The 72,089-nt window shown below is 36.5% G+C and overlaps 3 protein-coding genes and 1 long non-coding RNA gene across 7 annotated transcripts; 1 reads left to right on the top strand and 3 right to left on the bottom strand.

Moving 5' to 3' along the window:
- Window positions 1-3,813: 3,813 nt before the first annotated feature.
- Window positions 3,814-8,059, bottom strand: LOC110694451 (chaperone protein DnaJ-like). Its single transcript, XM_021871623.1, has 5 exons — window positions 7,521-8,059; window positions 5,752-5,839; window positions 5,575-5,645; window positions 5,266-5,322; window positions 3,814-4,475 (listed from the first exon to the last, which is right to left on the bottom strand). Exons 1-5 carry the CDS (start codon window positions 7,620-7,622, stop codon window positions 4,266-4,268), a joined length of 528 nt encoding a protein of 175 aa, XP_021727315.1. The 5' UTR covers window positions 7,623-8,059; the 3' UTR covers window positions 3,814-4,265.
- A 24,303-nt stretch (window positions 8,060-32,362) lies between these two features.
- Window positions 32,363-34,931, top strand: LOC110694450 (uclacyanin-2-like). Its single transcript, XM_021871621.1, has 2 exons — window positions 32,363-32,652; window positions 34,362-34,931. The coding sequence occupies exons 1-2, from the start codon at window positions 32,514-32,516 to the stop codon at window positions 34,715-34,717; spliced, it is 495 nt and encodes a 164-aa protein (XP_021727313.1). The 5' UTR covers window positions 32,363-32,513; the 3' UTR covers window positions 34,718-34,931.
- Window positions 34,932-36,298: 1,367 nt separating this feature from the next.
- LOC110694449 lies at window positions 36,299-45,385 on the bottom strand. 2 transcript variants are annotated; one of them, XM_021871620.1, is made up of 3 exons: window positions 45,150-45,385; window positions 38,535-38,665; window positions 36,299-37,137 (listed from the first exon to the last, which is right to left on the bottom strand). In XM_021871620.1, the coding sequence occupies exons 1-3, from the start codon at window positions 45,258-45,260 to the stop codon at window positions 37,134-37,136; spliced, it is 246 nt and encodes an 81-aa protein (XP_021727312.1). In that variant the 5' UTR covers window positions 45,261-45,385; the 3' UTR covers window positions 36,299-37,133. The 2 variants fall into 2 exon arrangements, with proteins under 2 accessions (XP_021727312.1, XP_021727311.1); XM_021871619.1 differs by having other exon boundaries at window positions 36,299-37,132.
- A 24,461-nt stretch (window positions 45,386-69,846) lies between these two features.
- Window positions 69,847-71,894, bottom strand: LOC110694448. Of its 3 annotated transcripts, none has more exons than XR_002505862.1 (4): window positions 71,273-71,894; window positions 70,806-70,856; window positions 70,646-70,691; window positions 69,847-70,091 (listed from the first exon to the last, which is right to left on the bottom strand). It is a non-coding gene; the product is annotated as an uncharacterized LOC110694448 (long non-coding RNA). The 3 variants fall into 3 exon arrangements; XR_002505861.1 differs by having other exon boundaries at window positions 70,806-71,344; window positions 71,479-71,894; XR_002505860.1 differs by having other exon boundaries at window positions 70,806-71,889.
- Between the last annotated feature and the right edge of the window lie 195 nt (window positions 71,895-72,089).

Genomic DNA, 72,089 nt, shown 5'->3' with positions numbered 1-72,089 from the left:
AGGAAATTAATTAGGAAAATACAAGAATTTATCATTAGGTAAAATAATAACTAAAAATATGATTAAATACATCAAATATTTGGCAACCATAACCTAATAATTATCATAATTTTTTATATATATATATATAATGATAAAATCGAAAATCATAATCAGTTCGAAAATTCAATAATTAATTAATGGAAAAATTGTCATTAATAATACAACCTTTGGCCCGTTTTTTTCTTTTTAAATAATACAACCTTTGGATTATACTTGAATATTACAACCTTTGGAAGGTCTTAACTTTAAACAAGACAAAACCGGATGCAACCTGATAAACAAGTTAACAATGCCACGTGTCGCTATATGATTGGCTTAAATAAAAAAATATATTTATTTTTTCTTTTCTCTCTACTTTCCCCTAACACCACCACTGCTTCACCCAATCCCACCACCACAACACAACTCCGGTCCCCATCCCCACCACCAGAACCGGCCCCTTCCCTTCCCGATCACCGCTGCCAACCCCAAGCCCCCCACAACCAGTCCGAAACTCCCCACCGCACCATAGCAGGCCCGACTTTCGACCACCGTTGCCAACGCCCACCACCAAAAAACTCCCACACTTCTCGATTTCTCCCCATCCTGACCACAGTAGCCCCAATTCTTCTTCTTCCCGACCTCAGCAGCCCTAGTTCCTCCCTTCCCGACCACCGATTCCACCCCCTCCGTCCATTATCGAAACCCCTTCAAATTCCGCAAATTTCACAGCTAGTTGGGCGAGGAAGGTAAATTCAACAGTCGGTCGATTGGGTGGGGATTGGGGAAGGGTAAAGTTGGGGTGGTCGGAGGTCAGGCTGTCGGGGTTGTGGGTGAAGGTAGGCTTGGGGTTGGGGGAGGTCGGATGCCCACCATGGCTGGCGGGGGAAGGGAGTTGGGAAGGATTTTTTTAATTTTATTTGTTTTATATAAATTGTCTATTTAAGAAAATCAAATTTTAATATTCAGACCAATTACACGACGACATGTGTCATAGGTAGCCGGTTTAGTAGGTTTATAAGTTTTTTGTCTTATTTAAAGTTAAGACCCCCCCAAAGGTTGTAATATTCAAGTAGTATTATTTTAAGAAAACGGGACAAGGATGTATTATTAATGGCAATTTTTCCTTAATTAATTAAAAATCCGAAAATAACATTATAAAATCTAAAAATTTAGGATAAATATGATATCATTTAAATTTTATCATGACCAAGAATTTGAAGCTAGGTAAGTTCTATAAAATGGAAATGATTAATTTTGACTTGCACGGTCAAAATATTGTAAAAAACTCAAGATATTTCAAAATAATTAATTAAATATTTATTTCAAAAGATAAAATCACTTTGAAAATCAAAAAATTAATTTCCATAATTAATAATTAATTTTCAGAATTTTTAAGATGATAATTAATAATTAGATTTAATTAATCCATAAATCCAAAATTAAATAAATAAAATCTGAAAATTAATTTATAAATTGATAAATCACTAAAATAAATGGCGTAGTTTAGTTCAATAAATTTTGGAATATTATTATGTGATAAATTATAAAATTAGACATTAATAAATCAAAATATAATTAAATAAGGCTATAAAATCTGAAAGTCATAAAATTAATTATATCTACTCCAATATTTTGGCGCCTAAATTTGAACTCTTATTTTGGCTCTTATATTCAAATAATATAAAATTACTAAAATACCCTTTTTGAATTAAAATAATTAAGAAAAATAATTCTCAAAATTACGGGGTATTACCCTCTACTAACTAATTGGCCCCACAAAACCCCTTACTCTCTTCTCTCTCCACAACTTATACCCTATTACCTATTATTTAATAAATTCAACTAACTTTCCTGAAACTCCGTGAAATTCAAAACATTTTATTTATTTAAACACGGAGAGAGTACATATTATTTGTGTTTGAAATGAAGGTACATATCCATTATGTGTACGTTTTGTATGCGGCTAGCTACACCATATGACCGCTTGTAAAACAACAAAATAACTCTTATAACACTGACCAAGTAACCCATGTAATACTGACCAAGTAAAAACCACTATAACGCTATCCGAGTAACCCCTATAACACTGACGAAATAACACCTATAATACTAATCAAGTAACCCTATAACAGTAACGAAATAACCCACATGATGACTGGCCACACGATGTGGCCAACCACATATAAAAATTTGTGATCCACTATAAGGATTTTATAAATTAGGAAAAAAAAAAAAAAAAAAACCATACGTAAATGGATTTTCATTACTAGGAACATTACCCCTCATTAGGCCAATTGACCAGATTGGTAAATAAAAAAGACCCCTAGCGAAAATTTGGTAAAAAAAATTACTCCGACGACAATTTGGTAAAAGAAAAATCATCTCATACAACAATAACCCAAAATAAACAAAAGTTTCCAACAAACTACCTGCCTATGCTTAATTTAGTTCGTTTTTCGTGGTTTCTTACCTAACTTTCTAACCCCTTTTTTTCAAAATTAACAATTTGAAGAAAATTATTATGTAATTTTTTTTTATTGAAGGAAGTGTAAATATTATTTTTCACTTAATTTTCCTACCCCTTATTAACGAATTTTTTTTTAAATAAATTAGATATTGAGATTTATAAGCAAAATAAAAGGAGATACATTAATTTTAATTTTTAAATGAGAAAAAACACAATAATATATTAAATTAGAAAATTTGAAGATTTTGTCGAAAAAATTTGATATTTTGGCCTAAATGTTGCCTGAGATTAATTTTTTTACCAAATTGTTGCATGGAATTAACTTTTTTTTTTTTTTTATTTACCATATTGACGCCGGAGTTATTTTTACCAAATTGTCGCTAGGGTTTTTTTATTTATTTACCAATCTGGTCAATTGACCCCCTCGTACTTCCTCTTTTGCGAAATCGCGCCTATAATTCATTCTTATTACCACCCTTATTACATTCTTAATAAATGAGCCGCAAAACCTTTCAATGTATTAAGGGAGTAATCTAGTAAAAAAGTGATTTGCCTAGTTCTTTTCCACAACACCACAACATAGACGAGACCTAGCAATCCTGATCCGACCTGTGACCCGAATGACCTGACCTGTGACCCGAAAATGACCCAAACCCGAACTAACCCGACCCGACCCGAAATGGAGTTGACTCGAACATGACCAGATGCCCGAAATGAATTGACTCGAAACCCGAACTTGACACGACCCGAAGTGACCCGAAACTCGAAGTGACTCGATCCGATTTAAATCCGAATTGATTAACCCGAATCGACCCGACCCGAAGTGACTCGATCCAAATTTTCTCGATCCGAAGTGACCCGATTGAAGTGAATACGGTGAAATGATGAATTACTTATTTTAGGGCTTCTTTCTTTTCTTTGTAATAGATACTCACGATTTTACTTTATTTTTCCAACTATTTTTTTAAGTGAATTTATTTTGATGACCCGACCCGAATTAACCAGACCTGAATTGACTCGATCCGAAATTAACCTGACGCGAAATTAACCCGAAAATTGGCCCTAAAAATTGACTCGACCCGAGCTTAACCCGACCTGAAGTTAATCCGAAGTGTTGACCCGAAATCCAAATTAACCCGACCCGAATATTTGCTGACCTGAAATTGACTCGACCCGAACCATTTGCCAGGTCTACCATAGACAACAAGTTTACATCATTCCTGAAAAATAAAAAAAAATAAAAATAAAAAAAAAGTTTACATTTTTGCTGACGAGGACACAAGAATGCAAGAGTCTATACAACATATAATGAAGATGTTGCGAAAGATGAATCAGTATCTCTTCCTTGTGAAGCAGACACTACTTTATGGAAATTAAGCAATCTGAAACAATCCTTGCTAATGAGAAATCCAAAAACTGTCAAGCTCTTTCGGAGGTTACAAATACTGCAGAGTAAGATAATCGTTTAGGAGATTCACGTTTGTAAGACTGCACAAAGTCTAGCTCATCACATACTGAGCACTTAAGAGAAGGCAAAACAAAACAAGATTACTCCTATGTATCGTATAAGGGTGTACAAGAAACCAAACACTGATTGACCATCTGAAAAACAAATGTTTTGGACTTTGCAGATATAGCGCTGTCAACTTTACAGCGATCTTTTTCAGTCTTCGGGTTTATATTAGACATCAATGCTCAATTTCGTACTTGTATATGAGCAATCACAGTCAAATTTCCCCTTTAGCTAGGCTCTCAACAAGATGTTAGGTTTCATCTACCTACAATAACTGCTCATTCCAAACACCCCAAAACTTGAGCTAGCTGTCGTGGAATCCTGTCTAATTGACTGAGCATCTTGCTGTAATATGCCAGAGCATCCTTGGTTGCTGGCTACTGAAGGACTAGAGAACCATTGAGGCGATTGAAATCCTTGAACCATCTCGGCAAACATACTTTGAAGGTCCTCCATGCTATTGCATTTTTCCTGTGAACATTAAAATGTATACATCAGAATTATGAAGTAATCAAACAATTTGCAATGCAAGTATCTACAAGTTTCTACAAACATATAATTGAACACAGGGAATAAGTCACGCAACAAAAATCTAGACCAAAAGATCAACAAGTACTCAATTATTTGTCTCTACTAGCATATTCAAGCTTTTTCTTATTTCATACATGATGTGTAATGAAGTTATGTTTTCGATTCACACTTACTGATTATCAAGCCAGATCTGACTAGAAACACTGACTGTCATTGTCATTGCAAGATATATGATATGGTTGGTGAGCCTAAAGATAAGCAATAGACCAGAAGTTAAGCATGTGAACTGATTTCTGAAGCTACTAGTTCGTCCCCCCCCCCCCCCCCCCAACCAATCTTAACTGCAGCTCCTAGTGAGTTCATGATACTGATAAGATTTGGGTATTTAATTAATCGGATCATATATGAAAATTATTATTGGCCTTGCACTTATCTGGCGGTGATCCAGCTAATCACGTCAATGGATAATGTTGAGGTTAAGGGCATTAATCATGCAGAACAAGTAATTTTAGAATTGCATATTCAGAATGAAAAAGCTTGAGAGATTGCCAAAACACAAACTTAACATTTTCAATTAGTTGTCAAAGCATTTACTTTCTACAAAAATCTTAATGTTTTACTTTCTGCAAATTGGAAAGGAGAACTTGTACACAAGTTTAGCATCAATATGTTGAACTCGTGCACATATTCAAGGGTAATTACAGACAAAAAAAAATGTTTTAGTGCTTACCTCTTCTCTGACTTGAGACATAAGTGACAACAATTCTTGCATAAAATCACAGAACCCCTGTTTCCACATTAAAATTCACTTTGTTCAGAACATAATCATATTTCGAAACCAGCCAATTCATATGAACACACATTTGAAGTAACAAGGAGAATGAATCAATACTATGCTTAAAACAAGAGGAACGCAAGGACTAAGGAGTATCCTGGAACCAATTAGTATTCACACAATTTCCCACGAAATAATACATTCCTCTCTAAGCATACTTGTATACTACAACATTAATTTGAATAAGAAATCATTGTACCATACCTCATCCACTTCTCCAATGGGATCATACATGCCTACATCATACAATGTCCTCTTTGTGGGATCTGACAACACTAAACCAATACACGATTTTCAGTTAAAATCACCTTCATAGCATTTCTAATGTTTGCAAACACTAAATTGAGCAGGAACAACAAAATATATACTACACCATAGTACCTGAATAAGCCTCCTGGATTTTCTGAAATTTCTTCTTAGCCTCTACAAGCATGGCCGGATTATTTGCCCACTTGTCAGGATGCCATTGCTGCAATATAAACAAAATCAAATAATCATTATTTAACTCTCCTAACACATATTTCTTTCAATGAACCAAAAATTAACAAGTACAATCTTTAACAGCTCGTTTCGTAAGCGATAATAGATGGTTGTAAATGGTAATGGGATAAATTAGTACTTCGTACAAGTATATAGGTTTGTATGCAAAATCAATGTCAGTTTCCATGGTAATGATAGTTCATCCCAAGTTATACTTCGTATCTTTTTATTTACCAATATTCACTACCATCCATTAGTCCATTACCATTTGGGATTGGTACTAGATAGTAATGGACAATTACGAAATTAAATTGTGTTTAAGGATGAGGTTACATTATTAAAGACATAAGAATTTACTTAATACACGTACTACCTCAAGTTTATTTTTTTAATTTTACTATCTTGACTTTTTCACACTTGTCAATGAAAATTTTTGACCAAGAGGTGTCAATTTGGGTAATTAGATTAGGTTTGGTGAAGTCAGTCAGATTACGTTTATTTCAAATTTGAATCATGCTAGATTATTATGTTTAAATTAAAATTTTCACTAATATTATTCGGTTCAGTTTCAAATTGAGTCAATCGGATCAGATCCAAAAACACGAAGTTTGACCATTAATATTTTTTAGTTATTGATAGTAAATGAAAATAATTAAAACTCAATGTTCACGGACCATACTTCGTAACAATTCAAACAAAATCTCACATGACTACGTTTCTTATGTATAAATCAATAACATTAGTCGAAGTAAAACTTGTGAATAAAAGTAAAGTCAAAACGTCTAAATCAAACAAAAAACCCAAACAAACAAACAAACAAACCATCTAAGGGAATAACACTCAAATCATTCTCATCACAAATTCACAGTTATTTATATCGGATACAAAACGAGTTATCATACTTAATACCAAAGTAACATTGAAGGCCATTTTTTACATTATAGCTAGAAAACTTATCCTCAAATTAAAGATTAGCTAAAAATTGTTTGCCTTTGCCCAAAATTACTGTCTCTAATTTACCGTTATTTATAACACTGACGTGACTATTAGATGTACACAAAAATATTACACCTTTCAACAACTACTCGAACATAGTTCTTAAACTCAATTATAAATTAGAGAAACTACTTAATCAGAGTTTTACAAAATCGAACATCACAAAAAACACTACTCCCTCCGTCCCTTATATTTTACCCCATAATGTAATGTTACTTTATTAAGTTTTGGTTGGAAAAAAGTGATGAAAGAGAAAAGTGATACGGTTAATGGGGTGGTTGTAAGAGTAGAAATGTGGACACATATGTCCAAAAATAGAAGGGAGCAAAATTAAAGGGACAGACAAAAAAGGAAATTGGGGCAAAAATTAAGGGACAGAGGGAGTATAATATATAAGCAATATAGCATAACATTGTCGATAATCACTATATACTTCTATATAATAAAAGTTTAAATCATTTTTTTTACATATAAATCATTAGATTAATTTATTCCAAACAGTTTCACATTAATCTTTTAAACTTATACTCTAATCATTACCTCAAACTTTAAAATCAGACACAAATAAACAAATCAATATTGATAAATCATAAAAATAGATACAAAAAACGTCGCAAAATCTTTAATATCTACTCGTAACACTTAATACAAGTAATTAAGTATGAATAACATACCATAGCTAATTTGCGATAAGCGCGACGAATCTCCTCATTAGAAGAAGCGTTACTTAAACCAAGAACACGGTAATACGACTCCGACGTAACCCCAATCTCCATTACAATTCTCAATAAACTAACAAAATTCCAATTAATTTAGGGTTAAAACAGAAGTTGTACTTTAGTTTATCAAATTATTAAAAGAATTGGGATTAATAGTAGTAGATATTAGAAGATTGGAGATTGGTTGAGATATATATAAAGATGAAGAATGATCAAAGAGAATCTAGAAAATGAAAGGAGTAGAGAAAATATCTTGGGGGACAAAAAGTGGTATGATTGTGTAGAAAGTTCGGGAAGTATGGTTGAAGACATTGTTATTAGCTAAAACGTGTCGATTTGTGTAAGCTTGTTTGTGGTAGATATTTTGAGGGGTGCTTAGATTTTTTTGGGGGTGCTTCTCGTTTCTCTATACTAGATTCTCTTGCATGCTATGGCTCGAGTTTATGTTTTTTTATTTTATTTTTTAAATAATAATATCATTAATGAATAGTCATATGATATGTGAAATAATATTGTTTAGAGTTATGTACTCTTTTTAATCTTAATTTTTTTCCACTTGACTTTTTTCAGGCTCTAAAACGTATCTTAAAACGTATGTATATCTAATTCTATATGAATAAAAATTATATAATAACTTAAAATTTATTAGTATTGACTATAACTAGAACCAAATTAGCGAAATATACAATAAGACAAATACAACAAGATCACGTAAGATTACTCCCTTTGTATTTTTTCTTTTAAGTGAAACGTTTTGACTTTTTGAACTATTCACCTAATCCACTTTGATAAATGTTAGTAAATACACGAAAAAAATATAATCTTGTGGGTATTTGTTGAAATAATCTCAATGAATATAATATATACAATTGTTATAATTTTACTCCATCTGTTCCTAAAAAATTGACACAATTAAACTTGACACACACATTAATGCACTAATTTGACCTTAAATATATAAAATTAAATAATAATAAAAATTTGATATTATAAAACTTTATATCATTATCTTTTGTATATTTCATGATAATAGTTGTTTGTTTATATGTTACTAAAAAAATGGTCAAATTTAGTATATAAATAGTGAAAAAAAGTCAAGCTTGTCAATTATCTATTACAGTACATACTACTAAAAGCAAAACTAAAAAAGGACACTTGGCGACATATTATTACAAAATTTCCCTTCAAAATTACTTGCTTTAAAAAATAAAATCATTGTTATAAGAAAATAATACTAGTCCAACTTATGACTTTCACTTTATATATCCAACTTATGACTTTCACTTTATATAAAATAAAAATCAAACTTCCTGAAATGTCAAATTACCTATTAAAACAATTTAATTATTTTCTCTTGCATGTTTTTTTTTTAATTATTTTAATATTATTTTTTTTCATAATTTTTTAATACTTGGTGAATCGATCATTAATAGTATATTATACCTTTTTTTTATTCATTTATTTTCATTGTAATTATTTGATAATCATCCATTGCACATGATTTAATTAGTTTAAGAAACGAGGTAGTATATATTAGTCAAAGTTTGCATTGACATATGTGCCTAGGAGAAACGTGTTACTTTATAAACAAAACAGGAGGATTAAATCTTATAGATTAACGACAATTGATGGTCAAAGTAATTAAAGTTTCACCCTAAGTATTGACAATGAGGCAAAAAATAAGGATGGACAGAGTACAAGTGTATACAATGGCCAATAATCTTTACTCCTCTATTTCAAAGCAAATGTCCTAATTTATCTTTTGCACTATTCACTTACATTACATTGACCTCTATTGATGCTTAAAATATAAGATTGAATATTTGTCGCATATTATTATTTAGTGTGTTAGAATCATCTCGATCAATGTATAGTTTTTGAATATTAACTTATTGTAATTTAAATTTACCAACAATTAAAGATATTTTTTTAAAGTTTCACATTGGAAAATGCTAAAATGGCCTGGAGCATTTATTTTAAAACAAACGGAATAATTCTTTAAACTTTCGATCGATTTTAGTTTATCCCTCCAGTTTTTCTTAATGGTTTTGGCTCGATTTTCATAAAAATAAAAAATAAAAAATGAAAGTGAGGGATTGCTTAGTTGTTGGTTATAGTTTCCTCCCAGTTTTAGGGGATCATAAGATCGATTCTCATCATCTGCATTTGTAAATCTCTTTTGAAAAAATTCCCTCAAAAAATTATATTCACTCTTAGATGCTTTTTTTTTTTAATTTTATATATATCTCTCTCATCACATGATTTCCACTCCTACCTTTTTTTTATTTATTTTCACTTCCTACAAGTGTAATTTTTAATTCCTTAACGAACCTTAGTTATACAATATTTTACTCCATTAACTCAAGAACCTAAAATTATGTGTCAATCAAATCAATACACTAAAAAACCTGATGGTGTAAAACAATGTTAAAATTTCTTTCATCGGTAGTGTATGTTATTCTTTAAAAAATATTGAAATTGAACTAAGATGCTAACTTAAAAAAAAGTCTTGAACAAACATAAGTTTAACTTTAAATGGTGTTCTATTTTCTTTATAAAGTCTCTTACATTTCTTTTTCATTTTTTTTTCAAAAATAAGAGAATTTAAAGCAAAAAACATTTTTTTTTGTAAAGAAATCTATATCCATACTTAGTGCATAAAAACACAAATCACAAATCATTCATATGCCACATGTCACCTCATTTAATCTAAATTTTCTTTTTAAATTCTCTTATAAAAATTAAAATAAAAAATTATATAATGTTAAAGTCTTCATGCATTCCCTAACACACAGTTTTAATTAAGAAATTAAAGTGTTTTATTTCCACCATAATAAAATAAAGTTGAACTAATTAGTACACATTACATAAACATATGGAGTACAATTAAATAGTCTTTTCATCTCCTAAACCTTAAAATATACCTTAAACCAATATGTCATTTCGTACCCCATAATATCTATGTATATATTATATACCTAACTAAGTTCCTTCATCTTCTTCCACAGTTCCACCCTCACTCTCTTTTTCTTTAAATAAAAGGTCCAGTTTGTTCACATTTGATGAATATAGCCATATTCTTTCAAATTCTTGTGAGACATTGAAGTAATGGAATTCTCTTTAGATTACGAAGTCAATTGTCTATACCAAGCACAATAGCTCCTTTCTTTGTCGATTTCAACAAGTAAGACTTGCTTGTCTTAGAAAGATTCCGAATTGATCAACTATCAAGAGTCTATCTAATAGAGCCTTGAGTGCGTTCTTGTCGATGTGACATTGCTAAAGATGTTTGGAACACAAATCATGTCGATGACTTGAACTTTGTGAGTTTTTATGTTAGGGAAATGTTCGTTTATAATCTAGCATTCTTGACTCATGACTTAGACAACCATGTTATTCAAATAAAACCTGCAACTATTGCTCTTTTACTTTTAATTTTCCGTGTGTAAACAGATTGCTTGCTGATTATGAAACATAATAACCATTATTCGTTCTAGCCTTAGCTTAAATAAAAGGTCTTTAAACAGAACAAATGACCTTACAACTGATGTAGCACTACTTGCTTCATTCTAAGCTTGTAAGTCAATAACTTAGCTTAACTTCAATGGTTTGACGTCACTTTCAAAGTGCAACACTCAAGAAGTATCCGATACTTGTGAAGATAACAAGTTGCTAAGTTAACTACAATAACATGAACTCATGGGTAGAAAAGGAATCTTATCCTATTTCTTTGTTCCTTGTTTCCTATATTTCTTATCATATATCATCTCATAACTTTAAGAACAATTTCTTTAAGTGTTTTGACTTTTATACTTTGTTAGGCATAATTAAGCATCTAATGCGCCATAAAACAAAGATCCATCTTTTCTTAAATTCATGCTTGAATTACTACATCAATGAGTCATACTCATTAGTGTATGAAGCGAAAAGATATGTTGGTTGTCAACTATTGACAATTTGAGTGTTTTTTTTCCTTTTTTTTTAACTCAATACTTCATGTTCATCAAAACTACCTAGTATTTTGAATACATGATATCCAACCGTCCTTTCGGACTTTAGTTATAAAAGTCATTTATGAGAGTTGTATTTTATAAATGCTTTTCCTTTCTTTGAGAACTATCCTCAAAGATTTCCTTTACCAATCATTGAAAACAATATAATTTGATTTAGAATTCTACAAATATAAGTGCAAACTATAACCATTTATCAAGATACTAACATAATAAGTTTGAAATTTAAAGCATACATGCAAATTTTCAATCTTGTTACGTGTCTTATCCACGCATTAAAATGTGTCCCTTTTAGGCGAGAATATAACGATCCAAGATCCAAAAATCAAAAAGTGATTAAGCATGCATTGGCTTGTCTTAACACTTAATATTTTAGGGTAAGCATTCCAATTGCTAATAGCTCTAAGCTACTCTTGTTCGATAAAACCTCACATCTAATGCTTCCTTGACGTTTTATCTACATTGCCACGACATCTAAGGACTCCTTACTGATATCGTTGATCTTAACCAAGACCAACTTGTATACCTAGTATACCTTACGTTCATAGTGAAGTAGTGATGCCTCGCCTTGGCGTAGCCCATCACTACGCGCATTAGTTCGGTAAGTATTGTTCTTGGAATGGCAAATTTGGTTCAATATTATAGGGACCTAGGGTTTCTATGTTGGTTGATTTAAGTGAACATAATTAATCATCGCAACATTAGAAATCCTAAACATGCATCTAACATACCATTCATTCATATATAAACATAACTATATATAGAAAACATAAGTAAAAGATACATTTGGCAACTAGCATGACCCCTTGAGTGTTCGAGTCTTCAAGGGTCTTCATTGCATCCTCTTAGCTTGTCTTCTTAGAAACGCCGTCTTCGAGACATATACACCAAATATGCAATTAGTAGTAATTACGACTAGGACTAATCTAAATATTAAGGTACAAAAATACGCAACGGTACACAGACTATATTTAGATTTACAAAAATACATACGGATCGCAGTCCGTATTTATTATCCTAATCGGGCCCACTAGTTGCCATTTTCACAAAACCTGTGATAAAATATACATTCCATTCATCCATTCACTATATGTGAATGCCCCATGCATTTTACAACAAAAAACAAGTAACAATGCATAACATGCGCAAACTAGTAACTAACGTAGGTGGTTAATCCAATTAACGCGCCTAATTAAAACTAGTCAAAGTTATTAACCGATTATGTGATTAAATACAATAAAATTAGCTCAAGCAATTAACGAAGCTCCCACTAAATTCCACATCCAACCTAATTAATCCAATTAATGAAGTCGGTTAACCCAAATTTTGCCAAATTATTTTGCAAGTGCCGGAGGAACCGAGGCCTAGCCTCGTTAAAATAAAATAATCAAATAAATAATTAAAATGGCAAAATCACATAACACATAGCCCATCGATGCCCAAGTGCCTAGCACCAAGCCCGAGGCTCGGTGTGCTAGGCACCATGGCGCGGCTACCATGCGTAGTTGCTGCCCCCTCGCACACCCCTTGCTGCGCCAATCACGTGGGAGTGGCTGACAGCATCGCTTGCGCGTTATGCTTGCCGCATCAGCGTGCTTGAGTGCAAGCAAGAAATGGCCTCAAAGGCCCTAAAGTGCGCTGGGTTGTGCTGCTCAATGCCGCATGCTGCAGCAGTCCACGCACCCACATCTCTGCACCAAGCATGCACCAAGCTCGAGCATTCACATGGCAGCGCACCTTCGAGGCACGAGCAGCCCACATACGCACCTTGGCAGCCACATGCGGGTTGCGTGAGCAGCCCAACTAGCCAAGGGTGTGCTTGGGCAGTCTTTGCCTCGATTTGCGTGCTCTTAGCTTGGTATTTAATCCCGATTTATGTGTGATATTAAGATTAATCCTAAATTTATTTTAGAATTAATATTGAGCAAAAAATTAAATAAATCAAGTCCAACTTAAATAAATTCAATTTTAGTGCACAAACCAAAATTAATTCAAGAACCATTCTTTATATAATTTTTGGTTCATTTTGATGCTACAAAATTGAAGGGCTATACTCACAATTAATTTAACCATACATAAATTAATAATGAGATTTGACAAAATTAACACAATCATCCAATGAAAAATTTCCAACAATAACTTGTGAAAACTTGAAAAATTACATCTTCCAATATGAAGATTAATTAAATTTCAATCACAAGTTTTGTACTTTTAAGACTTTAATCAACTCAAAAATGATTAAATCCAAAAATTAGTTCAACATGGAATTTAGAAAGTAAAGTTCCAACCAAATAAACAATTAAAGATAGGATCTTTAACATTTTAGGGATTTCAAAATTACAAATTCACCATGAACAATCACTTGAAGCAACTATTTTGCAAAAATGTGAAATTGCAAGTTTATGTGAAAAATGAACTCACCAAATTAAGCACCAAATATGACTTCATAAACATGCTTAATAAGGGTTATTATTGTAGTAGATTAATGATGTAACCATACACCTAATCTAGCATTAACATGCCATAATTAATCAAGGTTTAAAGATTTAAAAAATTTCGTCAAAAACGAAAAATCCCTTGAAAAACATGTTTCTGGGTGGATTTTGGCTTCTGGACAGTCCTCATAAAGGACTTAAAACGATTTAGAACATCGATTCCACCCAACTTCACTATTTTTGGGTCAAAATATGGGTTTGTGAGCCAAAAATAGTATAAATACGAGATTAAAACTAATTAAAACGAGCTTCTAATATAATTTAAATCCATTTTAAATCACCTTAATTATTTATTAGTTACAATAATTAAATGAGCGTGGCTCCGATACCGCTATTGGGTTTCGTAGTGCCCGACACTACGCGGAATGAGACCCTCCCAAGACCCGCACACAAATTAATCTAACTAAACATGAAAATTAATTAATAATCACATAATTAATTAACTAAGAGAGAGAAAAGATGATCTTACCCTCGACGCGTGCTTTTCTCCTTTAGAGCTTTGAAAGCGCTATCTCCGCAAGTGTGTGAGCCTCCAACGGCTCACACCCTCGAGACCCGAGCCGAACGGTCCCTACCCCGAAGGTTAGTTGGGGCTAGACCAAGATACTTAGAGTATTAGAATTAAGGTATTCTCTTCTTGGATATCCCTTAAAATTCACAACTCAAGTGTCCCTTCCCAATCCCAAATGATGGGTATTTATAGGGAAGGGAGCCTTAAATTCCAATCTCCCATCAATGTGGGAGAATTGGTAAAATTGCACTTTATTCAATTTATTTTAATTCAAAAATCAAATTGAAAATGCAAGTGAATCAACAAACTCCAAGTGTCAAGAGGTGAGCAAGGGTTTAGGTGAGGACAACAAGGGGGGAGCATCCACCCCTTGCTCCCCAAGAAACCCTCAACCAAGCTCCCACACGCACCAAGAGCTGGCACACGCATGAGCTAGCTGACAGCCTGCCTTGGTGCCTATGCCAAGGCCTTGATGCTTTTGCTAAGGCCCTTGACTAGCCCAGCCATGGATGCTGGAGTTGGCCCTGATGCCTTTGCTAAGGCCTTGACTAGCCTAGCCATGGATGCTGGAGCTAGCGTGCGTGCGACTAGGCGCACCAACCCCGCAAGCATGCTCGACCAGCGAGCCTAGCACGCAAATGCATGCTTGGCTTGCGGCATAGCCATGCGATGCGGTTGGTGCCATGTGCTAGCCTAGCACTCGCATGGCTAGGCCAATGCGAGGCTACGACTCAACTAGAACTTGTCGTTTGCTTAATTTCTCGTCTCGTCGAATTCTAAATTCAACTCGACTTACGATGCCCGGATTCGACGCTCTAAGCTCGATATCCGACGTCTTTGTTCGTAATACTCTAATAACTTATCTAATCCTACGGATTGATTCGTCGCCTCGAATCAGTTACTCGATTGGGGTGTGACCCGAAGGGTTCAGTCAAGAATTAAGCTATAATATTAATTATACATCAATATTACTGAACGTAAGCGGCCTCCACCTAGGTATTCCGATCACTTGACCTCACTGAAGAATTAGCTTTCTAATAATTCTGAACCCTCTATCGGAATAATACACTTGTTGGAAGGGCACCATTCCTTTCATGTTTTATGTTAACAATGTACTCAACGGATCGATAGAGTATCCAAGTGAATGCCCAAACCATCATTTAGCCATGGACAAACGTGCTAAATGGAAGAGGAATTACAGAAATCGAAAGAGGAATCGCCTCAAAATGAGGCTTAAGAAGCGATGGGGAGAAACACCTGCCATTCTTGAGGACGATAATAGGCCTTCCGAACCCAGCGCTTTACAAGTAGGGGCGAATGCTGACCTTCTAAGGAATTTTATTATTCCTAACTTAGAAGAAAAAGAAGATAAAGCAAACGCTGCCTTAGTCAGTAAAGGCTAGCTAGGGAAATCAAATCAATCAACAACAAGAATTTCATTTCTTTTAAGCTTTCTTCTTAGCTTTCGTAGTTTCCCTTGGCATAGTAGTCAAGCGATAGTTTATTTTATGCCTTAACATATATTGAAGATCGTTCGTCTTTTCCAATTCTATGATCATGGAGGTAACCTCTTCTTCAACTTATACAATTGTAGACCTGACTCTATCCTTTAATTAATGGAATGTGTTAGTTGAGACGAACACTACAAGAGGGGGGTTGAATATTATGTGAGTTCCTAGTGACTACTTTCGCAGAATTAAAATAAAATATAAAAGGAACTTAGCAAAGCACACAAGATTTTACGAGGAAACCTTCCAAGGCCCAACTAGAAGTAAAACCTCGACCCTCCAAGGGATTTCATACACCAAATGAATCCACTATAATAGGCCAAAACAATCCTAGTTACAACCTATCCTACCCAACCTAAGTCCCTGACTTAGATTCACTCGGCACTCCTTGAATGCTCACACTCAGCTTCAACCTTGAAGCCTATAATCTATATGCACTAAGCTTAACACTTACCCAAACCAAAACAATACAAACTCTTTGACTCTAATATGTGACTAGAAAGCTACACATGGAATTCGAAACCAATATGACAAAGTTTAGACTTGGCAAACTTACACTTTAGATCTCTCTTCAGATTCTTCACGCATAAACTCACAAAGTTGTGCAAATTATGAATTCTACTTTTTATACAAGAAGTACTCGGTTCAAAGTAGGGTTTTCAAAAAGATAGAAATTATAAAACTACCATATTCATAAAACACATTTTATGTAAATCTTTTTGAGAAGAAAATCTATTTAGAAAACTTATCAAAGATATAATTTATGAAAAGAATAATATTATGCAAAATCAGATTTATAAAATAAAATCTTTAGAAAATCTTTTCATAAATTAAAAACTTATCTTTTATAAACTTTCCATTTTTAAAGCTTGCCAAGAATTGTCATGCCTCTAATAAATTCCATGCATAAAAATTTCCTAGCATATTTACAACTATCCTTAGAAAAATAAACTTAACATAAACTTATATATTCTAGCTAGATTGTCTCGTCAATTGCTGTAAGTAAAGGATACTTGGGCTTCACGCGGACAAGGATTAAGTTCCTGTTGTCCTTTACTCTCCAGCTCCTTGCTGGAACTTCACAGGCCAAGTTCTTATAGAGCTTGTTGTCTTCAACATAGACTAAGTCAATCTTCTTAACTTGCTGTCAAGCTCCTGTAAGGGAACTTCTCTTAGTGTTCCTGTTAGGGAACTTGGTTAGTTCCAATAAGGAACTCTTCTTCTACTTTCTTTAACTTTCCTTAGTTTCTCCTTGAGTCTTCATAGGCAGGTTACTTTTCCACTTCCAAAGTCAACTTCACCTGTTCTAGTCACAACACTTAGAGAAAATCTCATTAGTTGAAGTTTTCTTTTATCCATCATCATCAAAACTCTTAAGCTTCAACATAATGCATTTGTATCTTTTGTCATATGTTTATCTACTCGTTTTCTTAAGCAATCTAACTTGTTTTACTTTCTTTGGAAAAGCTTCCTTATTGTTTGTGTTGTTACGTTAGCAAGGTTATCAATCTTTGTAACCGGTAACTCGAGAGGAAGCCCCCTAATACTCTAGAACAAGATAGAGTAATTAACTTGTTGGCAAAGAACAATATATGCCTCAATAGAGACAGAGGGAGTATTTAAATTAGTAGTGCCTAAATATAGTTCCCGATTGACTTTTTATGGTCACTAAGACGTGGCTTAAAATGTCTATATCTCTATTTTCATACGTGTAAAAATTATAAAAATTTAATATTAACAAAATATACAATGTGACGAATCCAACAAGATCCACATGAACATATAATCTCTTATAAATTAACAGGAACTTATGGCCAAAGTTTTCAAAGTTTGACCCAAATAAGTCAACTCGGAACTATATTTAGGAACGGAGGGAATATATAATTGTATTAAAATTTTGGTGAAATGCATTGATAAAGTGAATGTGTATTGAGAGTTTTTTTTTTGGTTGAATCAATGAAGGGATTGAATCTGTGAATGATTGAATGAATTGAATACGTGTATCAAACAAACACTACTAGAAAATAGCTTAATTCCGACGGACTGCTTCCGACGGACCCAATATTCCGTCGGAAAAAGGGAAATTTACGACGGATTTTTTTTTCGTTGGAAATTTCCGACGAATTCATCGATTCCGTCGAAAATCAGTCGGAAATTTCCGACGGAATAAAAGTCTGTCGTAATTTTTGTATGTTTTGACGGAATTTTCCGTCGGAAATTACCTTTTCCGACGGATTTATAGTCCGTCGTAAGTTTCCGACGGAATATTCCGTCGGAACATAATTTTTTTTTTTAAAAAAAAACCATTTCCGCTACAAAACCCTAAACAAACTTCAAGAAGCGCCTCTTTTCTCTTCTCCTCTCCACTCTCTCTCTTCTCCATTCCTCTGCTTCTCTTTCCTCTCGTTCTCCTCTCTGCTTCTCCCTCTTATCTTCTTCTCTCAACTCTCGTTCTCCTTTCCTCTGTTTCTCTCTGTTCTCTCTCCTCTCGTTCTCCCTCCTCTCGTTCTCCTTTTGACCACCACACCACGGCATCAACAACAACACAACCACCGTCATCAAACACCACGACATCAACAACAACACAACCACCGTCATCAACGACCAACACACAAACGGCATCAACCAACTACTTGAAAGGTTTTTTAGGCCAAATTCGGCCATAAAAAGTTTAGATCTACACTTTTCATGGCCGAATTTGGCCTTGTTAAACCGTTTTCGTGTAGAAATTCGAAGCATATTTCAATTTCAGGTATGTTTTATGTTTTAATTTTTCGATTTTTGTTTCCGTTTATTTTTTTTTTAAATATGGATTTCGGTGGTGGTGGTGGGTGTGGCTGATGTGCGTGCGTTTAGCATTTGCAGTGGTTTTTGGTGGCTGTGAGATCTGGGCTTAAGTGGGGTCGGGTTCGGTCGGGTCCGGGTTAGGGTTTGGGTGTTTAGGTGGGTGGATCTGGGTATGGGTGAGGGTGGGGTATGGGTGTTTTGGTTAGAGTTCGGTCAGGGTGAGGGTAAAGTGGTGGTGGTGCTGTGGATAGGTTAGGGTGGTTGTGGTGGTGGTGCTGTGGATCTGGGTACGGGTGGGGGTGGTGTTGTGGATAGGTTAGGGTTAGGAAGTGGGTGTGGTTGGGGTTGACAGGGGTGTTTTGGGTGGTTGGAGGTTGTCGGTGGGTGGTTGATCTGGTGGTTATCGGTGGTAGATGTGGTGGTTGTGGGTGGTTGGGGTGGTTATGGGTGACGGTGGTGGTCTGCTAGGGCTAGGTTGTAGGTGGGTAGTGGGGTGGTGGATCTGGTGTAGGTGGTTGGTGGGTAAGGTTCTGGTGTGGTTGGCTGGTTGTGTGAGGTGGTGTGGGGTGACGGCTTGCGGTGGTACAGCGTGGCGGTGGCCTTTTTTTTTTTGTTTTTTTAAAGCATTTTCCGACGGAAATTCCGTCGAGAATTTACGACGGAATTCAATTCCGTCGAAATTTTCTGAGGGACTTTGCCGGGCTTGAAAATACTCTCGGCGGACTGAAATCCGTCGGAAAACCCATTTACGACGGAAATTCCGTCGGAAAAGGGTGTTTTTCCGACAACAACTTTTCCGACAACCGGTTACGACGGAATTCCGTCGTAAATAGTTTTCCGACGGAAAACAAGGTGTTTCCGACGAAAATTTTCCGTCGCAATTAACATGTTTTCTAGTAGTGAAAAATTTTCTACATAGCTACAACAGATCGATAGACCCCCTTGCCAAAAATAAGGTTGCAAATCATAGCGATATGGTATGAAGAATGTACGATTTGCAACAAATATCTTAGCTTTACTGACTGGATGTTTTTATATTGATTCAATTATCATGTATTGGTAGATATAAATTTCTTTGTAGATGTCGTATGAATTTTATTTATGAATCAATTTTATGTTTTAAAAAAAGGATTGCTAAATTAATGAAAAGTTTCCATAATTCCGTAGTTTCAAGAAACTCTTGTCTCAATCTAATGTGTAATTTATGAGAACTAATGTAATCATATTTTACTATGAAGCAATTCACAATTGACAAGATTGACTATATATATATATATATATATATATATATATATATATATATATATATATATATATATATATAACTTAATAGTAAAATAGACATCGGAATGCCACGTATCACTTTCCGGTGTTGTTTTTTTCCCTCCAATTTTTTTTTTATTTAGGGCTTTTTGGCATCGCTTTTTGTTTTTAGTTTTCTATTTTTATTTTTTTTTAAACTAAAAACCAAAAACAAGAACATAAGAAAAGCAACTAAAATCAAAACTAAGGCCTTGTTTAGTTCAACTTATTTTTACTTATTTCAGAAAAAATAAGTTCAGATCAGAACATCGTTTTATGTGCGATTTTTTATCGCTAAATATTCTTAATTTCGTAATGAAAAAAATTGTGAAAATTACATATTAATAAACTACACATTATTACGAATCTAACAAGATCCCACTTGATACATTTTTTCCTTATATATTATCGTACACTTAAGGTCAAAGTTTGGTCAAATCAGACAATCAGATCAGATCAGACCAGACCAGATCAGATCAGATCAGTAAAAATAAGGTGAACCAAACAAGGCCTAAATCTAAAAACATAAAATAAAAGAAAAGCAACTAAAATATAAAACAAAGAACTAAAAATATGAAATACTACTAAAAACTAAAAGGAATCAAAATCGAGTTATTAAAATGAATACGAAGAGAAATCAAAGAAAAATAGAGGAAAGTACGGAAAGAAATATAGAAAAATGACCTAAATCTTATTATTTTAGGCGCCATAAATGACGCTCATCATCGACATGTAGGGATGCTAATCGAGTTGAACAGCTTGTGAGCAACTCGAACTCAACTCAATCAAAGTTCGGTCAAAAATCGGCTCGAGTTGGCTCGACTCGAATTTGACTCTACTCGAGATGTTAACGAGCACGAGTTGAGCAAGCTCTAACTCGACTCGAAAGCTCGTGAGCAACTTGACAATGTACATTATTAATATAGAATTTACAAACAAAGTTACCATGTTTAAACAGATTTGATACTTTATAAGAGTTAAATATATTATCATAAAAGAAAGAGTAAATCTTTAATAATAAATAAATAAATAAAAGAAAACAATATAAAGTGAACAAAAAAAAGTAAAGGCCTATTTAGAAGTGCCAAAACTTTAAAGAGCAGATCGTAAGCTACTTGACTCGACTCGAAACTTTAACGAGCACGAGTCGAGTGGGTTTTATAGGCTCAAAACTTTAGCGAGCACGAGTTAAGCACATGTAAAAAGTTTTTGAGTTGAGTCGAGCACCCTTTAGCTCGTGATCAACTTGCTCGATTACCACCCCTATCGACATGTATTAATTTCCGCCCAAAAGACATACAAACAAGATTCAATTTGCTCCAAAATAATTAATCTACGTTGGTTGAATATTTAATGCACACATAAATCTAATTGTGATCACTTCAAAGATTACTGGGAACCTAAACCGGTTGTCCAAATTACTAATTAGGCATGATTTTCAGTTACAAGTCTTGATTAAAACATGCAATATGAGATCAAAACAATAATTCAAATAAATCAAATAAGTATGCATAAAAATATTGGAAGCAACTTGATAATAATTAATGAAATGAACCAAAGCAACCTAAACATGATACTACATAAGTATTAGTACTACATTAGGAATGATACTAACATGATTAATATAAAGCCTAAACATGATACAAATAACTAAAAATAATCAATCCCTAAACATCATGATGTGACTAGTAATCAAAGTAATAAAAATGAGTAAATGAAACCAAGAGAATTATATACTCGCTCCGATTGTGCAATTTTGAATACTACATCATGAATAAATTGTTAGTAACTTCAATAAAAATAAAATAATAATGAATGAACAGAATTAAATTAAAGAATTAAAAAAAATTGATATCACACTCGAGATTCTACCTTCATGCCTTAGTAAAAAAGGTAGAACCTTATGATCTTGTTTTTGAGTTTAAATTACTTGAATAGGATTATAAATAAAGCTAAGAACAATAGAAATTGTACGTTGAAGTTTTACGTCTAAGCCTTTTGGGTTGTATTGGATTATTAAAATAGTTGTTGGGATGTCGAATTTGCCTCCTAAAAATCAGAAAATAGGATAGTATTATAGACTTCATAATCGGGAGAAGATCGAATTTCAAAAGAGGATAGAATTTTGAAAGTGCGTCGTGCGGGTCAGCAATATTTTAGTTTTTTTTTGTCTTACTTTTGAACCAAAACTCAAAATAAGATTATTAATATATCGTTGGAAATCTATAGAATTCTACTTTTTTACCCATTTGGAATCATATTATTATCTTATGTATAATTCAAGACATGGCCGAAATAGTGCAACGTTGTCAGTTTTGGACTTTTGATTATATCTTTTTCGTTTCAAATCGTAATTGGGCTTATGATATATCATTGGAAAGCTTATTTCAAGGGTTACATAACCACTTAGGATTTGGATAAAAACTATGAGGCACAAAAGTCAGATTTGCTCGGTTTTAGGCTATAGTTATGAAAAGAGAAAATTCGGCTAAGGCTATTGCAATGATCTAAAAAAAATGGAAATTGATTGGATTTCTAAGCAAGACTCAAGTGTTCCTTCGATTCAGTACGCAGCTTGGACCAAATGGCGATGAAAGGTTTTACTCATCAACGAGTTTCAGCCGGGAAAACATTTTTAGGTGGCTACAATACTTTTCGGAAATGAATTTGAGTTAAGAACGGAGTTAAACGATGGTTTTACGAAGTGTCAAAACAGACCTTTGATCACTCTTTTGATCATAACTTGAGTTATACAGATCGATTGAAGTCATTGAAGTTGAATTGGAAACTAGACTTGAAAGACTTCAATTACCAATGATAGGTCATATACCCATATAGGCTTCCTAGAATAGGAGATGTAGCCTATACAAAATTGTCCAATGTCCGCAGGACAAGTTGTGTCCTCATCATCCACAAGCGATCGTTCAAGCTTCGAATCTACCTCGCTCGCAGCATTCGTTGCGCCTGCAACCCGTCAAACACGCATATCTTGCGTGTTAGTTCATTATTGTCGCTTCGACATCACCGTTAACCAATCACTATTCTTATGTACTTTTTCACTTTCTTATATCTTTTCTTTAATTATTTTTAGATTAGAATTTAGGAATCTTATAAATACTTAAGGGATTATTCTATTCCCCTAACACCTTTATTATTTTACATTCGTTTTAGTTTTCTCTAGAATCTTAGTTTCTCATTGCATCTTCATGGATTCTTCCATGGATGATTCTTGGGTTTATTATTACAATTCATTGAGGTACTTCCTATTTCTCTATCTTTCTATTATTTATTACACGATTTTAATTATGTTTTATCTCTTAGATCTAGTTTTAATTGTTTCATCCATAATGGAGTTGTTTATTTCTAGGGTTTGGAAATCTATGTTTATATTATGAATCTTGATTAATATATATTTATTGATATTTTGATTATTTATATCTCTAATTGATAGTGTTATATTGTTAATCTTGCAACCTGATCAATTGTTTGATTAATTGTTGCTAATAAGAGTTTGAATCGAAAGATCATATACTCTTAGAGATTTACCTACGATTAGCAATTTTGATTATGTTAGTGATCAAACTGCATATGTTGAATTGAGAGCTTTAAGGCCCGACTGTAGGCTTAGCAATTGTTGTATATACTTGATCAATTGCATTATTAATTGTAATTAATAAATTAATTTGAAACTGTAGACATGGTGAGCCATAACCTTAGAAATTTTTATTAATTTTATTCTTATTTGCATTAGCTTAAACTTTTGTTCCAAATTTCGTGACTTAGTTTAGTTTTTTCCAAATCCTTAAAAGCTAGATTGTATAGACATCTCCATGTGTATTCGACACTACTTACCCTATTACATTATTGTTAGTTGGTTTTGTTAGGATTTTATTTTTGACAGGTGTACGTGAAGCTATCAATGGTTGTGTGTGAAAGTGAAAGAAAGATCAAATGTCAGTATGAGAAAAGAGGCGGAGAGGAGATATAAGAGTTTTAAGGTTTTATTTGTTAGGTAAAAGATTTGATGTTTTAGTGGGAGATAGAGGTGGCCAGTGGGCCGGGTTGGACCCAGCCCACCCTAACTCGCACGGCTGGTGGGTCACGTGGGTCCGACCCGGTTTCAATCCGGCACAGCCCGGCACAGCTCGGATTTAATCCGGGTTGTGTCGTGGGTCCAAAATTTTCGACACAACCCATTTCAACCCAGCTCAGTTTAACCCGTTTGATTCGACCCAAATCGCACAACCCGTTTTGACTCATTTAATTCGACACACCTAGCCCGTGAACCCACCTAACCCGACCCACCTGGCACAACCCAGCCCGCACGGCCCACCCGCACGAATGACCCACCCAACCCGCACGAGCCAACCCACCTAACCTGCACGCATGACCCACCCAACCCGCACGCATGACCCACCCAACCCGCACGGCCGGCACAACCCGCACGGCCCGCACAACCCGCACGGCCCGCACAACCCGCACGGCCCGCACAACCCGCACGGCCCGCACAGCCCGCACAATTCGCACGACCCGCACGACCCGCACGGCCTAACATCCATTTTAAAAAAAAAAACGGCTAGTTTTTTGTATCTAACGGCTAGTTTTTTAAGTGTATGATCATCCATTCTATTTTTCCTATAAATACCAATTCCATTTCACTCAAATTTCCACACAAATTCAAGCTTTCTTTCTCTCTTACTTAAAAATTCTTATTGTTCTCAAATTCTCAAGTGTTATATAGAGTTATATTTTTGTTAAAAAAAATCTCCTTAATATTATTATTAGTATTCTTAAGATTCTAAAAAAAAAAAGTTCTTCTCCATATTATAATTAGTAATCATACAAAAAAAAAATGAGCTCAAGAGGAGGAATGGGAAGGAGTCAAAGTGGTGGTCGAAGTGGTAGCCAAAGGAGTGGTGGTGCAAATTTTTCGTATGAAATTAATACGGAAAATTTAAACCAATTTGTCAATGAATATGGAGATTATGGTTTAGGAGATAGGCAAAATATTCAAACGTCTCCACCACAACATTTCTCCCACGAGTCCCACCAATCATCAAGTTCAACTATGCCACCTCCATCGCAACCAACATCTCAACCTTCATCTCAAGGTAATTTCTAATTAAATTTTTATTGTTATGAATATTTAAAAAAACTATTATTAATGATTATAAAGTTAGTTTAGTTTCCAATTTTCTATGATTTACAATTAGTTAATTACCATGAAAAATGCGTTTAAATAAGTATAATTAAAATATTTAAAATTTAAAAGCTTATTTTCATGAATAGCATTTAAAAATTAATTTTAATAATTTGATTTATGAAAGGTGGTGGCGGTGAAAGTAGAGGTCGAGCACATTTTTCTTGGGTGTGGAAACATTTTGAACGAGTTGAGGTCACACCCCCGGGATGGCAACCTGGTCAACCAAAGAGGTTCACGTGTACATGCCTAGTTTGCAAGGCGCTAGGTGCAAATGTCAAGTCATATAATTGGAAAACGGGAGATGGAACCGGAACCTTGAGTCGGCATTTGCAAAATAAACACGACTTGTTCGAAAATGGCCCCCGTCCTTCGGGGGGTGGCGTCCAAACAAAATTGGGTGGATACATGAACCAACCCGGCGGAGGTACACCTTTCATTTATAATAAAGATAGAATGATTGATGAAATGAGTACTTTAGTTATTGCTAATGAATACCCTTTTAGTTACGGTGAAAATGCAAACGTTGAGCATTTTAATAAAGTTGCATTACAACCTGCATTTACTCGTGTCCCCCGAAATACCCTAAGACGTTATACACAAACTTCTTATTATAAGTATAGGAGTGGTTTGATTGAATTATTTCGTACTTTTGATGGTCGTGTTAGTTTTACAAGTGATACATGGACTTCTAGTTTTGGCGAACCTTTTCTTTGCATTACTGCTCATTGGGTGGATGATGATTGGTTTATTCAAAAACGTATACTATGTTTTCAAGCTATGGAAGAAAGGCATACCGGTTTTAACATCAAAGTTCGTATTTTGGATTGTTTAAAAGAATTTCACTTGAATAATAAAGTTTTTTCTTTGTCTCTTGATAATGCAACTGCAAACACAAAGTGTATTGACTATTTGAAAAATGACTCCGAGTTGAATTTGTTGTTGGGTGGTAGTCTCTTGCATGTTAGATGTTGTGCTCATATTTTGAATTTGTCTGTTCAAGAGGGTCTCGCTGAGTTGCAACCATTGCTAAACCCAATTAGAACAGTTATAAAATGGATTAGGATTACTCAGTCAGTTAGAAGAAAGTACATAGCTATGTGTAAAGAGAGAGGTCTTAAGAAAAGACAATGGTCTATTGATACCCCTACCCGTTGGAATTCTACTTTCAAGTTGTTGAGTGATGCTATAAAGTATCGTGATATTTTGACCCAACTTTACAATGAGACTCGTGTTGATCCTACTGAGTTAATAACCGAAAGTCATTGGACTAATGCTTCTTTTGTTCGTGATGTTTTAAATGCTTTTGATAGTGCAACTCATATTTTCTCTTATATTTATGAGCCTAACGTTCATTTAGTCATAATTGAGTGTGTTAAAGTTGTTCACACCATCGAAGAGCATATGAAGATTGATGGACTTCGTCCCGTTCTTGATAGCATGAAACGTAAGTGGCATACTTATTTTAGTGAATTTCCAATCATTTATGGAATTGCTGCTATTCTTGACCCCGGTGTCAAAGCTGAAGGTTTGGAAAATCTTTTAGAATTTTATTATACAAGTTTAAGTATCGATTATGATGTTAGTGAATATATTAACAAATGCAAATCTGTTTTGGGAGACCTTTATGATCATTATGCATCTATTTATGGTTTTGATTTGGCAACACCAACTACTACTAGCACTTCCGATTCTAGATTTGGTTTTCTTGATAAAGTTATGAAAAAAAAACACAAAGCATCTACATCATTCTCATCATCATCTTCTTCAACACTTGCTATTAATGATTATTTGTCATATCAACATGAGACCAACAACAACTTTCAAATTATAAAATGGTGGCAAGAACATAAAAAAAGTTTTCCTATATTGGCGAGAATTGCAAAAGATATACTTGCAGTTCCCGCTTCATCTGTTGCTTCCGAGTCTGCTTTTAGTGCAGGTAGAAGAGTGTTAGATGAAAAAAGATCTCGCTTAACTCCGGAAAGCATTCAAATTTGTGTTTGTAAGAAAGATTGGGATCAAGCTGAAAGAAGAACTCAAGGTTTAAAGGAAGACGAAGACGATGAAGATGATCCTGTGATGATATTGGAGTCGTCAACGGATGATGCAGCTTCCGGGGATGATGATGCAACAAACATGGGTGGCTAGAAAAGTCTAAATCAGGTACGCTAAGAACTACGTGGGCTTTGATTCTTTCGGGATACGTAGGCAACTTATTTTTCGAAAATTACAATTTAATTGCAAAATTAAATTTTAGTTTTCTAAAGATAGGTCCAAGCCCCCCCCCCCCCAAATTTCAAAAGAAGTACAATATAAGAACTACGCTGGCTTTGATTCCTTATTTTATAATATAAGGATACGTAGGCATCTTAATTAAGAGCAAGCCATCAAATTGTTAATTTTGTAAAAATTAAAACACCACACAACCCACCCGACCCTAACCCACGAACCCACCCGACCCTAACCCACAAACCCACCCGACCCTAACCCACCTAACCCACAAACCCACCCGACCCTAACCCACTAACCCACCCGACTCTAACCCACCTAACCCACAAACCCACCCGACCCTAACCCACTAACCCACCCTTCGACCCACCCTAACTCACTAACCCACCTTGACCCGTCTAACCCACGAACCTAGCTCGACCCACCCATGACCCGTCTAACCCACAAACCCAGCTCGACCCACCCACGATCCGTCTAACCCACAAACCCAGCTCGACCCACCCACGACTCGTCTAACCCACGAACCTAACCCTAGTGTGTCCAACTTCTCCGACCCAACCCACGACCCGGCCCACCCCACCCTACGTGTGTCGTGCCGTGTGTCATGAAACCCCAACCCGCGACCCACCTAACCCTAACCCAGCTCGCACGACTCGCACGGTGGACACCTCTAGTGGGAGATATTGAACCTAAACTAATGGGCTGCAATAGATTATTTATTCCCTAAAATTTAAACCCAATCATTATTAGCACTTGATTAACCGATTTTGAACCAGGTACTTGGATATGGACCTTTTTAAACCGAGTACCCACCGGGAACGAAGTCTTAAAATTTAGGACTTAGATCCAGAACTGGTTCAAACTTGGTCCTTTGGGTCCAAATCGGTGGAACCAGGTACCCAGAATTCTTGCTTACCCCTATTTATTTGTACGCACATTCTGACTTTGGGCGTAAATTGAACTTATATTTGCTTGGTGGCTTCATTTTTTAAATGTTGCAGTTCAACAATAAATCCCCCTGGTTCCTTCAAAAACTCTTCTATTTCTCTCAATAATCCAGAGACTCCACAAAATTGTTTTAAAAATAACAATTCTTTGGTTGGTACCATCCTTGCTGTAAACAAGTAGGATATATCTATGAATCAATTGTCATAATGGAGTAGATTCATGTATTAAGCAAAGCGCCAAACTGCAGTTTAACTAGGCTATTTTTGCTATGTTGCAAAACCTAACAATTTGTTATGCATCCTTTTTTTTTTTTTTTTAACCACATATAGTTGAGACCAGTGTACCTCGCGTTGATAAGTTAAATGTTGTCGATAGACCATTATAAAACAATTTAATTTCCTAAGGAAAACTTTCCATTTTGGAAGTATATCAAGTTTCCATATGACCTTAAGAAACTTTTGATCCTAGTAGAAAAGATCCCTTCTTCAGAATCCAACTATCGGGTTTGAAAAGCATGTCTTGGTTGTAACTTCCTTGAGAGATGGTATTTCCAATATAAAAAATAATCATTTTTTGTATGAGGTAATTTAGGCCTTAATCCTTTCACTTGATCCTACCTTCCAAGCATTGCTAGCCCTTTAGGAATCTTTCAACCATCTTTTTTTTAATCATTTCCTACCCCAAGACCCTCTTTGAGTAGGAGAGGAACCTTTACTAGACGAACATAATAACAATGGTGGAAACTCGCCATAACCCTAGAGAGAACTAGCTGAGGGTTAAAAGAGTAACTAGTGTGTGGTTTGGGCATTGCACCGGGCTGCTATTTTGATAAAACCTTGTGATTATATGTATTAATATTTATGGTGTCTTTTTTCCTTTTTTTAATAGACCTTGTGATTTGCTATTATATACATTTATTTTCATTTTTACAACATGGTTGATAATTGGCTTAGATGGTTAAATAATCATCTTTCTTATAAAAAGTTGAGTGTTTAAATCTCCTTATCCTTATGTTTTTATATTAAGTAATATTGGTTGATTGTGTGACGTGGCATAATGATTGTCGATTGAGTAGTAATGTGGCATACTGAGAGGTTGTGTAAGTAACATAGCGTGACACAAGAAGTTCTAAGTAGCACATAAAAATTCTCAAGAACGTCGTATAATATATTAGTATAGAAATTTAGGGGTGAGCAAACCACCCGATCAAAATTTTAGGAACTGGACCTGGAATTGGTTGGAACTGAATCCTAAAATTCGGAATTGGAATTGGAACCATTTCAACTGGACCTAAAATTTAGGAATTAGAATTGGAACCGGAACCGCCAGGTACCGGTTCTGGTTCCAGGTACCCACTTATGTACATAATTGTTAAAATTTTATACAAATTATAATACTTATTTTAATCCATTTTCATTTTTAGCATTTAATAATTATATTTATATATGCATGAAGCTATTTTATTTATGTTATGTATTAATAATATATTTTTTTATTTTACTAACTAGATATATTCAACATGTTTTTGTTTTTTAAATATATTTAGTTTAATATATATTGGGTAACCTGGTACCCAACCGATTCCGGGTCCAATTGAGAATTAGAATTGGAACCGGTTGTAACTGGTTCCTTAATTTTTTACCCGGAATTGGAACCGTTGGGTCCAATCCCCGTCTCGGACTCGCTAGTTTCTAACCGGTTCCGGTTCCGGTTCCAATTTCGAGTACCTGGAATTTTTGCTCACCCCTATATAGATGTTTCATTAAAGAAACCTGAGGCCCGAATTTCTAGGCCACCCAAACCTTTAGGACGATTACCTGTCAATTACATTATACTAAAGGCGAAATTTAGAGGGACACTTGGCACAATAATATAAAAAGTTTTCCCTCCCAAATTACTTACTAAAAAAAACTTATTTGTATCTAAATTAGGACTTTTACTTTGTACAAAATCTAAAATAAACTTCTTTAAATACTCCGTATCAAATTGCCCATTATAATTATTACATATTTAATTATTTTCTTTCACATATATTTCATACTTTTAAATATTGAGTCTATTCTTAATATTTTATATCAATTTTTTTTTATAAAATTTATTGTCATTATAATTATTTATAAATCGTGCATTGCAAGGGGTTTAATCTATTAACATGGTAAAACACAAGTCTTTTAATCTTAAATAGTATTGACATTTTGATTTCAAGGCCCATCTTTGACTTTTATTTCGGGGGATACTCCTTTACCGTAGCTTGGTCTATAATTATTTGTTCCATTTGGAATCAAAATTTAATCAAATTTGTCAGTGAAATTGCATTTATGTATAAAAAAAGATAAATACCAAAGGTTGCACATGATAATAAGAACCTAAAAGTAGAAATAATTAGCCAAACAAAACATTAATTACACGATGTGGTGCATTCTAAAATTTAAACTTTGTATTAATTTATGATATGATTTAAATACTTAGGGCTTGTTTAGTTCACCTTATTTTTGCTTATGATATGAACTAATCTGGTTTGATATGATCTGATTCAATATGATATGATATGATATGATCTCATATGATTTGATCTTATTTGATTGTCTAGTTTGACCAAACTTTAATCTTATGTGTACGATTATCTTTAAAGCAAAAATATATCAAGTTGAGTCTTGTTAGATTCGTAATACATTTATTAATAATAGGTAATTCTCATAATTTTTTAATTATGAAATTAAAGATATTTAGCGATAAAAACACCACACATAAAATAATAAAACATGTCAAAATTTATTATTTCTGATCTAAACTTATTTTTTTTAATTTGAAATAAGTAAAAAATAAGGTGAATTGAACATGGTTTTTTTTTTTCTTTTTTTTTTTTGCTGAACATGGCTTTATGTTCTAAGCCCTAAAGGCTGCAATGCCTTTATTTTATTTTATTTTATTTTTTGAAAGTAAGCGGCGGATATCATTTTTTAAAAAGGCTGCAATGCCTTCATAATACATTACCTTAAGAAAAAGTATTTAGTTTTCAAAATAAAAAAAAATAAAAAAAAAGTAATTATTTAGGATCTTGTTATTAAAGATTCTTCAATCTTATTTAATTCGTCTCAAATTATATTTTTCAAATATTAAATTTTTATAATTTTATACAATACAAATTAAAAATTATGCAAGATTGCAGATGACACAATAATAATAATAATAATAATAATAATAATAATAATAATAATAAAAATAAAAATAAATAAATAAAAGAGTTTGTTGGAGAGAGTACTTACTACTTGATATTTTCAAATAAAGGTAATAATGTTATAAGATTTGTTTCGAAGACGATGAAAAGCAAGTACAAAGAAAATTCTTATCGTATAACATCATCATATAACAATAGGAACAATAGGTAAGAATAATCATACAATATAAAGGCGTCTAGCAAGTCGCAACTCTAGCTACGTACTATGAATGAATAATAGAAATTTTCATAGGACGACGCCTTAAGACGTGCACACCATGTTACATCATGGAGGTTACCTATTTTCAAGTCAAAAGGATTAAAATTTTGAGAAGTTAGTAAATTATACTAATATGCATAGTAGTTGGTACGAAGTTAGTAGAGTCTAGAATCATTACTCAAACGTGCATATTAGGTAAAGGAATAACAGCTACCAACCAAAAGTTGAATGTCTTTAGATTTATGTGAAAGTCGTGTTTCAATTGGTTTATACAATGATGTTGTATTTAATTAATATTATTAGTTGGATAAACATCATTATAGCCAACTAATAAATAATCATGTTCAAATCCTAGTTTTCGCTGTCATTTTAAGACCAGTTTTTCCTATATAATGTTACATGCAGCCCCATTGAAGATAAACATATAGATATAGTACACCTTTTTTTAGCTTCTCTTCTAGACTTGTACCATTTAATTTGCATTATATACATCGAGAGCGAGAGCGAGAGCGAGAGAGATGGCGTTTGCAGCGGTGTTTCTAGTGATCCTGATGGCTGCACCGGTGGTCTTTGCCATGGACTACCCCGTTACATGGAGCTTAGGCACTGACTACTCGTCATGGACCACCAAATCGCTAAATGCTGGTGATACGCTTAGTAAGTTTTCTCTCCCTTTGGTTTATAATTATAAATCTAGAAGATTTCCTATACACTTTATTTCTTAAGCATACCTGCTACTCACATAAATTAACTTGAGCCTAAAGTAGTGAAATCTATATAATAGTTTTGACATGTGATTATGCAATTCTCTCCCAACCTTTAAAATGTGACCATGGGAACACATTAGACAAACCGTTCTATTTAAATTAGTAACATATAATTTAAATGCATCACTTGAGTTTTTACACTATTCATCTATTGTTTTTTTTTAATTATTTAACTAACATATAATAAATAAATGTTATCGTGTATTATGTTGTTGGATCAGTCACAGTGTCTACTTTTACAATTTAATTTAATTATAATTTTTTCTAATATCTAATAAGAAAATATTGATGGAAAAAGTTATGTCTCGACAAATGTGTAAATACAAGTAATGCATTTCAAAAAGACGGAGCCAATAATATAAAGTATAGTTATTAGTTAGTAGAAGAGAAATATAATAACAACAACATCAACAACAACAACATCAACAACAACAACAACAATAATAATAGTTGAAGTGAGGTTGGTAAGAGAAAGATGTATAAAATATTTGTGAAAATAGGGTTACTAAGATAGAAAATTAATAAAAATAATACTGAAAAATAATGGGTCTTTACCAAATAAGGAAGTGTTGCAAATATTATAAAAGCGATGTAAAAGGAAAACATTGTAATTATTACAAAACAAAGGAAGTATATGTTTAATATGACTCAATAAAAAAAATGATAAATAAATAAATTAATAAATAAAGTATAAAGAAGTATTTAATACAACCGGCTCTTTTTTTTAATTAAGCGGATTTATGTTTAATAGAATAATTAATTGACATTCGACAAGATTAAGATAAGGGGTGGCTTGTCATTTTTCATTAGTCTAGTATGTAGCTTATTATCACCCCACTAGTCATTGAATCTATAATATGCTAGTTGACTTTAAAGTTGTCCTTTTTTTAATGTCGTAAGTTCTAAGTTATATTTATCTTAAGTCGTCCTCATCTTATTGTTACTGAAAATGAAAGATAATCATACTTCCTTGTTTGTATCAAACATTAATAATGCAAGCTAATGGCTGTCCAACCAAAAATAAAACTAGTCACTGTAAAAATAGTGCAATATATATTATTCTCCCCTAGTCTAACCCTCCTTCAATAATCATATCTATATTTTTATACTAGTATTTTTTGTTTGAAGGGAGAAATCATATCTATAATAATGTTTGAGAATACGTATCTAATCTTCTCGTGTATTTCCATCTATAATTATAATAATAATACTATCAACAAAGTGTTGGCTCATTTGATAAGCCTTTTACCTCATGTCCTAAAGATTTGGAGTCCGAATTCTACCAAGTCAGGGTACTTGGGGGTAGAGATTCCCTTATCCTCTCATCTATTCCCAAGTACCTGATGTGCAAAGTGTTAGTTTTCAGTATTATGTTACACCCTTGAACTAATCACGATAGATTAGACTAATGTGACAACTACTCTAGGCCGAACGATTATTGACTAGTAACACGACTTAGGTCAGTAAAAAGGATTAGATGAGAATTTTAATTTGATGAAACATCGGCGTGATCATTGAAAACTTATAGCTTTGCATTCTTACATAAAACACTCGTATAAATAACTAATTACTATATGGAATCGGTTGTGATTATACCAGCTTTTACCTACGATGGGACACACAATGTGGAAGAAGTAAGCAAAAGTGCCTACGACAGTTGTGCTTCTAGCAATGCCCTTGAAACACACACTGATGGAAAAACCACCATTACTTTAAAGGAGGGTCCAGCATACTTCATTTGTGGCACCCCTGGACATTGTTCTGGAGGCATGAAGCTACAAGTAACTGCCAAAGCGTCCGGAGGATCAACTACCCCATCATCAACACCTACGCCCTCAGGATCAACCACTCCATCTTCGTCTACTCCGGCTGGTAGCAATGGAGCCGCAGGGCTTTCAAGTGTGGCTCCTTTGATTATTGGTTTGCCACTTGCTTTGGTTGCTTTCCTTGGCTAGAGAAGAGGCAGTGCAGATGATATATCATTGGCCAGTTTTATGATTGTGTTTTAATAAAGATTTACTAGCTGTTTTTTTTTTTCCAGTGTTAAGGAGTTTGTTGTGAATTTGAAGAGATGTATATTGTATTTAACATTTAAACTAGTGTTTGTCAATTTCATCTGAGTTTGTAATTCTTTCCATTGTTATCATATGGCTGCTTTTAAGTAGGTCATTTATATCTTGTCAAAAAAAGTAGGTCATTTATATAATCTTATATGATACATTGGGCAATGAGTTTTGATTTTTCACAAGTATAACTTACAGAATAACAGTATCCTTCCTGATAAAACCCGATACAGAATCAGAGACTCAGAATCCTCTGCACACTACCATGACCTCAAATGCTGGTGAGTTCCCAATTGTTCTCACCGTGAGCTTAACTCTGATAATGAAGACATGACACTGCGACATTCAATGCAATAACATAATTATTCTTGTAGTTGATATAAGTATATAACTGTGCAGGTAATAAAAATTTTGGTAAAATGTAGTTTGGTTGACTTTTTTTTTTTACAACAGCAAAGGAGAGACAAACAACATTGCTCCAAATTAAAAAGGGTAAGCCAACATCTTTTTGCAATGTCATTGGCCCTTTGAACCTGATCTCTAGAGACTTTTAAAATCGTGCATCTTTGGAACCAAGCCCCCACTTCCCTCAACTCCTGTAATAGCCAGATTATCGAGATCTCCTTGCCAGGGTTGTCCTGTAAGTTACTTAGGAGGGACAGAAAGTCGGATAAAAGTAGGATTCCTTGCCTACCTCTAGCTCTAGCCCATTTCATTACTTCAAGGCAAGCCCAAGCCTCACATTGCACTACTAACGATGCAGCACCGTGTTTTCCGCCCTCATCGAGTGAATAGCCTTGGAGATTAGTCTTGACTGCCCAACCAATCCCTGCTCTCAAAAACTTCTTATCCCAGGAGCCATCAGCTTCCACAATGAAATCAGCATAACCGATCTTTTCCTTTCCAAGAAACACATGATTGAAACCCAGGGGAATGATAGGATTGTCCCTACTAGTAGCCTCCAACTCACTTGTTGTGGTAGCTTGTTCTACAAAAGTCTCATGGTCTTTCATTGCTTGATTTATAAACTCCGTCACTAAGCTTTTAGTTCCCATAGCTCCTTTGAAGCATCTTGCATTCCTTGTTTTCCATAGTCCCCATAACGTTACAATGAACAAAATCCTAAGTGTACATGGAAAGTTATTATCTAATGCCCTCCTAACTAAAAGATCTATTGATGATCAACCCGGTGATAATTGACAGAATTACAACTCCATGTAAACTGACTATTTGCGGCTAACTGAACAATCACTATGTTTTAGCCTGATACAAAGGCTTACCTGCATAGCCAACACCTAATTAGCAAATTTAAACAAAAAATACCTTGATAAATTGACCAGCTTTGGGGCAGGCCAACAGAGAGCAATTTATTCCTGGAAGTTATAACTTGTCAGATCTTTCCCTAGAAAGATAAGATAAACTTAATCTTAACAAACAGGCAGATAAGGAGAACATCCATCATCAACACTAATCTTTTTCAAAGCCCGACAGAACCTACAGAAGCCAAGATATGAATATATATAGGTGAATCATAACAGCATACAACTTCTAATCTATCTCCAAAAGTGTGCATATTGCCGACATTCTAACAGTTAATATCTAACAGAAAGTTCCCTAATTTTTCAATGGGATATTTATGTAAAGAACTAAAGATTTTAGCAACTGAGGTTACACCGTTACAGTAAAGCTGTCACTACAGAAGGGAACTAACCATCAGTACCCATAAAGGGACATTCTAACAGTTGATATTTACAAAGAAAGTTCCCTAATTTTGCAATGGGATTTTTATGTACAGAACTAAAGTTTTTAGCGACTGAGGTTACACCGTTACAGTAAAGCTGTCACTACAGAAGAGGACTAACCATCAGTACCCATAAAGGGAAACTCCAGTAAACAGCTGAACAAGCCTGCTAAACTAGCAACAGGCATGCATGTTTGAGAATGAAATTTTACAATTCCATTTCAACTAGTAATTATAAAAAAGTAGTTTCTACTAGTGACTTTTCCAATCCCATAGGGGGATTTGGAAGTGGAAAAGGAGATGGAACTAGTGGAAGGATATACTCTGTGGAGGGTGGTGTTTCCTTGTTATCTTTTTGCTTTGAAAGGCCAGCTTTTTCTCTCAACATTTCAAGCTTCTCTTTGATTTTCCGACGCATTTCTTTCTTTGTAATGCGTGCTTCAGCAATTTCAGGTGATGATGATAGTCCAATCCCACTTGCTGACAAAGTGGTCAAACAAATCATCACATCTCTTCGAGTAAAACAGAGTCCCTTGGATGTTTCCAGTTCTGATTTCCCCTTACACCTTACCTTCAACAAGCAGTAAACCACCATCAACAAGAATGGTGTAAAGTTTAACATACAGAACAAGAATATTAGCCTGTTTGTCATAACCCTGAAATTCCAAGTCACATTATTGTGACATTCTGCTGACCAGTTGGATATACCAAAGTACATTGTAAAGTACGTAAAAACAAGATTTTAACAGCTATCAACTAAAAAAGCAATCAAAACTGTTTTCCGACAAATCACGCTTCTATCCACACTATACATCAGCCTTTCTAGATGTTGCCCCAAATATTCATGTTTAGGAAACAAAGTACAGATGGTGGTACCATTTGAGGGAGGGGATTCTATTACACCGTGAAAGTTATACTTACCTCTGTTTATTATTTTTTAAGATAAATCTTTTACACTATTCACTCTCTTTATTTTATAGTGTTTATACTTAAGAAAAGCATAGTCATATGAGATCTTGTTAGATAAATCCCAATGTACATTTCAAATTATTGGACATTTATAATTTTACTAATAGATAAAATGATAATCAAAGATATTAATGGATGAAGTCATGCATTGACAAGTGTGAAGATAGCGCGTTTATCCAAAAACAAATAAAAAACCTAGTATAGAAAGTTAATTTACTAATCCATGACATATTTAGATATGCAATAGACCCTCCTCTCCACCACCCCACCCCCCTCCCACCCCCACCCCCACCCCCAAAGCTAATCTATTTATCTATGTGGCCGCTTCGATCCTCAAGTTTTTAAGGGCATGCAAGATGAGTATTTCATCCAGAAAAAACCTCACTTTGGATCAGAGAACAAGACTTTTTTAAGGCCAAAATCATCATACGTCACAGCAATGCAATGAAACCAGTACTAACAACGCAAATCAAGAAGGCGTGTCTGAAATTTTGTTTGGAAACTATCAACGAAAGTACATTTGATATCCCCACAAAGTATTTTTCAAAAGGCCACAAATTCTCAAACATTAAAATAATGCCAGCAAGTAGATACCCCAAAAATTCAATGGCAAAAAATACTATGGCAAAAATAAAGCAAAAGCAGCAGAAACAACATGTGTCCAAAAACATTAGCACCAAGCAAGTGACAGTATTAGCGGCAGCAAGTGGTGGCAGCGACAACATCAACAAGCAATACTAATTTGATGTTGCACTTTCATTTAACACTTCATCACCAATTACAAGAACATCTTCATCGATATCAGTATCATAACCAAGACACCAATTTTAGGTGGTTACTAACATCTCAACATTTTTGGGAAGAAGAGCACCCCTTTACTTCCTCAAAATACAACCTCCCATGCTAAATGAAGATTCAGATGCAACAGAAGTTATAAGAATGGCCAAAACATCTCTAGCAACACGAGATAATGTAGGATACAACTCAACTTAACCCTACCTTTCCAAAACTGGAGAATTATCAATGTTTTCCCCTGTTGCTACTTTTGTTTGCAGTAGAACCAAATAAGCATCAAGATCAACCGTTAGACTCCTCATTGAATCATCATCATCATCGGTAGCAACACACTTCTAAAATAATGATCAAAAGAAAGGGAAAAAAACACAGGTTTTAATAAATTTATAAAAGATAAGACATGCAAACTCATTGATAAACTAATTAACACAAATATTCACCTTATATGCAGCTGACAATGCAAGAAACCGACATTTGTCGTCATCACCATTATCAAATTCATTATAGGGTGTCTCCCTTGAGCTAAAAGTGGGAGGTTGAGCATAACAGAAAGAATACATATTAGTAAACGGCCTCTCCAACGTAAAACAAGTTATACAATTGCCTCATACGTTGAATCTTATAACGAGGGTCAAGAATTAAAAGAATATAAGAATAGCTCTTCCAATAATTCTCAAACTTCTCCAGCATCATTGATGCCATAGGTGCAAGCTTAGGATGTTTATGGACTTCATTGATATAAGACCCAATAAGCACATTCTCAAAATACAAGTTAGCAGTAGGACTGAAAACAAAGCAGTAATGTTATAAAATTGCAAGAGAAAGTCACATACATTTTGAATTGTCTCCAACTCATCATCAGTGAGTTTATAATCCCCCCCAAAAATCTACTGATATATTTTTTATTGCAGACTTAGCTTGTAAAGCTTTTTGAAGCATCAGAATGGTGACATTCCATGAGGTAACAACATCAAGATACAATTTACCTTTAAACGCACATTTAACGTTAAATACAGCTTACTCAAATTGAGTAAGCCTAAAATCAGAGCCATCAATATATTTGACCACTTCACGCAACTTATAAACACTTTTATCAACAAACTCTAAACCTTTTCTCACAATCAGATTCAATACATGAGCACAGCAACGAACATAGAAAATTTTGCCTCCACAAGGAAGAGGAAAAAAATTCATGACATCTTACCTAAGATCAACAGTCATAGAGAAAACTTTATTTCAAAGGTTTCATTCTTTAGTCAAATTAAAAACAAACTCTTCCACCTCTAAACCAGAATAGGGAAGTTGACAATATCTGAAATTTAAAATTTGAGACTTAGATTCCAATCATCAACCATATAATGAGTAGCCAAAGTAAGGTAGTCACGATAAGTACAGGTAGTCCACAAATCACAAGTAAAACTAACTTTGCTATTAATTTTACCCAAATTATCAAACAACATAGCTTTAAATTTGTCATGCTCATTAATACAATACTTAAGAATAGTGTTACTATAATACGTTCCACATTCTTATTCAAGTAAGAAATTGCTTCCCTAAAATATTGATACTAACTATTCATAAAGGATATGCATGACAAATAACAGCTTTAGCCCACTTACTCAACCAAAGATTTTATCAAAAGAAAATATAGATTAATCAAAAGCAGAATCTATTTTCATTTTAGGTGCATGAGGATAAACTTTAACATGATATTTACATGTTGAATTACCCATAGAAAATTCTTCTTTGATATTTGCTCCATAGTAATTGCACGTAGCATAAGTGGTGATTGATTTTTCATTTATTTTAGGAATTTTACCATCAAACCTTTCAAGATAGAAAAATGCCAGAATTCCGATCTTCGTCCGCGAGAACCACCTTTAGTAATACGGGCACTACCTCCATCAACTTGTAGATTTGGGGGAGTAACAGTATCGCATTAGATTAGTTTACTGTTTGATTTTGAGACTCCACTGTCTCAAAATATAAGTCTTTACATTTTGGAATACCACTTTTTTTGTGTTATTTTTGAAGTTCATAATAACATGAACAATGTGACTTATTTTGGAATAATTTGTGATTTGGTTACTGATTTTCAATCTTTTCTCTTTATAATTGTTTTGTAGTAATGAATGGTCAATATGAATGTTCATAATAACATGAACAATGTGACTTATTTTGGAATAATTTGTGATTTGGTTACTGATTTTCTATCTTTTCTCTTTATAATTGTTTTGTAGTAATGAATGGTCAATGTGAATTTTATGATGCAAGAGACATATTATGAAAGAGTGGAGTCTCAAAATCAAACAGTAGAGAACCAATGCACTACTATTACTCCCCCAAATCTACAGGTTATTAGAGGTAGCGCCCGTACTTCTAATGGTGGTTCTCGCGGACGAAGATCGAAAGTCTGGAAACATTTCACTCTATCAGAAAGGTTTTATGGTAAAATTCCATAAAAATGAAAAACCAACTACCACTTATGCTACATGCTACGCGTAATTACTGTGGATAAGATATCAAAGCAGAATCTACCATGGGTACTTCAACATGTTAATATCATGTTAAAGTATGTTCTCATGCACCTAAAATGGAAATAAATTCTGCATTTGATCAACCTATATCTTCTTTTGATCAAAAATTTTGGTTAAGTAAGTGGGCTAAAGCTATTACTTATCATGCATATCCTTTACGAATGGTTCAGCATTAAAATTTTAGGGAAGCAATTTCTTACTTGAATAAGAATGTGAAACATATTTGTAGGAACACTATTCTTAAGTATTGTATTGTTGAGCATGACAAATTCCAAGCCATATTGTTTGATAATTTGGGTAAAATCTGTAACAAGGTTAGTTTTAGTTGTGATTTGTGGACTGCCTATACTAATCGTGGCTACCTTACTTTGACTGCTCATTATGTGGATGATGATTAGAATCTCATATCTCAATTTCTGAATTAGTGATATTGTCAACCTCCCCATTCTAGATTAGAGGTAGAAAATTTTGTTTTAATTTGATTAAATAATGAAACCATCAGATTAAAATTTTCTCTATGACTAATAATAATGTCCGTTCTATGGATGTGATGGTTGGTTTGCTTAGGAAAGATGTCATGAAATTATCTCCTCTTCCTCGTGGAGGCAAATTTTTCTATGCTCGTTGTTGTGCTCATGTATTGAATCTAATTGTCACAAAAGGTTTAGAGCTTGTTAATGAAAGTGTTTATAAGTTGCATGAAGTGGTCAAATATATAATGACTCTGATTCTAGGCTTACTCAATTTAGGCAAGTTGTTTTTTACATTAAATGTGTATTTAAAGGTAAATTGTATCTTAATGTTGTTACTCGATGAAATGCCACCTATCTAATGCTTTAAAAAGCTTTACAAGCTAAGCCTGCAATCAAAACATATATCAGTAGATTTTTGGAGGTGGATGATGATGATGATGAGTTGGAGACTATTCAAAATGCACGCAACTTTCTCTTGTCATTTTACAACATACATGAGTAGATTAACTTGTATTTTGAGAATGTGCTTCTTATTAAGTATTATATCAATGAAGCCCATAAACATCCTAAGTTTGCATCCTATGGCATCAATGATGCTGGAGAAGTTTGAAAATTATTGGGAGAGCTATTCTTTAATTCTCGCAATTGTTGTTGTTCTTGACCCTCGCTATAAGTAACAACGTGTGAGGCAATTGTACAACTTGTTTTACGTTGGAAAAGTCGTTGACGCAAAGGTAAAAAAAGGTAAAGGATGCTCCTACTTATACGTATTCTTTCGATTCTATTCAACCTCCCACTTCTAGCTTAAGGGAAAAAAATCAACCAACAAGTAAAGCCTTTAATGAATTTGATAATGGTGATAACGACGAGGGTCGATTTCTTGCATTGTCAGCATTGAATATCTATGTGTATTAGTTTATAAATGATTTTGCATGCCTTATTTTTTATAAATTTATTAAAAATTGTATTTTTTTCCCTTTCTTATCATAATTATTTTAGAAGTGTGGTGCTATCGATGATGATGATAATTCAATGAGGAGCCTAACGGTTGATCTTAATTCTTATTTGGCTCTACCTTAAACAAAAGTAGCAACGAGGGAAAACTTTGATATTCTCTGGTTTTGGAAAGGTAAAGTTGAGTTGTATCCTACATTATCTTATATTGCTTGAGATGTTTTGGCCAAACCTATAACATTTGTTGCATCTGAATCTTCATTTAGCATGGGAAGTCGTATTTTGTTGAAGTATAAGGGTGCTCTTCTTCCTAAAAATGTTGAGATGTTAGTAACCACCTAAAATTGGTGTCTTGGTTATAAAATTGATATTAATAAAGATGTTCTTGTAATTAGTAATGAAGTGTCAATTGAAAGTGCAACATCAAATTAGTATTGCGCATTGATGTTGTCGCCGCCACCACTTCTTGCTGCTACCACTGTCACTTGCTTGCTGCTAATGTTCTTGTACACATGATGCTATTGTTTCTGATGCTTTTGCTTTATTTTAGCCACAGTACTTTTGCCATGGAATTTTTGGGGTCTTTTGCTAGTTTTTTTTTTATGTTTGAGACTTTATGGCCTCTTAAAAAATACTTTGTGAGGTATCAAATGCGCTTTCATTGATAGATTCCAAACAAAATTTCAGACCTGCCTTCTTGTTTTGCTCTGTTAGTACTGGTTGGTTTTATTGCATTGCTGTGACATATGATGATCTTGGCCATAAAAAATAAAAGCCTTGTTTATTTGATCCAATGTGAGGTTTTTTCCTATACACATCTTACACGCCCTTAAAAAGCTGTCATGGCGAGCAAGATAGTGTTAAGTGGATAATAAATCCACAAAGAACTATTACAAGAATGTTTTTGAAGTCATCCATAACAAGCAAATTTTCAAATGAAAATTCAAAATATGTTAATTTCAGAGTTTGAGCGGTTTTTTGAAATTTTTGGTTCAAAATTGAATTGTGAAACTTGTTCAATTATAAATTTGGATTACCGCCGAACTTTTTGGTTGGAAATATTAAAGTGGCGCTTTTATTTTATTTTTTTGGCTTAGTTGTAATTTGCAGGACACCCAACACCCAACCCCCACCCCCTTTCAACAATTCTGGTCACTTAAAACATAAAATTTTAATCTTCCACTTTTCAATGTTTACAATAAAATATTTTCACTTACTTCTTAAAATAATATCTGAAGCTCATAAAACTCCACACACTAGCAACTCTAGCTTTTAAAAAAAAGCGGAGGGAGTATCTTTTTAAAAGTTTTATTTGTTCTCATATATTGTGATGTTGTTACTTAATTACTCTATAATTTTTTTTAGGAATTTTCTAGTCCACAACTACAATTTCAAAATTAATGCACTAACCAAAATTGCTAATATCACTTTAAAAATTGTTAAAATTCGCTACTTGGCCTAGGGTTGTTCATAATGTCAAGTTGTCAACACTAAATAACAAAGGCATGAATTTAATTAAGAACATATCTTAGTCCACTTAAGATGTCGGTAAAGTAATTGTCCAACTACACGCTAGAAGTTCCTCGAATATTTGCTTAGTAAGCTGACATACGCTTTGAGTTGATGAAAACTCTAACCATCTTCCAGCAACAAACTTTAATTTGTCCAATCTTTTTTACTAGAAATTGGAGATAAAAGAATTAAAGATGTACTCTTACCATGAGTATTAAAGTTACGGATTGTAAACGGTTCGGTCATAACAAGTTATGAGTTGTAAATATTTCGGTCACAACAGGTTACGGGTTGTAAATGGTTCAAATATAACGAGTTATAGGGGTTAACAGTTCGGTCATAACGAGTTACGGGTTGTATCGGGTTTAAACGGTTTTGGTTTAAAATGGGTCGGGTTACTATCGGGTTCAGACACAATCGGTTCGGGTTTTCAGCTTTAGGTTTTAACGGTTCGGCTTGATTTTGGGTACCGGTCATTAACGGTTTAGGTTTGGCTCAGTTTCTGAGTTTTAAAAAATTGGGACGGGTCGGTTTTCGATTTTCAAAAAACAGGTTCTTAGCAGTTTGGTTCCTTTTCAAAACAGTTTGGAACAATTCGGGTTGGTTTTGACAGCTCTATAAACACGTCTTTGCTCAACCTATTGTCATAAAACTATAAAAGTCTACCGAACCCTCTGCCTTCGAAAATCTCTCCCATTCCTCCATACATAATAAGTCTATCTTTTCACACACATCCTCTCCTTCCAATCCACCACAATTAATCAGCCGTGATTAACAGTAATTCCAGTTTCTAACCCACACCTCCAATACTAAATTGCCATTTAAAACATCCAAGATGTCAGCTTGTCCAACCACATTTCGACAATAATTCAACATCTAATCCACACCCACAATTCACTCTGAAGATAAACATACAAAATATGATCCAGGAATCCAAACATTTAACACCAACAAGAAGATTATATAAATTTAAATTTATTTTACAGTAAATAAACTACATTCAATCAACTCCAAAAACCAATGTTTCCTTTGATTAATAACTTCATTATCCTAATTAACAGCCTCTTTACTATTACCAGTAAGACTTAATATATTTTTGCACCCAAAAAAAAAACAATTTAAGAAAATAAAATTTACAACACCATGTCACCATATATGTAATTACATTTCATAAAAACTCCCAGATGCTTGTTTTGAACCTCAATCAAATTTAGTTTTGCATTAAAGTCCACGAATTTCTCCTAAGCAACTTCTATAAATCTTCCAGATTTTAAAGAACAGTTATAACACAAAAGTTAAACCACAAAATTCAATTAAGAAATACATTCAGTAAATAAATATACCTGTAATGGGCGGACATTCCTAGGTTTCAGTTCGTAATCTGAAGGCTTTAAACCGGAAATATGTGTTGGTGTGATAGGTGCAATGCTCGAACTGCAAAAGATCAAAGCCATGTCCAGGAACTGGAGTAGCAGGAATTAGAGAATATTTTTAATTACTACTGTTTGATTGTGATATTTTTAATTTGAGAAATAGAGAAATAGAGAATGGATTGAAAACAAACCCTATACTCGCTTATAAAAATAACTAGCTCATTTTTCCTTAAAGAAAATAAGAATAATAAGTAGCTTATTTTTAAAATGAAAAATGCACTTTAATAATTCTAATTATAAGCGATTTACTTTTAAAAATCCTAACTAAGTTTTATTATCTAATAATCCCTATTATGTTGTTAGTTTGGCTCAAATGGTCCCTGACCGGTAACCTGCAGAAAAAGCTTTTTTTGTAGGGAGGGGGGTGCATAGCCACGTGTCAACACCTGATTGGTCCAAAATTTAAAAAGCATAAATAAATAAATAAATAAAAACCCAAAATTCCCAGCCACCTTTTCCCAACGTCAAACCCTAATCCCACCCCTAACCTCACCGGAAACCGGTCGGCCCTATACCCTTTTGACCTACCCTCGACCCCCCAAAACCACCCACCCAGCCAACCCCGACCCCCAAAAACCACCAAACCGACTAACCCAACCCCTAACCTCGTCGGAAATCGGCCGGCCACCCCCCTTAACCACCAAAATCGGTCGGTCGACCCTCTACACCCCCTTTGACCCACCTCTCAGCCAACCCTGACCCTAAAAATCACCACTTTGTTTACTGGATGGGTTGGTGGTTTTTGGGGATTAGGTTGGGTGGGTGGGTGGGTGGTTTTGGGATCGGGGTGGGTCAAAGGGGTGTATAAGGTCGGCTGGCCGGTTTTGGGTGGTTAAGAGAGGGTGCCTGGTCGATTTTCGGCGAGTTAGGGATGGGGTTAGGATTTGACGGTGGGGAAAGGGTGGCTGGGACTTTTTTTTGTTTTATTTTTTTATGTTTTTAAATTTTTTTTTTTGGACCAATCATGTGTTGATACATGTCATGGTTACCTGTTATGATAGGTTGTTGACTCGTCATTAATCGGTTGGGACCATTGGAGGCAAACTGACAGCATAGTTAGGATTGTTAGATAAAAATCTTAGTTAGGATTATAAAAAGTAAATCGCCCATAGTTGAGATTATTAATTAAAGTGTTTTTTCCTTACTAAAATATGAGGGTTCTACAACGTGCATTCGTAAAATTTTGGATGGAAAATTGTACAGGGTAATGATATCAAAACTTTTAGGGGTCGTTTGGTTGGAGTTTTTGGAATAGATTGAAATGGAGTTAAAGTCCATTCTATCCATTTTATTGTTTGGGTAGGCAAATTTAGATGTGGAATTTCATACCAAGGGATTCTAATTGCACCTCATCCCCAAGATTCACAATCCATTCTTTTAATGAATTGTAAAAACCATTTCAAAGAATAAACCAAATAAGTTTAGACAAGTATGGGGTTTAGAATCCATACCTCCCTAGTATGAGATTTCATACCAATCCATTCCATCTTAACGAATCAACCGTTGACAGCTAATAGTTACCTGCGAACAACTACTATGAATAGTGTTTAACCAATTAAATTCTTCAAAAAATTTATTTACTTAAATATTAATTGGCTCATTTTTTAAAACTCTTAAAAATAGTGCATAGACATATATACCCCTAATAATATTTGTTTACATGATATAACTTTTATGAATAGTGTTTGGACAATAATATCTTTTAAATGTTTATTTCCTTATTTGACATCACTAACATAAAACTCATAAGCATAGTGTACGGACATTTATACAATTATACCCCTAAAAACATTTATTTAATTATATATTTGTCCTTATCAATGATGTCAACAATTAAATTTGTAACATAAGGTAGGTCAAATCGAAAGAGCTCCCCTTATATGACTAGTTGTAGCACGCATTGCACGCGTTAGCTGCCCTAGTTACTCATAAAAGCATCTTTAAATAGTAGAATGGGAAATGGATTGAAGACTATCAAATATCTTTAGTTATTACTCCGTATTAATTCTTAGCATTCCTTTCAATGTTACTCAAAATCTACACGGTCAATTGACCAAATAAGTTAAAAAAAAAAAAAAAAAAAAAAAAAAAAAAAAAAAACGAACCTAACCTCAAACGACAATTAAGCCTAAAAATACAAAATTTCCAACAAACTACTAGCGATTGCTATCGTTTTCGTGGTTATATATTTTTCAACCTAAATTTCCAACCCTTTATAAGGAAATAAAAATTTGAAGAAAAAAAAGGTTTAAATACTAATGTTCTCTTAATTTTCCTACCCATTATTAATAATTTTTATAAAAAATAAAGGGTTGGAAATAAATTTATGTAATTCAAAATTTAGCAATATAAAAAGGAGATGACATAATAGTTTAAATTTTAAATGAAAAAATAAATTAAAAAAATACAAAACAATTCAATTAGGACTTTTGAAGAGTTGGCTGAAAAAAAAAAAAGGATATTTTTGGCCTAAATGTGGCCTGAGTTTATTTTTTTTACCAAATTGTCTCATAATTAACTTTTTTTACCAAATTGTTGTCAAAGTGATTATTTACCAAATTGTATCTCGTAAGGGGTCTTTTTTTTTTTTTTTACCAATTTGGTCAATTGGGCAAATCTACACTTGGTTATGTTTTGGTTATTAGAATATTTATTTGTTAATCAGTTATCAAGAGTGTTAAAATTTTTTTTATGGACAAAGCACACCCAGTTCAATCTGTGAATGCAAAAATTTTTCATTCAAACTCCGAGAAGAAAACGAGGAAGTTCATGGTCCTAAATTACCATTTGTAAGTGCAATTGGTGTCTTAGTGTATTTAGCTAACAATACTAGACTCGACATAGCTTTTTCTATGAACTTTTTATTCAAGCATAGCAACTCACCAATTAATAGAGATTTGAAAGGAATAAAACAAATATTTCGGTACGTTCCTACAAGGAACACAAGATATTGGTTTGTTCATCAATCAACACAAGATGTCACTCTCATCAGATGCAACTGATGGATATTTTATTCACTTATGGTGGCACTGCATTATCTTGGAAATCAACAAAGCAGACTTTAACTGCAACATCATCAAATCATGCAAGGTTAGTTGATCGCTCTGTATGAAGTAGGACGTGAATGTGTATGGCTCAAATCAATGATCGGCAATATCCAAGAAGAGTGTGGGATGAATTGGAGTAACTTAAATTCCAGCCATCATTTACGAAAAAAAATACTACATGCAACTCCCAAGTAATCAAAGGATACATTAAAAGAGGACTAAACACCTATCTACAAAATTGTCCTTTACACGAGATATGCCAAAAAAAAAAAAAAAGAAGGTAAATGTACAGCAAATTCAATCATGTGAATATCTTGTCGATTTGTTTACAAAGTTTGTTCCTTCGAAGAAATTTGAACAATTAGTGCACAAGATTAGGATATTATATGACGTCTTTGTGAGCTATGTTAAAACCAAGGGGAGTATTATATGCACTGCATGTACTCTTTTTTCCTTTGATCAATTTTTATCCCATTGGGGTTTTCCTAAAAATGTTTATAGAGAATGGATTGAAAACAAACCCTATACTCGCTTATAAAAATAACTAGCTCATTTTTCCTTAAAGAAAATAAGAATAATAAGTAGCTTATTTTTAAAATGAAAAATGCACTTTAATAATTCTAATTATAAGCGATTTACTTTTAAAAATCCTAACTAAGTTTTATTATCTAATAATCCCTATTATGTTGTTAGTTTGGCTCAAATGGTCCCTGACCGGTAACCTGCAGAAAAAGCTTTTTTTGTAGGGAGGGGGGTGCATAGCCACGTGTCAACACCTGATTGGTCCAAAATTTAAAAAGCATAAATAAATAAATAAATAAAAACCCAAAATTCCCAGCCACCTTTTCCCAACGTCAAACCCTAATCCCACCCCTAACCTCACCGGAAACCGGTCGGCCCTATACCCTTTTGACCTACCCTCGACCCCCCAAAACCACCCACCCAGCCAACCCCGACCCCCAAAAACCACCAAACCGACTAACCCAACCCCTAACCTCGTCGGAAATCGGCCGGCCACCCCCCTTAACCACCAAAATCGGTCGGTCGACCCTCTACACCCCCTTTGACCCACCTCTCAGCCAACCCTGACCCTAAAAATCACCACTTTGTTTACTGGATGGGTTGGTGGTTTTTGGGGATTAGGTTGGGTGGGTGGGTGGGTGGTTTTGGGATCGGGGTGGGTCAAAGGGGTGTATAAGGTCGGCTGGCCGGTTTTGGGTGGTTAAGAGAGGGTGCCTGGTCGATTTTCGGCGAGTTAGGGATGGGGTTAGGATTTGACGGTGGGGAAAGGGTGGCTGGGACTTTTTTTTGTTTTATTTTTTTATGTTTTTAAATTTTTTTTTTTGGACCAATCATGTGTTGATACATGTCATGGTTACCTGTTATGATAGGTTGTTGACTCGTCATTAATCGGTTGGGACCATTGGAGGCAAACTGACAGCATAGTTAGGATTGTTAGATAAAAATCTTAGTTAGGATTATAAAAAGTAAATCGCCCATAGTTGAGATTATTAATTAAAGTGTTTTTTCCTTTTTAAAATATGAGGGCTCTACAACGTGCATTCGTAAAATTTTGGATGGAAAATTGTACAGGGTAATGATATCAAAACTTTTAGGGGTCGTTTGGTTGGAGTTTTTGGAATAGATTGAAATGGAGTTAAAGTCCATTCTATCCATTTTATTGTTTGGGTAGGCAAACTTAGATGTGGAATTTCATACCAAGGGATTCTAATTGCACCTCATCCCCAAGATTCACAATCCATTCTTTTAATGAATTGTAAAAACCATTTCAAAGAATAAACCAAATAAGTTTAGACAAGTATGGGGTTTAGAATCCATACCTCCCTAGTATGAGATTTCATACCAATCCATTCCATCTTAACGAATCAACCGTTGACAGCTAATAGTTACCTGCGAACAACTACTATGAATAGTGTTTAACCAATTAAATTCTTCAAAAAATTTATTTACTTAAATATTAATTGGCTCATTTTTTAAAACTCTTAAAAATAGTGCATAGACATATATACCCCTAATAATATTTGTTTACATGATATAACTTTTATGAATAGTGTTTGGACAATAATATCTTTTAAATGTTTATTTCCTTATTTGACATCACTAACATAAAACTCATAAGCATAGTGTACGGACATTTATACAATTATACCCCTAAAAACATTTATTTAATTATATATTTGTCCTTATCAATGATGTCAACAATTAAATTTGTAACATAAGGTAGGTCAAATCGAAAGAGCTCCCCTTATATGACTAGTTGTAGCACGCATTGCACGCGTTAGCTGCCCTAGTTACTCATAAAAGCATCTTTAAATAGTAGAATGGGAAATGGATTGAAGACTATCAAATATCTTTAGTTATTACTCCGTATTAATTCTTAGCATTCCTTTCAATGTTACTCAAAATCTACACGGTCAATTGACCAAATAAGTTAAAAAAAAAAAAAAAAAAAAAAAAAAAAAAAACGAACCTAACCTCAAACGACAATTAAGCCTAAAAATACAAAATTTCCAACAAACTACTAGCGATTGCTATCGTTTTCGTGGTTATATATTTTTCAACCTAAATTTCCAACCCTTTATAAGGAAATAAAAATTTGAAGAAAAAAAAGGTTTAAATACTAATGTTCTCTTAATTTTCCTACCCATTATTAATAATTTTTATAAAAAATAAAGGGTTGGAAATAAATTTATGTAATTCAAAATTTAGCAATATAAAAAGGAGATGACATAATAGTTTAAATTTTAAATGAAAAAATAAATTAAAAAAATACAAAACAATTTAATTAGGACTTTTGAAGAGTTGGCTGGAAAAAAAAAGGATATTTTTGGCCTAAATGTGGCCTGAGTTTATTTTTTTTACCAAATTGTCTCATAATTAACTTTTTTTACCAAATTGTTGTCAAAGTGATTTTTTTACCAAATTGTATCTCGTAAGGGGTCTTTTTTTTTACCAATTTGGTCAATTGGGCAAATCTACACTTGGTTATGTTTTGGTTATTAGAATATTTATTTGTTAATCAGTTATCAAGAGTGTTAAAATTTTTTTTATGGACAAAGCACACCCAGTTCAATCTGTGAATGCAAAAATTTTTCATTCAAACTCCGAGAAGAAAACGAGGAAGTTCATGGTCCTAAATTACCATTTGTAAGTGCAATTGGTGTCTTAGTGTATTTAGCTAACAATACTAGACTCGACATAGCTTTTTCTATGAACTTTTTATTCAAGCATAGCAACTCACCAATTAATAGAGATTTGAAAGGAATAAAACAAATATTTCGGTACGTTCCTACAAGGAATACAAGATATTGGTTTGTTCATCAATCAACACAAGATGTCACTCTCATCAGATGCAACTGATGGATATTTTATTCACTTATGGTGGCACTGCATTATCTTGGAAATCAACAAAGCAGACTTTAACTGCAACATCATCAAATCATGCAAGGTTAGTTGATCGCTCTGTATGAAGTAGGACGTGAATGTGTATGGCTCAAATCAATGATCGGCAATATCCAAGAAGAGTGTGGGATGAATTGGAGTAACTTAAATTCCAGCCATCATTTACGAAAAAAAAATACTACATGCAACTCCCAAGTAATCAAAGGATACATTAAAAGAGGACTAAACACCTATCTACAAAATTGTCCTTTACACGAGATATGCCAAAAAAAAAAGAAGGTAAATGTACAACAAATTCAATCATGTGAATATCTTGTCGATTTGTTTACAAAGTTTGTTCCTTCGAAGAAATTTGAACAATTAGTGCACAAGATTAGGATATTATATGACGTCTTTGTGAGCTATGTTAAAACCAAGGGGAGTATTATATGCACTGCATGTACTCTTTTTTCCTTTGATCAATTTTTATCCCATTGGGGTTTTCCTAAAAATGTTTATAATGAGGTAATACACTGCATACCAAAGCATATAATAATATATTATTGTACATTTTTTCCTTAACCTCAAAGGGTTTAACCTAGCAAGGAATTAATAAGGCAACTATATATCCATACTTAGTATAGACATTTCAGAGGGAGTGTTAAGAGCTAGTTTTAATTAGTTAATGTAATATGAATGTCCACACCTTCTTTGTCATTAATGCTCAGTCACCCTTCTTGCCACACCATATGAAATAGCCAACAATGTAACACAGTGAATTGCACTACTTTATATTAAAAGGCGTTCCTTTTAAACGAACGGTGCCACGTGGCACTGTTCAAAGTATGTTTGCCATGTCACAATGTCATGTCACGATCCAAAGTATATGCACCACGTAAGCTAGCCACTTCATCTAACAAAATAAAATATGTTTTGATTAAGATTCAAACCCATAACCTCCAATACATATAGGTTATACATTTACCATCTCAACCAACTTTTATTAATGTTTCAAACTTTACATAATATTATATATTCTTTTCATTTATTAAGTAAATTAGAGGTAATATAATTAATTTATTTTACACAAGATTAGAATATAAATACATATGATGTAAAAAAAAAAAAGTGATGCCCAAGACAACGCCCGAACCACTACACACACTAACTATACAAATACTCGAACATATATTAAATTAAAGAAGTACACAAACTAGCAACTCGGGGCATCGCACGGGGTACACACTAGTGTACAAAATCATAAGGCGTAACGCGTAATAACTCATAAGTTGTGTTTTTTTTCTTTTTCTTTTTCGGAATAACTCATAAATTGTTTCTATATTTATGAGGACGCCCCCATTAATCACCTTAACAAAAAAAAAAAATCAATTTGCATGACATTTTTATAATTAAATAAATAATTTTAGGACCCATTTTTAATTAAAATTTAAGATTTTTGCCATATGATAAACACTTTTTTCTCTTTTTCCAAATTTTTTTGTATTTTCTCCTGTGTTTCCGCATCTTCTCTACTCTTTCCTCTTCTTTCATTTGTTTTTTTTAGTTACATCACTTTGTTAAAATGGAAGTTTCAAATTTGTAGTATTTTCCTTTATAGGTAAACTCAATCTATCTGTCCTAGCACATGCATGAGTCCATATTTTTATGGGAAATTCTCAATGGTAGCCATGTAAAATTACACATTCTCAATGGTAACACAATTTTTTACAAATTCTACCAAATAGCATTACTTTTGATAAGTTTCCCTAACATGACAATATTTTTGTAATTAACAGCTAATTAGCATAATTAAAGAAGAAATTAACCTAATAATTAACAAAAAAAATAAAAACAAAAACCAGCCACCCCACCCAAGACCCCAGCCACCTTGCCCCTACCCCGCCACCTTGCTCCCCACCTCGGCTACCCCCCTCTGGCGCATACTGTAACACCCTAGAAATTCTTTTCCCTTAAAATACCTGTTTTGCCCTTTTAAAATAGGAAATTCTAAGACATTACCACCACCGTGAAAATGGCTAAGACAATTATAAAAGACACACAGCGGAAGACTATCTTTAAACCATTCAAAACAAGTCAACTTAAAAAGTCAAACCAAACGAAAGTAAGTCAAACGAAGTCAACCCACAACTTAGAACCATTGTAGGCCCTTATTAAAATCGAAATAAAACTCAAAACCTTTGCGTTAGTCTCACAAGCAAAATATAATAATATAATTAAAGCAATAAACCACATCATATCCCTATGGAAACTAAGCATGATTCGCTCTTCGCTCTTCACTCATGCCCATCATGAATATGCTTCATCACCTGAAAAACTTCTCTTTACTTTGTCCCCACAACACGCCATTAGAAATGAGTCGTCGTAGGGCCAAGATAAAGACAAGGCCAAACAAACATACAAACACACAATCAGCAATGTTGAATACATAAGCGTAGACAAAACACACTAGCATGCTTTCATCCTAACATCACGCAACTTACCTTGTTGCCCCTGTTAACAAGCATACAACATACAACATGACCAATCATTAATAACTAAATTATTTATTTATCTTGATTACGCATCGAACGGGTTTCCCCCTAACCCGCCTCAATAAAAGGGGTACTAACATGGGAGCTAACCGTGCCAGTATAAAAAAAAACCACTCGTAAGCGGCGGAATCCCTGCGCATGGTAAAAAGGAATATACAGCGTCCTGTACTCCCAGTAGAAGTTATGGTCAAATATAAAGTCACATAACTCCCGCCATATGTTCATACTCTAGGTATATACGTTCTAAGAGTTTTGGGGTGCGTAATCTCTTTCACTTTACGTTATTTACACATTTTTAGAGTTGGTGATGACTCTCAAACCATCATACAATCAATCATAATAAATCATTCAAGCAATCAACATACCGATTTAATTCTTGAATAATTAGTGACCACATAATCTTTAATGTTAAACCCTTTTTAATCTACCTCAGGGTCAAACACACCTAAAACGCATAATGTGCCACAAATTCTATCCCTTGGTGTTGAAAACACCTTAAGTGCACTAAAGCACCAACATACAATTTAATGCCCCGTGTACATAGACACTTAAATCGCTCCTTTCCCATGCTTATAGCATTCACAAAATAAAATTCCTTTTCAATATTCCAAACTCAATTAAACATGTAGTTTAATTAAACATGCTCTCAATCATGCCAATAGTAAAAGTGTGGTTCATATTCAACATGCTAACATAATTAATTCCAATCATTAATTCACTATAAATAATTCATACTTCACGAAACATTCACCAACATCAATTCATACAACAATTCCAATCAATACCTATTGTTTCGGGGTTTTCTGATGTCCTGCGGGAGAGTTACAATTCCGAGACTGGAACCGGACGCCTGTACCTGCAAAATAACGGAGACTCCTGTGAGCTCCGCCTCCAACGGTCAAGTTAGTACCTGATTAAGGAGTAATTAATGCGGAAATTAAAGTGATTAGGTCTCTCTAGGTGAGAGTGATTAACGTAGGTAATCTGCTTTGTTAGCGAGATCAGCCGGTTATTACTGTGTGTAATTAATGTGTTTTTTTCGTAATGTTTCTGTTCTCTTTTTTTGTCATCCCCCTTAATGAGGATTAAGGGAGGTATTTATAACCTTGGGAAACGTGCCCATCCTAGGTTTAGGTAAACCTAAGGCCGATTGGGCTTCCCTCGGAAGTTGGGCCTGGGTGGCCGGTTTCTCCATTAGGCATGGAGTATGCCACATGTCTTGACATAACAGGTCCAAGGTGGACGAATAAGCGCATGCCACGTGGGAAGCCCTGGCTGTTCCAACTGGGGGACACTTGGCAGGACCTGATTGGTCCACGTGGCGCATTCCGATTGGTGGGAGCAAAATCCCCTAATCATTTGCCCCTCACATGTGGCACGTGATTGGTCACGTGTTACCTGTGACAGGTGTCGCACTGTAACAGGCGACGGCCTGCTACAGGTGTCAGTCGGCGAAAGGACGAGAGATTTTCCCGCCGAAATTTTGAATTCTGAAAGTGACCCTTCGCCTTCTCACTTCGCCTATATAAGGGAGAGTTGTCTTGAGTCATTTTCACACTTTGAGAACTTTTTGAGAACATTCGGACCCCTGAACTTGCTCTGACATTTTGGACCTTTTCTGCCTACCGCCTGTTCTGACAAGCCGACTGCACCGGATTTCCAGAACTTCATCAACCGTCACTCGTTCAGGTAACTCAGTTCTCTTACTCTTAATTTTCTTTTTATTTTCTGAAATGGCACCACGGAAGCACACGACACGACCTAGGTTAGTGATCAGCCGGTCACCGGGGACGGCTGAATCTAGGACTAGGAGTGCCGCCTGCCCTTTTCCAGACCCATCTTTGCCCTTTATACAAAGTCCGACTGTATCTATGTCTATGCAGAGCAGGATGGCCAGAACGAAAAAGACAGCTAGGATCTCAAATTCAGACGGCTCCTCCCACAGGGTGCCGCTTAGTGAAACATCTGACCAGGCGCCAGATGTGGAAGTGAAACAAGGCGGCCTGGATGCCGGCAATTCTGTGGGGGGGGGGGGGTCATAGTGACCCCTTCCCATTTAACAGTTAACAAATCTGCTCCTTTTCAAAGAGAGGAGGCGGGCCCCTCCGGGAGAGGGGAGGAGTCGTCCTCTTCAGACTCGTCGGAGGACGATTCCGAGTCAAGCTCTTCTGGCCATGCTTCTTTGGGTACAAAAGAGAAAAACAGCCGCCTGCAAGAGGCGAGACTTTCTCACGCAGTTGAGAAGGGGGACAATTGGGCGGAACCATCCGCCTCTTACCGAGAGCTAAATACCCCCTACTACTGCACGGTACCTCGGGGCCGAATCACAGCCAAGCAAGAGAAAGTGGAGAGCTTTATTGCAAACCACACCATGGGCCCCGACTTTCTAGTGTTTGTGCCGGATCCAGAAGACACAGTCGTCTGGCCGGCTGGTTCCAGTTATGAAAGCTCCTGCTTTGGCTGCTACGAGGCGGCCATCAAGGCAGGGCTTTGCTTCCCATTACATCCGGCTGTTCAGCGGATTTTGGATGGGTATGAGTTGGGGTTATGGCAGTTAGCCCCAAACTCCTGGGTCAACGTACTCGGCTATGTGGCCGGGTGTGAACTGCACGGGGTGGAGCCGAGCTTCGAGGCTTTCGCCCATATGAACTATCTCAGCCGGACCCTTAAGACAGGCGGTACCGGCTGGTATCAATTGACAAGCCACAGGGGCTACCTCATGACAAGAGGTAAAGCAAACAAGTGGAAGGACTGGCGGAGCACCTTCCTCATCATTGAGAGTTCAGACATTGAGCAGAACAAGCGCTTCAATAGGTGGAACAGGAATCCGCCCCTTCTTGCAGGCGGCCGTAGCATGCCGCCTGTTCCCCCCAAGGCTAAGAAAGAGATCCTTGATAAAGGACTCTTTAAAGTAGAGTCGAGGGTCGACTCTACTTCAGGGGTACGAGAGCAAGTACCCCTGCACTGCGTCCCGAGCTTCAAGTGGCTCTATGACGAGTACTTTTTGGCCGCCTGCGGCCTCAGCAGTCGGTGCTCAAGAGGTAGTCGGCCTGTCGAATACTCTGTTGTTCCATACATTTGTTGTTTATCTTTTATTAACTTTGCTGTTTGTTTTTGCAGCTGACGCCATGAGCAAAATCACCGCCTCCAAGACTGCGGCGGCCATGTTGCGGGCCTCTATTATGCAACAAGCTTCAACCGACTCCCCCAAGAAGGGGGCACCCTTGGTGAGCTCCGAACCTTTCACCCTCTTTTTGGAGTGTTTATGCATATACTGACTTTTTTCTTCTTTTTTAGACGGGTTCTCCAAGAGCTTCATCTTCCCAACAGCCGGACCCCAAGGCCCGGAAGACGACTGTTGGGAGCTCTCCTGGTTCTGCCAGGAAACAGGTGGCGGCTGAGAAACAGCCGGCCACTTCTTCTAAAACTCCAACTGGGCCGCCTAGAGGTATGAAGTTGTCCTTGTAAATTTTAGACTTGCTCCCTTTGTTACTAAGTCTAATCCGTTTGTTTATGCTTGATGCAGCCGGCCCCCAGGAGCCTGACTTGGTAGAGATGGCCAAGTCTATGATCAGGGCAGTTCCTCCAGCTGAAAGGGAGGCGGTCAGGGGTGTCGGCACCCTTGACCTTGACGGGATTGCAGGGGTCCTTGCTGAGGTATACTTAGCATATTTTTGAGTATTTGAATTTCTGGACGCCTGTTTTCTTTTTTGTTTGGAAACTGACGCCTGTTTTTTTTGTACTTAGGCCCTGCTCCGAGTTAACGGCCTTCGCAAGCCGCTTGATCGGAAGAACAAAGAGGTAAAGGCTGCAAAAGCTATGGCCGCCTCTGACTGTGATAAGGCAATGTTTCAAATTGCCCAAAATGAAGTACTGACCATTGATATTCTTTATTATCAGGCGCAGGCTACCGCCGCTGTTCGGGCTCAGTTAGAGGCGGCCCAGAAGAAGAATGACGAGCTGGAGGCGACCATCACAAATCTCAAGGCCGAGCTGAAACCTCTTCGCCTGAAAATGTACTCTTACGAAGCCATGGAGAAATCCTTGGCCAGCGTAAAGGAACGCCTGGTGACCCAGGAGAAGAGTCTTACCCAAGAGCTCTCGGAAAAGGCCGAGCAAGAGAAGAAAGAGCTGGTCCGGGAGATGATGGAAGACTCCGCTCAAATCCAGCGCATGACCTGGGGCCGCCTCTTCCCCAGTGCCGACTTTGCCTCTTGGGAAAGAACGTACCGCCAGTGTTCGGATGCATATAATCAAGAGATCCTGGCGGCTGCTGAAGAAGAGGCGTTGGGGGAAGCGTTGGAGGAGGAGGAGGAGCCGGTAGTGGCGCTTGTGCCGCTTGGGGGTAAGGCATCAAAAAAGGATGCAGCTGAAGCCGAGTCCAGCAAGAAGAGTGCTGACCAGGCGGCAGCTGCTAATACTGAACTGCCCCCTTCTTAAGCTTTATGTATTCTTTCCACGGCCTGCGTGCCGTTTTCTTTGTATTTACCCGGCCAGGGGGCCGGGGCTTTGAATATTTTGCTGGTCTTTAATGACCGGCTTATTTTTAATGAATTTTTGTTTTGCTTCAAATTTGTCTAAGTATTCCATATCTAATATCCAATTGTTCACTAGACCGACTGTTTTACATGGCCGAACGTTGCAGACAGGTACGGATAGTTAGTACGCCGCCTATGCCCCTGGACGACTGGTTGTCTGTTTCCAGGATAGACGATCAGTCGGCCATTTATCCAATCAGTATTCGAACTATTTTGTCTGGATCCTTTTTAGGCAGGCGGTCCTGTCATTTGTAAATAGAGTATTACCTAGTCGCCAAGGAACTGAGTAGTAGAGATAACAAGCGGCGGGTACCGGTTGTTTCCCTTTATTGCCAATGTTTGTTGGCTTTTAACTCATAATTTGTTAACCTAGCAAAAGTAGTGGTTGAGAGCCCCTGTTTGTTAAAAACAGGCGGACGACTCATACCTTTTAGGCTCCATACTAAGTTTGAGGAAGTGACTATAAGTTAACATAGGAGTTACTTAGTCTCCGTCACACTCTAGATTGAGTAGTAGTGGTACCAGGCGGCGGAGGCCGGATGATCCCCTTGATTCGCCAATGTTTGTTGGCTATTAACTCAATAGGTTACCTAGTAGGAATAGTGGTTTGAGTGCCCCTGTTTGCCAAAAAACAGGCGGTCTACTCAAACCTTTTAGGTTCCATACCAAATTTGAGGGAGTGACTATGAGTTAACGTTGGAGTTACTCAGTCGCCGTCACTCTTGATTGAGTAGTAGAGGTACCAGGCGGAGGAGGCCGGCTAGACCCCTTGATTCGCCAATGTTTGTTGGCTATTAACTCAAGAGGTACCCCCTGCATTTATCCCAAGTAATACAGGCGGTCATCTGACTCAGATGTCAACTGCTACCACTGGTTTGGTTAGTGATAGAGTTATCCTTGTCTCAAAAACGACTACGTGGTTGCCCTTGGGGACAGTCGTATAGGTGCCGTGTAATTAGTTTATAGAACAATGTTCGACCCAAAAGGGAGCTGCTCTCTACGACGAATTTCATCCGGAGGGATGCCGTCGGACGCCTGCTATGATGTTGGGACAGGTCGTATTAGTTTTGTAGATTTGATCAGTTGGCTTGGCGCCTGGTCTGATCATTCGGCCTGTGGCCTTGGTAAGTTCTTGGTGAACGTAGGTGCTAAGTAAAAGGAGGGTAGCCGCCTGTTAGGCACAGGGTCGGCCAGGCCCTAATCTTTTTAGCTAAGTATTAGGGGGGTGGCTATGTGTTTGGAACCAGTCGGCCATCTTCTTATGGAGAGTAGCCGACTATATGCCCAGACGACATGCCCCTATTGTGAGTAAAATACTCAATGGAGAGTAGCCGACTGTAAAGTTACAGACAGCATGCCCCTCTGAAGATAGAGTGAAAAACTCAATGGAGAGTAGCCGACTGTAAAGGTACAGACGGCATGCCCCTCTGAAGATAGAGTGAAAAACTCAATGGAGAGTAGCCGACTGTAAAGGTACAGACGGCATGCCCCTCGTAAGTAAAATTAAACACGGAGAGTAGCCGACTGTTTGTTAGTAAGCGTGCCCCTCTTAGTACAAATTTGAATAGTAAGTGCACTTTTATTAAGTAGCTCTTCACTATTTACATCATTCAAAAGAAATATTTCTTAAGATTATCTACATTCCAAGTTCGAGGCAACGGTTGTCCGTCTGGTGTTTCCAGACGGTAGGTACCGTCCCTGACTTCCTCATAGATTCGGTAGGGTCCTTCCCAGTTGGGAGTTAGTTTGCCAGACTCATTAGCCCTACCAACTGCTTCCATTTTTCTAAGTACAAAGTCCCCTACTTTGAGTGGACGCCTGTGTACTTTTTTGTTGTATGATCTAGTCATTCTCAGGCGATAGATCTCATGGCGCAAGACAGCATTGCCCCTCTTTTCAGGAAGTGAGTCTAATGCCAGGCGCATGGCTTCCCAGTTTGCCTCTTCGTCATATAGCATTACTCGAAGAGTCGGCTCGTAGTGTTCTATTGGAAGAACAGCTTCCCCACCGTAAGTTAGGAGGAATGGAGTTTCTCCAGTTGCCCCTTTTTCAGTCGTCCTAATGGCCCAGAGAACATGTGGTAGTTCATCCGCCCATAGGCCGCCTGCTCGTTCAATCTTTTTCTTGAGACCGTCTGAGATGATTTTTTTAAAGGCTTCTAACTGGCCGTTTGCTTGTGGACGGCCGACAGATGCAAAGTAGTTTGCAATTCCTTGATCACCCAACCAGCTTTTGAGAACAGGCGTCTCAAATTGGGGACCATTATCAAAAACCATAGACATGGGAACCCCGAACCGAGTGATGACAGTTTTCCAAATGAATGAAATTACATCTTTCGTCTTGATTCCCTTTATAGCCTCCGCCTCTACCCATTTAGTGAAGTAGTCGACGGCAACAAGTATGTACCTCCTTCCGCCTGTAGCAGGCGTATATGGACCCAGAATGTCCATGCCCCACTTAGCAAACGGTAGTGGGCTGTGAATGGTAGTGAGGTCAGTAGCCGGACGGTGAATTAGTTTGCCAAACCTTTGGCACTTGTCACATTTTTTCACCATCTCCATTGCATCTGCTTCCAAAGTAGGCCAAAAGTAGCCCTGCCGCCTTGCCCTTTGAGCAAGCATCCTACCGCCTATATGAGAAGCACAGTAACCAGAGTGAAGATCGTCTAGTATCTCTCGTCCCTTTTCTGGAGTAACACACTTTAAGAAGGGTTGAAGGTACCCCTTTTTGTGAAGTTCTCCCTTTATCATTTCAAAACAGGTGGCTCGTTTTTTCAGTGCTGCCGCCTGTTGAGTATCATCCGGCAGTGTACCGTTTGTCAGATATGCCCTGATTGAATCCATCCAGGTTGAGCTTCTGTCTAGGATTCCAATAGGGTTTTCCTCGATGCTTCTCTTCTCCATTACTTCCCAAAAAACAGTTCGAGGAGTATCAGAGGAGGCGGATGATGCTAATTTTGACAGTGCATCCGCCTGGTTGTTTTCTGATCTCGGCACTTGGATCAGATGGAAATCCTCAAGGGAGCCGACTGCTTGTCGGACCGCCTGTAAATACTTGATCATGGCCGGATGGGTTGCTTCGTATTCGCCATTGTACTGACTCACTATCAATTGTGAATCGGAACAGGCGTCTATTTTTCTTGCCCCTGCCGCCTTGCACATGCGGATCCCGGCTAGTAAAGCTTCATATTCTGCCTCATTGTTTGAAGCCTGAAAACTGAAGCGTAGAGCATACTCGTACCTGTCGCCCTCTGGCGACTGACATATGACGCCTGCTCCACAACCATTTGAAGTAGAGCTTCCGTCCACATATACCTTCCATACTTGGTCTGGAACTTGAGAGTCAGGAGGACGAGTCATCTCTACAATAAAGTCAGCAAAGGCTTGCCCCTTCACTGCTTTTCTAGGCTCGAAAGTAACTTCGAGGCTCTGTATTTCTATGGCCCATTTGATCATTCGGCCTGACGACTCCATGATGGTCAGTGGCCGCTTGATAGGTTGGTCTGTATACACGACGACTGCATGTGCCAAAAAGTAGGGCTTCAATTTTTTAACAGCCATGAAGAGTGCAAGACCAAATTTCTCCACTAGGGGATACCTCAACTCGGCATTTTTCAGTACGTGACTGACAAAGTAGACCGGGAGCTGACAGCCGTCTCTTTCAGCAAGGAGAACAGCGCTTAACGCATGATCAGAGACGGCCAGGTACATGTAGAGAACCTCTTTGGGCAAAGGGCTGACCAGCCTCGGCAAGGAATGCAAGTGAACTTTTAATTTTTGGAAGGCGGCCTCAGCATCCGGCCCCCGTTCAAACCTTGCCTTTTTCTTAATTGCCTGGAAAAAGTATAGGCATTTGTCGCCTGATCGGCTTAGAAATCTTCCCAAGGCCGCCAGACAACCTGTTAACTTCTGAACCTCTCGGATGGTACGAGGCGACTGCATGTCAATGACCGCCTGCACCTTCTCAGGGTTCGCCTCTATTCCTCTCTGATTGATAAGGAATCCGAGAAATTTCCCAGACTCAACTCCAAATACACATTTCTTGGGATTGAGCATGACATGGTGCCGCCTGAGTGTGGCGAAAGTTTCTCGGAGGTCCGACAGATGATCTTTCTGAAGTTTAGTCTTGACAATCATATCATCAATGTATGCCTTGATGTTTCTCCCAATCTGATCAAAGAACACAGTGTTTATCATTCGTTGGAAGGTAGCCGGGGCATTCTTAAGACCAAACGGCATGACCGTGTAACAGTATAACCCCTGATCAGTGACGAAGGCCGTCTTCTCTTGATCTTTCTTCCATAAAGGAATTTGATGGAAACCAGAATAGGCGTCCATAAAGCTCATCAAAGCATGGCCGGCTGTTGAGTCGACCAGGTTATCAATTTTAGGCAGAGGGTAACTGTCTTTGGGGCACGCCTTGTTTAAGTCTGTGTAGTCTACACACATTCGCCAGGTGCCATTCGGCTTTTTAACAAGCACCACATTTGCAATCTAGTCTGGGAAGTAACATTGCCGAATGAACCCTGCATCAAGTAATTTTTTAACTTCGGCGGCTGCCGCCTGACTTCTTTCTTCGCCATGGTTCCGCTTCTTTTGCCGTACCGGCTTCTTTTTCGGATCCACGGCGAGTTTATGTACTGCCAGATCAGGACTAATGCCTGGCATTTCATGGACTTCGAATGCAAAGATGTCCTTTATTCTTTCAATAGTTTGTGAAAGTTGTCACCAAGGTTTCTCAGAGCAGTCGTCCCAACTTTGACTGTTCGGTCAGGACGTGAGTCGTCTAAGATCAGGTTCGCATGCTCACCAGCCGGCTGAGGGCGGAACTCATCCGGCCGCTCCTCTGCCAATGATTGCTATTTTCTTGCTTTTCTCGCGGCCCCTGTCTGGGATGCCTTTCTCTTTTTGCCGCCTGCTTCTTGAACAGGCGCACTCTCCTTGACATTGTCAAGGTCTGTTTTTTCACCGCTTGACCCAGTGGCCATAACAGTGGGCTTGACATCCGAGAGATAGCACTCTCGGGCCATCCTATGATCTCCCCTTAGGGAGCCGACTGTTCCATTATCCCTCTCAAACTTGAGCAACATAAGAGATGGGATTATAACAACCTTGGAATTATTCAGGGTTGGTCGACCCAGAATCATGTTGTAGGCCGAGAGTTCCTCTACTACTAGGAACCGGACTACCATGTGTCGTCCTTCCCCTTTTTCGCCCAGGCGGATGGGTAAATCTACTTGTCCCAGTGGGTGGACGACTCCTCCTCCAAACCCTACTAAAGGGTGGGAGGCCGGATGTATGCAATCAATCTGATATTTCAGTTTCGACAGACATTTGCTACTGATGAGATCTGAGGAGCTTCCGGTATCTATGAGGATTCGGCCAACTCTCTGGTTGGCCACTTTACATTCAATGACGATAGGGTCGTCATGCGGCCCTCTTACCCCTCCTAGATCTTCTTCAGTGATGACAATCTCAGGAAATGAATATTTGGACGACCGTTCTTGGTGAACGGAATTTACATCTAACCGCCTGATATTGTCTTTGTTGCCCCTAATAGTGGGGCCGCCTCCTGAGAAGCCGCCTGCAATGGTGTAGACGACTGCATCATCTGTATCGGAGCTGTCGGCCTGTTGATTCTTTTTTGCCGACTGCTTTTTTGAGGAAGTGTTCCCCGTAGATTTCTTGACATAAGTGGCAAGATCACCTTGCTCAGCCAGGCGGTCCAGATACCGCATGAGACTGATGCAGTCATTGGTGTGATGACCAACATCATCATGATAAGCACAGAATTTATCTTGGTTCCGGTTGTTTGCAGAACCCTTCATGGGGACCGGCTTCTCAATTGAGATCCGTCCCTTGATTTCTTTTAGGATAAACTGGTTATCCTTGTTAAACGCATACTTTGGGGAGTATGGTTTGAATTCTTTTTTCTTTTTCTGGGCCGGCTGTTTAGAGGAATCAGCCGCCCAGACCTCTTTTCTTTTCTCATCTTTGTTAGACGACTGTTTCTGTCGTCCTTCTCTTTTGTCGAACCTTTTCCCATCCGACTGTTTTATCGTACAAAGATCAGTCGCCTGTATATAGGCTTCTGCTTCAATCAAGGCCTCTTGAAGAGTCGCCACCCTTTTTCAAACCAAATCAAATTTGAAGGTAGACCCGTCTTTGAGACCTCTGAAAAAGTCAGTATAAGCTACCTCATCCGGTAACCCTTGAATCTGTATTCTCATCAGGTTAAACCGCCTGATGTAAGAACGAAGCCCCTCCTTCTCGCCCTGCTGAATTGTTCCCAAATCAAGGGTCGTTTTCTTCGCAGGGATGTTCATGGCGAAGTTGGAGGCAAATAAGTAAGCAAGCGTCCTGAAGCTATTTACACAACCAGTCGGCAGGTTGCCGAACCATTGCTGTGCGATTCCTTTGAGAGTCGCTGGGAAACACTTGCACCAAGTGGGATCATCCAACCCTTGAAGGTACATCAGGTTGGTGAATGCCATCAGATGGTCTTCTGGGTTAGTAGTGCCGTCATAGGCGCCTACTAGTACATTTTTCACTTTGGCCGGCTGAGCGGCTTCAGTAATTTCCTTGGAGAAGGCCGACGGCTGTTCACCAAGTCTAAGCAACCGTAGCTGCCAGTCCATAGGTTGGACGTTTTTTGCTGCAGGTCCACCAAACGGAGGTGGCTGCAAAAAATACTGTTGTTGCGGCACAAATGGTAAGTTTGGTACCGCCTGGTCGCTATGAAAGCCGGACTGACGGGAGGTGCCGCCTGACTGACTCTCATGATACGACTGAGTATGCCTCATCGAGGCATTTCGCAAACTGTCTTGAAAGTTTGAAGTAGAGGCCGACTCTGACAATCGGTCACTCTTCTTCTGCTCTAGCAGTAGCCGAGCGTCTGTGAATGTCTGCTTCGACCCGTCCGCCTGAATATGACGAACATGTTTCCTATTTCCTGTAGGATAACGGAATTTTGTGAAATCAAGGGCAGGTGGCTCCCGCTTCCTAGATTTAGGATGAGGAGTCGCCTCTCGCCCTTGAACTGGCTTCCTCTTCAGTGAAGTGGAGGGTTTCTTGGCCGACTGCTCCTTGACTGGAGCAGGCGGCTTCTTGTTGATCAACTCTTGAATCTCTCCTTTGAAGTCCCTCATGAAGGTCATGAGTTCGTTCCTTGTGATGGGAGCAGACCCATCAGTCGGCTGTTGCCGAACAGGCGGTGCGCCTGCTGGCTCGCTTCCTGTTTGAAGATGCTCCCGTTCCCTCCTTTCGGTATGACGGGTACGTCGGGCCCTTAGGGTCCCGTCTGAAGCTGTATGAGGTTTAACTTCAAATTCACTTTCGGTATCATGGTCCGACTGAACTTGAGGGTCGTCTAGGGGATGCCTCTCTTCAGGAGTCGGTACAGACTTGGATGCCATCTCAGAAGTACTCTCCCCACAGACGGCGCCAAATGTTTCGGGGTTTTCTGATGTCCTGCGGGAGAGTTACAATTTCGAGACTGGAACCGGACGCCTGTACCTGCAAAATAACGGAGACTCCTGTGAGCTCCGCCTCCAACGGTCAAGTTAGTACCTGATTAAGGAGTAATTAATGCGGAAATTAAAGTGATTAGGTCTCTCTAGGTGAGAGTGATTAACGTAGGTAATCTGCTTTGTTAGCGAGATCAGCCGGTTATTACTGTGTGTAATTAATGTGTTTTTTCCGTAATGTTTCTGTTCTCTTTTTTTGTCATCCCCCTTAATGAGGATTAAGGGAGGTATTTATAACCTTGGGAAACGTGCCCATCCTAGGTTTAGGTAAACCTAGGGCCGATTGGGCTTCCCTCGGAAGTTGGGCCTGGGTGGCCGGTTTCTCCATTAGGCATGGAGTATGCCACATGTCTTGACATAACAGGTCCAAGGTGGACGAATAAGCGCGTGCCACGTGGGAAGCCCTGGCTGTTCCAACTGGGGGACACTTGGCAGGACCTGATTGGTCCACGTGGCGCATTCCGATTGGTGGGAGCAAAATCCCCTAATCACCTATCATAATACTACCTTGGAATTAATTAATCAAAGCTTAGCAGGCTTCTACATACTCAGATAATTACCAAGTACGCGAACGTACCTTGAATATGATCTCAAAATCGCCACGACTAAATAAAGTCACTCACTTAGAATTCTCCTACAACCCAAAGTTACAAAGAGACATTAATACCTATTCAATATAAATTTCCAGCAATATATACACTCTTTAAATCACTTATAAACCTCTAAAATAAGCTGAAAATTAGTTTAAAACCCTTACTTTCCAATTAATGGGTAATAAAAAATCCTTTCAAGAAACATTATTATAACCTTTATATACAAATTCCAACTTTATAAAAACATATTAAATTGCTGTAATTGTGTTTTAAAACACCTATTTCAATAGTTTCAATCACCTACAATCAAATTCTATCAATATACATTAATTTATAAACCTAGGGTTTTCAATTTGGGGCTTTTTAATTCAAAAACTAAATCTGAAAATTATATACATAATAATTATAATCTATTCATCATAAAAATCATCACACAACTCGAAAATAGTAATTAAATCAAGGCTAGATTAATTTAAAACAAGAAAGAGAAGTTTCTTTTTTTTTTGTGTATTCGCCACGACCACCACGGTTGGGCTACTGCCGAGCGCCCGCTGGTGGCCGCCGCTGCTAGCATGCGCTAGTGGTGGTGGTCGGCCGGCGGGTGGCTGTGGTGGTGGCCGGTCATCGCGGTGGTGCATGTGGTGGTGTAAAAAAAAAAGTAATAAAGGGGAGGGGGAAAAATTAAGGGAGAAAAAATAAGAGGAGAGAGAGAGAAAGTTACCTTTGGTATTCTCCACCTTGGGCAAGGTTTAATTTGCCCATGTGATAGATATTTATACCCCGTTTCTAAACCCTCCTAAAATTAAATTCCCCTTTCTACCCTTAATGATCCCTTCTCCTACTCAAACTAGCCTTTTGACTTTCTATAAAATCCCATTGACTTTAAAATTTCCTTTTATAAATAATATGTTCCAAAGTTTTTAAATAATAAAATAAAATATTTCCAAAATAATTAAATAAATAAAAATGGACCTTTAATTAAAATAATTCTTTTTAAATTAATAAAATAGCATAAATAATTCATTTCAAATTATTTGAATACTTCATAGAATAATGATTTAAATTAAAATACGTATAAAAATACGAGGTATTGTACATACTGCCCTTGAAACCGCGCGCCGGCCGGCAACACCCGACCCCAGAACCACCTTCCCCTCCCTTCCCCCCTAAAACCCCCTCCACTTGAAAAATTCTTCCTCCCCATCGCCAGTGCCAAAACCTCCTCCTTGACACTAGCGAACACGATTCACCCTACCCTGTCGTCTTCACCTCGTTTTCCTGCCCCTAAACCACCACTCGAAACACTAAAACCCCCAAATAAAGAATCTAGGGTTTCGATTTGGGGAGAGTTTCGAGGTGGTGGTTAAATGGGGGAAATAGAGTGGAGACGACAGGGGGTGGGGCAAATCGTTTTCGTCGGCGCCTGGTAGGGGGTTTTGGCGCCAGCCGGTAGGGAGGAAAAGTTATTCGAGGGGAGGGGAGGGGAGGGGGTTTTAAGGGGGGAAGGTGGTTCAAATCAGGGGAAGGGGAGGGTGGTTCAGGGGTCAATGTCGAGGTGGGGTGTCGCAGGCGCCGGTGTGTGGTTTCAGGGGTAGTACGCACTGACGGGAGGTGGTCGAGTGGTGAGCAGGGTGGCGAGGGTGGGGGTAGGGTGGGGTGGTTGGTTTTTTTTTTCTTTTTTTGTTAATTATTAGGTTAATTCTTGTTTGATTAAGCTAATTAGTTGTTAATTACAAAAATATTGTCATGGAAACTTATCAAAAGTAATGCTATTTGAAAGAATTTGTAAGAAAATTGTGTTACCATTGAGAATGTGCAATTTTACATGGCTAACAATGAGAATTTCCCCTTTTTTATGGAAAATTTAAAAAATAACACCACAAATTTCTCAAAAATTGGATTTTAACACCACAAAATCTAACTTTTATTATAACACCACAAAAAAACCCAAAAATTGGATTTCACCACCACCTAATGGTATTTTTTGGATGGAATCCGTTAGTGGGACCCCCAAGTACACGTGTCACGCATTAATTGGTTTTAAAAAAAAGAAAAAAAAAAAGAAAAAATTCTAAACCCTAACCCAGCAATAGTGCCACCACGACCCTACCGCCGACAACCCAACTCCAACCGAAAACCACCACAACCCCCATCTTGACCGGCGAAACCGAGAGACCACAACCCTTACATCGACGACTCTACCCGCTACCCCTTCCCCTTCCCCGAAAACAGCCCAACTTCAAACCACCGCGAAAAACTGCCCCCTTTTGCCCCATCCTTGAAATGGACAAATCGACCATCGAAATTTACTATTATGGGCTTCCATGGTCGATACCGGCCATTTTGAGGGTGAAAGGGTAAAGGAGAGGTGGTTTTTGGCCATTAGGATTCCGGTCGTTGGGGTTTTCGGTGGCTGGGTGTTTCAAGGTTCAATTAGGTGGGTTTTTCGGTGACCAGCGTGTTTCAAGGTCAGCTCAGGTGGATTTCTGGGTGGTTGGGGGTGCCGACGGTGGGGATGGGATGGGTTGCCGACAGCATTGACAGGGTTGTCGGTGGTGAGGCTGGATAAGGGTTTAGGTTGCCTTTTTTTTATTTATTTATTTTTCTTTTTTAGGTTGCAGGTGGTAGGGCTGGGGCGGGGGGGGGCATGGTAGGTGGGGGTGATAGTTGAAAGTTGCGACAGCAATGGGGGTCTCCGGCGGTGGAGTCACGCTCGCCATTGGTGGGCTGGTGGCTGGGTTAGGGTTTAGGGGTTTTTCTTTTCTTATTTTTTAAAAAAAAAATTTGATTTAATTTTTTTTTTTTTAATCTAACTAGTTTTTAGCCAGTGCAACGCACGGGTTAAATTTATATTGAATTTTTGAAATAGCAAGATGTAACGCAATTTAAATACAAAGTTAAACATCAATATTTTTTTTTTATCGTGAAAAGAGTTTCAAAGCAAGTGGGATAAATAGTACTCCGTAGCATTTAGAAGTAATATTGGTCACACGACCATGAAGTTATTTAAAACAATCCACCTTTCAATTATAAAATTAATACAATATATGTAATGCATCTATTACTATTTTACTAATAACAGCTACATTCATGAATTGACATCACTAATAATTGTTGTACAACCATGAAATAGCGACCTTAATGCATATTCCCATTGAGGCATTGACGATCTGCATGTGTACCTATTAAATATATCTGAAAATAGTAATTACATAATATGAATCAAGTTAATCAACCATTCTATAAATGAAAATGCTATAACACATATGATAGATAATATCTAGGAAATAGTCAATATTGCAAAACTAAATCGAAATGATAATGATCCGCCATGAATAAAATTTAAGAACCACAATATTAAATTTGAGCTGCTGCTGCCTTTCTCTTGGGTCTGAAATTATTTTGTATATGTAATTTGTTATTTGGCTAATCATTCACCCAATAGACATCAAATGTAGTTGAAATACACCCAATTTGTAATGGTTTTCAAAATATTGTATTAACGTAGTCACTTAAAATCGACTTACAGAAGTTGGATCAAAATCATACGGAGTAGCAATTACTAAGAGTTAATCTTTGTGAGGCAAAATTGATCATAAGTAATAATCAATTAATCAACTTATAAAACCATTTACTAATCCACAAAACACAAGAATGAGAATAATTGATCCAAGATTAAGACATGAATTTACTAAAATTACCACTAACCTTAAAAAAAATCAGAGTAATTAGAGTGAAAGAGGATTGACCTGATGACATTGACGAAATTTGTGACAATTGCAGATTGTAAACTAACTGTTCAAACGGGGAAAAGAAAATGAGAAATTTAAATTAAAAAAATTAGAAGTTGTTGAAAAAAAAGAAACTGAACAAAAAAAAGAATCGCATAATAAACCATAAAATATATACCGATTGATTATCAGTTTGTCTTCCTGGTTTGAAAGATGGAAGCGCTTCAGACTTTAAGGGAATTCACAATAGAAAAAATTAATAAACAATCAGTCACCAAGAAACAGGTAACATGCATCAAAAATCATAATTGGGGAAGAAAAAAAAAGCAAGAGAAACAGAATTCCAAATTTAATTTAGCGTACTAAGAGTATTACGAAAGTTGATACTTAAAATTCTAAGGAAGAGAAATTTAATTGATACTTAAAATTGAATAACGGAAGTTGGATCAAAATCATACAGAGTAGCAATTACTAAGAGTTAATTCCCTCAAAAAAAAAAATAAAAATAGTTAATCTTCGTGAGGCAAAATCATTCATAAGCAATAAGCAATTAATCAACTTACGAAACCATTTACTTATTAATCAACAAAAGGCCAAATATTAGAGAAAAATTAACTTAAAATTTATTGAAAAACAGGGGCAAACCTGCAAACTTTACTGAAGCAAGAGTATTTTAAAAAGAAACAAAACTGTAGAAGAATCCATATACCATTGGCCCTTCACCCAAAAAAGCATTTTAATCAACAATTTGAAAAATTATCACAAGTAAAAATTAGAAATTGTATGTACTATGAAAATTAATTAATTTTTTTTAAAATAAAAACAGTGGGAGTATAGGAGGGATCACAAACCTACGACCTTCATCAATGGCCATAATACAATCTTTAATGTTCATTTTTCAATCTATTTATAAATCTTAAACGGAGAAATTAAAGGTGATTGAAACGTTGTTTGGTAATTTTTAATTGTGGAACCGAAGGGAAGCGTTGTTTGGGAAGAAACTCAAGTCCAGGAAATAGAAAGATAAACATCCGGATGAGTATGTCAAAAATAAAAAAAAAAATTTAAAAAAAAAAATGTACACGTGGCACTCTATATGTATTTAAGTTTTCCTGTTTTAAAATAATAGTATAGATGTCTTATTGACACGTGTCCATCGTGGGTCCCTTTAACGGATTTCATCCAAAAATTTGTAAGATGATGGTGAAATCTGTTTTGGTGTTTTTTGTGTCCCTCGGAAGAGTTACGTCACTAAGCCTAGATTCTAAGCGCCTGTACCTGCTAAACAACGGAGACTCCGGTTGGGTGGAGCTCCGCCTCCGAAGATCAAGTTAGAGCGTGTACGAAGAATGTAAAAAAGTGCGGATAGTAAAGCGAGATCTTCTCGGATTCCGAGATCAGGTGTTTTTCTCTGATGTGAGAGAATTGATTGTGTTGAAATAATTGAACATGTCCCCAAAGT

Source organism: Chenopodium quinoa, unplaced genomic scaffold (assembly GCF_001683475.1).
Source record: "Chenopodium quinoa cultivar QQ74 unplaced genomic scaffold, ASM168347v1, whole genome shotgun sequence".
NCBI classification, from domain to species: domain Eukaryota; kingdom Viridiplantae; phylum Streptophyta; class Magnoliopsida; order Caryophyllales; family Amaranthaceae; genus Chenopodium; species Chenopodium quinoa.
Note: the sequence above shows the minus strand (reverse complement) of the source record. Positions and strands in the feature narration are given on the sequence as shown.

Coding starts and splice junctions, on each gene's coding strand:
- LOC110694450 (XM_021871621.1), top strand. CDS start 32,514: ATGGCGTTTGCAGCGGTGTTTCTAGTGATCCTGATGGCTGCACCGGTG. Junction 32,653..34,361: donor AAATGCTGGTGATACGCTTA/GTAAGTTTTCTC, acceptor TGATTATACCAG/CTTTTACCTACGATGGGACA.
- LOC110694451 (XM_021871623.1), bottom strand. CDS start 7,622: ATGGAGATTGGGGTTACGTCGGAGTCGTATTACCGTGTTCTTGGTTTA. Junction 5,840..7,520: donor CTTATCGCAAATTAGCTATG/GTATGTTATTCA, acceptor TTTATATTGCAG/CAATGGCATCCTGACAAGTG. Junction 5,323..5,574: donor CCATTGGAGAAGTGGATGAG/GTATGGTACAAT, acceptor ATGTGGAAACAG/GGGTTCTGTGATTTTATGCA.
- LOC110694449 (XM_021871619.1), bottom strand. CDS start 45,260: ATGGCTTTGATCTTTTGCAGTTCGAGCATTGCACCTATCACACCAACA. Junction 38,666..45,149: donor GGAATGTCCGCCCATTACAG/GTATATTTATTT, acceptor TCATTATTTTAG/AAGTGTGTTGCTACCGATGA. Junction 37,133..38,534: donor AATTCTCCAGTTTTGGAAAG/GTAGGGTTAAGT, acceptor GTTGAAGGTAAG/GTGTAAGGGGAAATCAGAAC.